The 60,948-nt window shown below is 37.1% G+C and overlaps 1 protein-coding gene and 1 long non-coding RNA gene across 3 annotated transcripts; one reads left to right on the top strand and one right to left on the bottom strand.

The window, feature by feature from the left end:
• Nucleotides 1-356: 356 nt before the first annotated feature.
• Nucleotides 357-25,424, bottom strand: LOC109108386 (protein GREB1-like). 2 transcript variants are annotated; one of them, XM_042774182.1, is made up of 32 exons: nt 25,240-25,424; nt 20,068-20,229; nt 19,841-19,955; nt 18,706-18,882; nt 17,024-17,206; nt 16,171-16,293; nt 15,924-16,054; nt 15,173-15,296; nt 14,239-14,361; nt 13,753-13,938; nt 12,553-12,903; nt 11,790-11,918; nt 11,604-11,705; nt 11,322-11,519; nt 10,259-10,439; nt 9,990-10,173; nt 9,699-9,835; nt 9,091-9,439; nt 8,847-8,962; nt 7,850-8,046; nt 6,463-6,938; nt 6,278-6,380; nt 5,422-5,577; nt 5,169-5,308; nt 4,856-5,017; nt 4,446-4,650; nt 4,188-4,350; nt 1,974-2,195; nt 1,751-1,886; nt 1,437-1,637; nt 787-925; nt 357-651 (listed from the first exon to the last, which is right to left on the bottom strand). In XM_042774182.1, exons 2-32 carry the CDS (start codon nt 20,224-20,226, stop codon nt 488-490), a joined length of 5,532 nt encoding a protein of 1,843 aa, XP_042630116.1. In that variant the 5' UTR covers nt 20,227-20,229; nt 25,240-25,424; the 3' UTR covers nt 357-487. The 2 variants fall into 2 exon arrangements, with proteins under 2 accessions (XP_042630116.1, XP_042630117.1); XM_042774183.1 differs by having other exon boundaries at nt 19,841-19,945; nt 20,070-20,229.
• A 47-nt stretch (nt 25,425-25,471) lies between these two features.
• LOC122148179 lies at nt 25,472-35,934 on the top strand. Its single transcript, XR_006162160.1, has 4 exons — nt 25,472-25,579; nt 27,282-27,488; nt 34,072-34,147; nt 34,268-35,934. It is a non-coding gene; the product is annotated as an uncharacterized LOC122148179 (long non-coding RNA).
• Nucleotides 35,935-60,948: the final 25,014 nt, after the last annotated feature.

Below are 60,948 nucleotides of genomic sequence, written 5' to 3'. Positions count from 1 at the left end.
GTAGAAATTTGAAATGTATGACATAAGTACTTTAATAACATTAAGACCTCATCCACACGCCAAACACAACTACAAAAATACTCTTTTCTACAAAATACTTCAATGTGTTCTTTTAACACTTCATAACTGTGCATTAAGCTGACGTTAAAAGATCTGGCTGTGACAGAAAAAAACAGTTAAAACACAGACAAAACACAGAAAGATAAAAACATAGAAAGGTCATGGACTCACAGTAAATAAATATATTTTAAACAATGATAAAGGTGTGAGTAAATCCTGTTTTGAGGGTGGGTCCATACTGAATGTAATAATCGTCTACTTTTCCTATAATATCCAACAACACCAAGCAAGAACTTAAAAAGAGAAAAAAAACAACAACAGTAAGCAAGCAGTAAATTTAGAGCAAATCCTGCGCATTATATACAGAGCTAATGTTATATACAGACAGCAGAGTTGATAAGATCAAAGTGACTTCAGGCTTTGAGAGTCATATGTGTTTTCCTGTAAGGAAAAAGAGAGGCTGGTCCTCTTTAGCATTGGCAGTCTGAAACTCATCGCTGAGACGAAACCGCCACTCGTCCTCCAGTTCCAGCCGAACTACAGTCTGACGGAGAGAGCTCCGGTTAGGACAGATCACACACAGAGTTGCCCCTGGAGCAGAAAAGAGCAAATGATTATTAAAAAGAGGATCACTTCCTAGTGTTATGTGCTAAATGGACAGACAGATTGATGGATATATTATCCATATATGGATATATTATTTTTGCATATCTGTCGGGTCTTTACCTTTCAGGAACTGGAACTTTTTAAGGAATCCAGGAGTCACAAAGGAATCACAGAAGTATAAGACGAGGCCACTGAAGAGCAGACCAGTAGTGCTCAAGTTAATGGAGTGAGGTTTGGAGCTGACAAAACAAACAGTCACCTGGGAACAGAAAAAAAAGCACAAAAAAACTATATACACAGTAGCGATACAACAGGTACACTTTAAGGTCCCTTGAAGTACCATGGTATTACCACCTGGTACCACCAGTGCAAAGATAAAAAAAAAAACAATACAACTATAAAAATTATAGTCTTAATTCTTCATTTTCAAACATTAAACCAACAAGCTTTTATTTTGCCAGAAAACTGCAGGTAGCCCTTACAAAAAAAGCTTCACTTTTGTTGACAACAGCAGGTTTATTTGTCATGTTGCTTTCCCAAGTGCACTTTACAAGCAACCCATACTCAGAGCACATGCAGAGATGGAGTTCTGTGATTCTCTCTGAAACATGCAACACATCTATTTATTTAATTAAATTGCAGCCTTTGCGATTTAATAATCGCAAAATTATATATATTGAGATTTTTTGGTTTTAATTTTAATTAATTGCCCAGCCCTACATCAGTCTACTATGGAATGTTTTAAGGTTATTAATAGTCTGTTGAAGTACCTCTGGGCCGAGGTTCAGGTAGCAGTCGACAGAGAGGACTGGGTGGCTGTAGTTTTGGGCACTGAGGGGGAAGAGGCGATGGCTGGTGTGCTGGAGGTATTTCTCCAGCAGTAGCTGAGCTGGTGTGGCCAGGAACAGGTGCTTACTGTCTGGAGCACAGATGTACTGAGACGGCTGGATTGTGGTGGGAACATCGGTCATCTGTGGAGAATTCAGACAAACAATTGTTTTAGTAGTTTCATGGAATATGGTTTTTATCATACATCTATACAGTAAAGCATGAGTACAGTTTTGGACATTGGCTAGAAACTTGCCTTAGTCTTGATGATAAAGGTCCCATATCCACCAATGGCGATCTGCTTCTTCATCACGCTGAAGTTGTTAAACCTGCAGATGAGGAGGCCTGCACTGTGGGCACGCAGGTTGAAGTCCACATCATCACATTTGAAACTAGTGTGGAGAGAGTGAGATGTGAATATTTGGACAATAATGGAGGAAAAAACAACCAGATTTGTTGGACATTCTCTCAGAACTCACCGGTTCTGGTTGTACTGCACATTCTGTGTGAGGTCCACATTAAGTAGCAGGAAGTCATGTAAGTGTCCACGCGAGAAGGGCTCTTTCTGCCGTCCAGCCCCACCTCCACGACTGGACCACTTCCTCATTCCACATAAGCCATATTGAGTAATATCTGGAGAAGACTCCATGTGTTGAAGAACCTGTTTCAAGGACACATTTCTTTCTGTCCCTGCGGTACCACTGAAAAACATGCAAATACACTAATTAAGACAGAAGATCAAAAACAAACACGGATGGACCAATATTAAAATTCAGTTTCTATACTTCCTGAACAATGAATTTCCATCAGTCTTTTGTGATGACTGGATACATTTTTTTATTTTTTATATGTAGTTAATTGAAATTTTTAATGTATTATAAATAATAATCATCATAATAAAAATTATACTAAAAAAAAACAAAGTAATTTCTCGCTAAAAATACATTTTAAATGTATTTTTAAATGTTAATTAATTTTAAGTGTTAATGCACCTTTTTGGAAGATCTTTTTAGAAGGTAGACAAAAACATCCCGGGTTACGCATGTAACCATGGTTCCCTGAGAGGGAATGAGACAAATGCTAGGGGTCACATTGGGGAATGCAGCCTGCATGACCGGTGTCTGAAGCATGTGTGAAACATTGCCAATCTATTGGTCCACATAGCCCATGACGTCACAGGCTGGGGTACCTGGAAGTATAAAAGGGCACCTGCTGAATATGTCATCCTCTTTGCTGTCTTCAGGAGATGTAAACAGGCAGGCTGAGGGCATAGCAAGGGGGGGTGCAGCATCTTGTTCCCTCTTGGGAACCATGTGTTACATGCGTAACCTGAGACGTTCTCCTTCTAGGGAACTCCACCCTGGGAAAGAAAGCTCGCAAGCATTTCTCCACAAAGTATAAAAATATATTCATGCCCAGTGAGACTCTCCATACACAAAAACATGCTGAATATAGTTCCACCTACAATCTTGCAGGATCTGAAATGATTCCGTGCTCACACTTCATCGTCATAACAACCCAATAGTATCTGCAGCATCTGACAACCATTTTAGAGAGGGTGTGTGGATCCAGCACATCAAAGTGATGACCACGAGCTGAGATAAACTGTGCAATGGCAAACCGGGCAGCAAAACACAAACGCTTCGTCCCACATCCCTCGGGAATAGAAACAAATGCAAGCGGAGCCTAGACATCATGACTCATCACAATGAGCGTATAACTCTGAACGCACTTGCTCTTCGCCGAGACAAATGCGAAAGCAGAATATGCCCTCAAGTGTTAGAATCCAAACACAGAGGCACACATTCCCTCAGGTGCTGCTCGACTCAGGCACTATACACGTGAACGACATCCCAAAAGAGCATCTTAACCCCGCAAGTCCCACGATCCGAGGCCTCACCGTGCCTTGGCAGCAGCGGGACCCGAACTGCGAGACACAAACGCTTGCCACTCATTTCTCAAGAAGAGGGACAAACGCAAACAGAGCTTCTCATTGGAGACATGCGCAAGCTGCAGAGCGAGACACATGACGCATAGAACATGTGTGTCCTCAAAGGGATACTCCACCCCAAAATGAAAATTTTGTCATTAATCACTTATCCCCATGTCGTTCCAAACAGAATATGAGCTGAATGCAAGCAGCGTACACTCTTCTGTGTCAGCCACGCCACATGGATGCGCTGTTCTTTCAAATCAAAGTGTAAATACACATAGAAAACATATCCTTGTGGCGCGGCTGACACAGAAGAATGTAAGCTGTCTGCGTTCAGCTCAGAATCTCCAAAATGGCGCTACGGTGAGGTGGAGAGACACAAAGGAGACGATTTGTTGAATATAGTCGTTCTTTTGGATTTCTTCGCATACAAAAAGTATTCTCGTTGCCTTCATAACATTACGGTTAAACCACTGATGGCAGATGGACTATTCTGGACCTTGACAGTCCACTCAAAGTACACACTAACGAGACCTCAGCAACAGTGGGACCCGAACCACAAAATGCAAACACTTGTCACTTATCACTCGAGAAGAGGGACAAACGCGAATGGAGCTTCTCATTGTAGACACTCACGATGAGCGCGTTCAGAGCCCTAGAGCACCGAACTAGCAAGCTCCCAACCAAGACACATGATGCATAGAACGTGTGAAAATGTAAAAACAAAAGTGTAAATAAATGAAAACACAAAATTAAGTACCTTTTTGGATCAACATCAACACTGTTCCACATTACACAAGAATCATCTGCAAGGATGATGAAGGGCCAGACATCTTGTGGCCGACTGCCATGCTCCACTCTCCGGCTCCGCTCTAGCTCCAGGTTATGATAAGACAACTCTTTAATCAGAAAATGAGCTGCTCCTGAGAATGTGGGAGAAAAGGCAACTTTAGGTCTTAGGCAAGACGTCACTGACGTCAACATCAGTTAGACAGTATGATAATCTACTGATGGTTACCTATTCCAGCTCCATTGAAGATAGTGGGTAGGACAAGCATTATATGGTTGGGCCAGTATTTCTTGTAGACGGCCATCTCGTACTCTTTAATCACTAGAATATGCAGGTGGGCGGCTCCTTCCATGGCATGATACAGATTAAACAAGCCATGCTCATGGCGACCGGTGGTGGGCATGAATATTGGACTTTTGATAGCATCAGGATTCTGCAAACATCAAATCTAGCTTTAATTGTTGTTATTTTTATTACATACTAGTCACTAAATAGTCCGGAACTAGTCAAGCTTAGTTAACTTCGCCCTTTTAGAAGACGTTTGCTAGTTTGTATTTTGAAACTATTAAGTGAAAATTTAATTTTCATCATGCAATCATGGCACATTTGGCCTCTACTAGTTGACTGCTGGTAAGTACCCAATCGGAAGTAAGAGGCAGTCTCATGCTCTCCAACTGGCCTCCTGATTGGCTGAAGGAGAAGTGATGTTCTTTGGATTTGGGAATGATGAAGTAGAGCTGGATTTCCTCTCCCAGTAGAAGGTGAGAGAAAGTAAAGGCATGCAGGGTGGACTCGTACAGCTGCAAACAAGATGATCAACATCCCAAAATACAGTCAGACCAAAATACACAAATTATAGATTATTCTATGGATCAGAATCTTAATGCTACCATTGACCAATCAGATTCAAGTATTCAAGAGAGTTGTGTAATAAACTGTATTAGGGCTCACCTGAAACTGCGGATTGAAACCCATATACTGATGACACTGCTCACAATGATGGTATGTGTTGTAAGCTGCAAATTTAGAGAGTTTTATCCGTGCCGTTCGCCTGCGTAGATACATATCTTCCTGCCTCCTAGAGTTTCCATCTAAAGCAGTAAAGACAAAACAGACAATTTCAACAACACTAACCTAATAAAATGACCAGAACTACTATAGAAGGGCTCAACTAAACCATATATAATTGTCTTGATGGTCTCACCATTTAAATTTGGAGTGAAGTCTGGTGAGTAGACAGTGCTAATGTCCTCATATTTAGGGTCATGGATGGTGTAATCAAAGGGCATCCCTCGCATAGTGTCTGTATTGGGCCACAATGCAACGGGCTGATGATATCTCACCAAATCTTTCTCGCAATCTGGATTAAAAAATATTAATAATTTCAATGATACCTATAGGACACCAAGACAGATTTAAGACTTGAAGCAAAAATTAACAGCAGCACTAGTATAACATGATTCCAGAACAAATGAATCTTACAAGTCTGTTCTTTTTAGTGAAGTAAAAGCATAGCAGTGCAGCCGGACTACTCTGAATCCTGAACAAATTACACTTACAAGTTGGTTCTTTTTAGTCAATAAAAAACATACAGTGCAACCAATGTAGTCTGAATCACAAATTAATTATTCTTATGAGTCTATTCTTTTTAGTTAATCAAGACCTTACAGTGCAATAGTGCAATCAAATTGATTCCCAAATGAATAATGTGATTCCTTTCAAGTTCCAAACACAAAAAACACAACACTCAACAAATTTCTACAAAATCCATACATATGCAAATGTACACAGTAAATGGGAAGACAGGAAACCCAAGCTTGTGCAAATTTCTATGAAATCCAAAATTTAAGTTTGGTGAATTCTGGCCTGTTAATCTGTATCCCGTGAAGACGAGTGACCAACAGAAGATTAAGCATTAATATGTGCTTTATAAGTACTAATAAACAGCCAATATGCTAGTAATATGCATGCAAATAAGCGAACTACTTCTAACTACTACTTAGTAGTGAGAAATGTTACCATATGACATCATATTTCTACCTTTGTGGTATAATACTTACTGCAGTTGATGTCTTCCTCATCATAGATGTCCACCTCCATCAGTCTGATCAGCATGCGAGAGAGAATACCCAGAAATTGCAGATACGCCCCAGTTTTTCCCACCTGGACACACACAACAAATTCCAATTTTAACCTACCAGCCAAATACTGACATTGGCATCCAGTGTTCCAGATGCTCGTTTACCTGTGGTGGCCCACTTAGCAGCAGCTTTCGAGGGTGGAAGTTATCAGTGCGTCCTTCCGCTCGGTTACTGCTGTCCATGTGGTGGGGTTTGGGGACTGTCCACTGGCGATAGTACAGCGACTGCTCGGTGCAGGTCATCATTTTGCTGAGGAGAGGTCTAAAGGAGCTGACCCACTCTACCGAAGAGTGTGGGAGGAAGGAAGTCGACTTGGGCAGGCCACTGGAATCCACTGTAGTGATGAGGTCGTAGACGGCCTTAGGGAGCAGCACCACAGGTGGGCGGCTGAGATTGCGTGCCCAGGAGCAGCTCTGCCGTAGAGGAGAGGTCCGTGTGGATGAAGAGCCGGATGACGTGGATTTGGACTGCCGCCTCTGGTTGGGCTGCTTGTCTGGATCCAAAGGAGTCCAGTCAGAATGGGGGTGCTGAGAGCCAGCTGGGGAGGCCTGGTTACCCAGTCTAGGGAGATCGTTGTTAACTACAGACCACCAGAGAGAGGTACGGTCAGTGCGAGAGAAGTATGTAAGTATGTCAAACCTGTGAATTTACCGGTTTCAGGAATCTTTCCGAAAGCAAAGCCCCACTTCACTGTCCAAAGTCCCAAATCAGACCCGTTTCCCATGCTTTATTAGTATTAAAGCAAAATTAAGCATTCCACTCAGGTTATCAGTTTATTTGATCAGTATATCAGTTATAATCAGAACAAAATTATTCGAAATTGAAAGAATGATGCGGCAATTTACAAACATTTGCTCAAAGAATTACAAGCACTTTTGTTAGGCATGATTTTAACTAACAACCCAAAGTGTTACAATTAAAGGACAACTTTTGCTGACAAATAAACATGCTCATCTGGGTGCAGGTAACATGAAGAAAGATTACACATTGTACTTTTACATATACTACAGACATTGAAACAATACAAAACTCGTTGAAAATCGGCAAAGTCATCCTTTAATTTGAAATCAATTATAGATATGTTTTGATATGGAAATGTTTTGATTCACTGTGGTTTGGATTTTTGGAAATGTCCCTGAAGAAAGAAACAGTTCTACCTATTTGAACATGCAGTCATTAAGGTGGTTAAACTCCATTTCCTCTTGCTTCCTTACATGAGGTGCTGAAGGATAATGAGGAGATGCTGGAGTCTCGGGAGCTGTGTTGAAGACTGTGTTAAAACACAGATGGCATGAGGCTGAGCTGACTAATAGCTTGACATTCTTACTCTCTGACTATCTGAAGGATTGAGCCAGCTGTGGTGTGCCTTGTCCATGTAACCATCTAATTTAGTGTTTACATATACCCTTATCATTTCCCATACATTTAAAACATAATGGTTTATGCTCAGTTTAGTAAATACTTCATGTCTTCTGGCTTTGCAATACTGACCATCCACTACAACCTCCTCCTCCTCATTGTCAGTGCTGCTGAGTTTTTCAGGGTCACTCTCAGACAGGTCGCAGCGTGCATGCTGGCCAACTTGTTTTGTCTTCAGTAGGTACGCGGCCAATCCCAGCTCCTGCTCGAGAGTGGTGCGCTGCAGAGACCAGCAGCTGATAACACGCAGGTCACAGTACTTCAGAGATCTGAGGACAGGAACAATACGGTAAGCCTAAGTATAAACCATGAAAGTGAAGTAAAGCTATTATTTTAAGATCTAGTCCCAAGACTCTTGTCATTTCCATGACTTTTCCTTCTCTAGTCATTTGTGTTTACTGAATTAATGAATAACGATTAATCATGATGAATCATTTTGAATGATCCATTGAACAGTCCAGATGCTCCCAAATTTAACTACTAAAGCACGCAAGTATTGCTCTGCATAAGAGCAAGATTTTATATTATATAGACATTTATAATATTTTATAATATAATATTATATCATATAAAAACATTTAAAGTTGTATTAATTTCTATGACCTTTACATTTAGATATGCATAGGTTAACAGTGATATAAAATTTAGGCAAAAAAAAATGGAATGGAATAATTTTGAATGGAATAATACTGTCAAATAACCTCTGCCAGTAAATAAAATAAAATGGTACAACACAAACTATTTTGAAAAGGGACTCAAATTGCCACATGTAATAATTTTTCTGAGGTCTTGCTGACCTGTACAATAAAAAAAGAAAAGAAAAAAAAAAACATTATTTGGACAATCAAACAAAATAGAAATGGGCCTTCTAAAGCTTGCTAATCTATGTAAATGATTCATTAAACATTTCTAAGAAACTACTCTTATGGTAGGTAGTTTATATTATATGAAATGCAATAAAAAAAGAATATATTTAACAGCTGGATGCTGGTAATTTTGTCTAAAATTTAAAACAAGCATTCTGCATCAAGCTTAGTCAAGTTAAAAAAACTTCCTGCGAGTGTTTTACCTGGGTAAAGACTCTCCAAGTGGATCCATGCCGGTTAAGATGAGGATACAGGGTAAAGCCTCCAGCTCTAGATATGTCCGAGGAGCCCAGTCTGGGTCCAAGATCTTCAGCCATACCTGGAGACATATAAAAAGCAAAAGGATATATGATTTAGGGATATAAAGAAAAATATGGACACAAGAATAAATGACACAAAATGTTATTTATATAAAAAAAAAAAAAAAAAACAATTAATAGTAAATACCCTTAGTTGGTCCAAGAAGTGTTTTCCTACAGTGAGAGGAGAGTATGGATCCCCCAGGATGACCTCAAACTGCTTGTGAAGGCCGAGTCTGTTGCGGACGTGGCAGAGGCGCTGGTGAGCGAAGGCAGCGAGAGCTGGTGAGGGGATCCTCAGGAGCAGCATGTGACCGTGACGGCTGGGACATCGCTGGGATGTGTTGAGGAGGCACTGCACCATCTCCAGCGTCTCTACTGAGATGTGCTTCTGCAGAGCCTGTAAAGCCTGGCCGCCCGCTGTTGCCATCAGGGCCAGAGAGTAATGCTGGATCAGCACATGGGTGCGAATCACTGCACTGTGTAGTTTTGGGAGCCTGGGGAGACGTAAGGGAATTTATCAGTGGGAGTATGAGCTGCTAAAACAGTAATAATGTAAATTGTATTACAGATAAATAAAAAACGTTTTAATATATTTTCATGTCATTTATGGCAAAGCTGAATTTTAAGCAGCCATAACTTCAGTGGATCCTTCAGAAATCATTGTAATATGCTGATTTGCTGCTCAAAAAGCTATATAAAATATACATTAATTAACAGCTGCAATATTAAAAAAAAATAACACCGGAAACAAACCTCTCTTCCAGAGCAGCAGCCATGCTCTCAAATGAACTGTCATATCGTAGCAGAGGAAGGCCACTTCCAGAGCGGGTTGTCTCCAGCAGCTCAGATACACCAAAGTACTTTGTCTTCTCATGATAAAGATCTATATCCTAGGTGTGCAAAAACAGATATATACAAAATGTAAACTCATTAGGAATATTAAGAAGTTCTGTGGTCGTGGTCATCTGCTATGAGCTATTTCAAACTTTTAGTTTCCAGGAGCTTAACTTACTGGTTTAAATAGATAGTATGTGGTATTCTTACATTGTTAAATGCAGAGGGCCAGTGGATTTCATTGTAAGGGCTGATGCGTGTGTATTGAGTCTGCAAGGTGAAGGGGAACGAAGTCACATGGAGCGTCAGGATGTTGGGAGCATCCTGAATCTGTCTGCAGTTCAGCAGACTGTCCACTAGTCCTAAGCTGGAGTCTCCTTCACTGCACTGCCCACTGGCATAAGAATAAGGATATACAGATACTTGCACCAACAGCCAAGCAAAGAATGTTTAGAGGAGAATCATGGGAGGTCACATACCTGCTGATGTCCCAGTGTGCGTGATCATGCACTAGTATGAAGAGCGTGTAGGGGTTCGTCTTGGATTTCTGAATGAGGCTGTTGATTTTTCCCACTGCACTCGGATTCAGCTTTACCACATACTGCTCAGCCTCCTTCAGCGACAAGCAGTTCTGATCCAGTCCTAACTCCCGTAACACCCCTGGAAATACAACAGCAGGAAGTGAGATCTATCTGCAATATATAACATAACTGCTCAATGGGATTTCTCCAAGCCTGTGACGTAAAATAAAGTTTATTCACTATTTAAAAAAGGACGAGACATTTTACTTCCTGTTTTAAAGGAAAACATGTCAAAACGGGTCGTTTTTAGAGCTCTCCCTGGATCTGTGCCCTTACAATTTTTTATTTTTTTTTCATGTGTTTAACAAAAAGTAGACTGATGACAGAGTAGGCTTTAATACTTATCAGAGATATACTTAAAATTATACTTAAGTATACTTGGCTTATACTGTTATACAAAGTATATACTGTATATATTTCATCTTTATATGTCCCAACTTAAAAAAAAAAAGTAACAAAAAAGTGAATTTTTGATATTCTTTCAGGATACTTTTGGGACAATTAAGTACGAGAAAAGTACAACTAAGTATAATTGGCTTATACTTAAAAGTGCAAAAAATAGTATATATAGAGTAAACTACAAGTATGATGTTAATTTCATTTAAACAAAACAATTATAACTACAGTATAAAAAAGTTTAAACTAGTAGTTTACTGAGAGTGTATTTCAAAGTGTACTTTAATAAACTAAAAAGTGGCTAGAAGTGAATAACTAGTAAACTAACAGTAACAGTATATAAAACTTAGATATAGACTAATTGTGTACTCAAAGTTTACTACTGTTACACTTAAAGTATACTTTTATAGTACACAAATAGTACACTTATAAGAATTCTACTAGGACATTGTTTTTTGTTTACTTAAACTTTATTTAAGTTTACTTGATAAAATGTACTTCAGGTATGCTTCTTTTTTGTAAGGGTGTAGTAGCGACTCGTGGGTATTGAGTGGCAATACTCTACCTGAGTTCCACAAGTGAAGGACGACTTGATGAAAAGTGACCTCAGAGGGTGGAACGCAGATTAAGAACTCAACCTTGTCGAAGGAACCGAGGTCCAGGTTTTGTGTGCTGGAATCAGCGATGGCGCAAACGTGCGAGAGCAGCTTCCGAGCCACGGCAAGCTGTATGGGGCGAATCTTGTGCCACTCTATGGAGAATTCTATTGAAAAATACAAAGTGTTAAAACACCTTATGCTCAATGTATATATCTCATTAACTTTGTACTTGGATACTTAAGTCTCACCAGCACACTTGGCTTTAGGACTGTCTCCTGATGGTTCTATGCTAGAAAACTGGGCAGCGTTCTCAGGACTGGCTTTCTCTAGCAAGGCTTCCACATCTCCATCTGATAAGTGGTATAGAAATGCACTTAAACACTGTATGGGGAAACCACAGAGGTGAGATCCATGTCTCAAACCAGCAGTCTTACCTGGACCCAGAGAACTGTAATAGGACCCCAACTCTGCTGCCACCCCAGAAGACAATTCATGGACCATCTCTCTCACATAATCACTGGGAGAGAGAAGACTCTCAGCTAGAGCACGGGTCTGGTGCTTCCCTGTGTGAAAACGTGGACATTGTAACATTTTAATCCAATTTCACTTTAATTCAATTTCAGATCTACATGCTTATTGCATATGATTAGTACATTTATGGCCAATACAGATAAACCAATTTTTTATGTCAAGACTGAAAATCATAACTCTATACCATGTAGTGTAAATAAATAAATAAATAAATAATAAAACAACAATAGAAATCCTGTGTTAAGACATCACATTATAATGTACAGTATGAAATAAAAAAACATTGTCAAAGTTTAAATGATACCAAATGTATATATTATTACTGCTTTGTTATTTTTTATATAAAAAAATGAGATTAATCAGTTTTATTATGTTGACAGCTGCAGTTTTTAACTATAGGCCAGTGTTATTTTTCTATTTACTATTATTATATTTATTCATATTTACAAAAGATTACATTTCACAGTGTTATTAAATTATTAGTGTTTTTTAAAGATAAACTTAAGTGAGCATTAGATAATGGCAAAGGTAATCTAAATACAAATCTAATCTCAATAATGATACTGATCAATACTAAAAAAATTCTAATGGCTGACAGCCATCTATAGTCTAAAGACATTTAAAAAAAACATTATTAGTAGTAGATGCACATTTGAAACCACGTACCTGTCACCACCACACATGACTCTATTTCCTGGCTCTTGTTCATGCAGATGATCACCACATAATTGGTCTGCTTCAACCTGCCATCTACTAGTCTGTGGAAGATGTCCTCCAGCGCTTCAGCTAGAGAGGGCGCTGTGTCCAGCACTAGAACTCCTTCCCCGCATGAGCTGGTGGCCAGTTTGGCCAGCCAGGGGAGCTGAGAGGGAGTAAGAGGCTGTGCGAGGCAGGGGAGAGGAGTAGGAAACTGTGCATGTGTCTGCTGATACTGCCGGATCTCCGTCAGGTGTGATTCACGCCAGGAACGCATGAAGATCTGCTCCAAGTCTTCCATCAGAGGAGCCTGGTCAGGTGCTGTCGTAAGATGATTATCTTATAATTATTTGGGGTCATTTTACAGTATATAATGTAAAATAAGAAATTAAGGTTCCAAAATAATAAAATATTGTATTTTAAATATAGTCTTAGTCCAAGGACTCTCAGGGGATTTCAGGGGGGTGCTAAGAGGGCCATAAATGTATCTGTTTATTTATTTACAGTTAGTCACAGTTAAAGTGTTAAACTTAAGTATTAAATGTTTAATGTGATAATGTTTAACACATTTACTGAATTTAAATATTTTTACCGCTTTGATATTCTTTCTAAAAAAAATATGAGATTAATCAATAATTTTATTATTCTGATTGCTGTAGTTTTTAAACGTAAACTGGTGTTATTTTAGTATTATTGATATTATAAGTATAGTCTATTGTAGTTTAATTTTAGTAATTGTTAGTATGTTTTTTCTATTGAGCTTTAATTTATATTTATTTCAGTTTTAATTTGTAATTTTAATACATAAACTTGTTTCATCTAATATTTAACACTGATGCAAGCAATACAAAAATTAATGTGCATAAAGCAAAGTTTACATCATTAATAATTTAAGATAATATTTGTATCAAGTGCTTTTGTTTAAATGCACAGTGACAATACAAAAGGCCAGTTATTTAATTTTGGAAACAACATCTTTCTGATATTGTGCTTTATATTTTGCTCAAAAAGTACCAATTCATCTTCTATACAGGGATCTGTACATAGAAATATAGCTGCCTTCATATTTCCGGAAGGGACTCGTCATAATGGAGGTCTCTGGAATCAAAAAGTTTACTGTTGGGCAAAAACAGACGGTGTGGAAGGTGCTTGAAATACTGTTGTTCTTACCAAGCTGCACTAGATAGTAGACAGTCAGCAGGATCAGCATCTCAGTGGAGATGGGCTGAATGGGAGCGGTGCCATACTGCTCATAGACTCTTGGGAGGTTCTGGGAAGTGCGATAGCATTTCTGCAGCAGGCCACTCACCACCACGTCCTCAAGGTTCCCACACAAATGTGGGAGTGTCCCATGCCCTACAGCCAAAAACACACACACACACAAACATGGTCTAACTGACAGCTGGCCCAAGATAACGTGGTGGGAACCGCTATCACGGTTCCACTGTAGACAAAACAGACACAAACCACGGAAAAAAACACAAATAGTTTAAATGTGCCCAGGTTGCTCCTACATTTTTGTGTTTCTATAAACATTCATACAGCTAATTTTATTTTGTAAGTTCATTTTGTAAATATTCAGAACAGAAATTGGCATCATTGTAAACAGGGTCAGAAAAAAAATATAGCAAGAACAAAACAATGTTGAGATTTTACCTTTAAAAATGACCGGTCGTAGGCCACAAGCCTGGAGCAGGTGATCAGGCACTGTGACAGACTCCCCAGGGGCATGGCGCGGCGAGGACCCCATAGTCAAACACCCAGATGCCCCGCTGTCCACTGAGAACAAATACATCTACACTTGATAGCTGATATAATATTGCACATAATTTTCAGCACTCACTTGACTTATTTGAAGTAGTCTGAGTGTGCACACACATATTCACACACACACAAAAACGCACATATGCACACAAACCTCTGTCCCCAAAAGCAATCACAATACTAAATCTTTTAAATCAGTGGTTCCCAACCTGCCTTGGGTCAGAGTTTGCAAAGGGGCTTGTGAACTTATATGGTTTGAGGTAAAATATGGATGCAAAAAGTATTATTTAAAAAAAGTATTACAGGATTTTTTTTATATGTAAGGCTTCAAGGACAAAAGATTGGGAACGACTGTCTTAGGTAATACTTGAAACCTTCTTGTTATTTTAAGTCCAGATGAGTCACTCATTATTTTTAAATAATGTTGCTTTTTTGAGCATTTGCTCAGTGCTCTCCAGAGAAAATCTGAAGAACACTCTGTTCAGGTTTGATAAAAAGCAAACACATCTATAATCATAAAGGCCTCTTTAGAAGAGTGCTTGATGCAGTCAGATCACATCACATTTTTGGCACTCAGACACAGGGGTGTAGATAACCCTGGCATTTTGGGTTATAACCTCAGTTGTTTTTTTCTCTAGCCTTAAGCCTCATAGTCATAAGGCCTCCCAATGCTGCATAATGTTATATTATATAAGATCTTACAGTGTTACAAATGTAGAAGCAGAAATATTGTGCCTGAATGAAACCCAAATACTGCTGCTCACTGATCTTTTAATATTCTTATAGGGCACTACTTTAGGAAATAATCATCCTCCACCCCCTTTACCTGATTTAGTGGCATTGGTCGTGCTGTTGGGAGCAGGTCTCGGGGTTACTTCGGTAGGAGCAGAGGATTTTGGGGACCATCCCTTGTGCCTCTTTTTGGGAGGCCCAGAATTTGCCATGGAGCCGAAAAGCAATTGATCAATAGGATTAAGAGAAAAGTTGCAGAGAACATCTATCCATCGATTCTGTTATATAACATTGTAGTGTCAAAAACACAAAAATAAAAAAAACCTTCTGCACCAAGCTCACAGTTTACCCTGCCAAACAATCATCTTTTCTTGTGTCATTGTAAATCTAAAAACAACAGAATGTAAATTTACTTTAAAGGTGGGTTTTGGTGTCATAGGATGTGATTATTATGTTATACATTAACGAAACTTTAAACACAAGCGCATATGTCCCTTTATATGCAAAGAGAACCAGAAAAGAAGGAGCAATGTGTTAAATCCAAATGAAAACCATAGCATCAGGAAGGAAGTCTCACATTTAACAATGCAGACAGAGAGCAGGAGAGAGAGTGCTGAAAGAAAAGAGAAGGATCGGGAGGAGTAAAGGGCCTAGACAATACAGCTGCTTCATTTTAAAGCATTTAAACATTTCAAAAGGGCTGCTCTCTTTCACTGAAGGTGTGAAGTCTAGAGGGGGGATTAGTTTAGGGACCGCCCCTGTAAAATTGAGGTTTCCCTTTTCTCTGATCCATGCTTGAAATATAAACACTGAGTGAATAGTGACTACTGGAGGGCAGGATTACCTATTCCTGTAGGCCTTCCAGGACCATTGGCCACCAGTCCAGGCTGTGCCGGAGGCTGCTGGGGTCCAGGATCATGACTACCATTGATTAAGGGAGGGGAACCCTCAGATAAATGGAGATGGGTTTTTAGATCTGTGAGATAGGGACAAGATAAAACATAGCAGTTTAAATGCAAAAGTAAATACAGTAAATATGAACTTAGCAACAAGATAGATGGTTAACGCCTTAACACACTGTGTGTTTCCTACCTGCATGGTTAATTGTGTTCAAGGCTGTGTGCCCTGAATTGGGAAGCAGGTCAGTGGGTCCTTGTCCTGATTGTTCCTCTGGTCCAGCAGCTGCATTACATACTGCATGTCTCATTCGGCTGTCTGCACATAACATGAAAAAAAATCCATAAACCACAGTAAAATAAACCTTAGCATAAAGACTGAACACTGAATGGCCTGCCATTTTTGCCTGGCATATTAAAAAATGGCTGATAAAACCCATAGACTGACACTGACCAATATCACACTTGGGGGCCAGTAAAGATCCCACCCAAAACACTTTAGCAATTACCTTGGAATGTCCTAGAAACCACTAGAAACCTAACATCAAACTATGCAACTTTAGCACCACATTACACCAGCTGAAATAACAACTATCAAAATAAGTTGAACAGCTATTAAATTAAATATAACAATATTAGCATATCAACAAAAGATAACAGTTTATTATTATAAATATGCTGCAGTTATGTTGTCTTCCTCTTTGAGTGCTTAACTGCTTTGTGAAGCATGAAATGCTCTCTGAATATATGCATACGCTGCCAAAGCTCTTCCGCTCAATGTTGACGTGTCTCCATGGTAGCAGTGAGCTAAATTAGGTGTGCTGGCCATCTGCACTGTCAGTCTGAGAAGGCAAGCACTGCTGAATGGGCCAGGCTGACCCAGGATGCTGGACAGGGTCATATTAACCCTCCTGCTAGTCGCTGGTTGTCAATATTCCACCACAGAAGCATTGCTGATGCTATACGCTTCTAAAATAAGATGTCCATTCATCAAGATTACCATAAAATGTAGAATGGCACCTTTGCTGACTATTTCTGTGCAATCTTACCTATTCCTTTCCAGCAGATCGGTGGTCCCTTGACCAGAATGCCCTGTGCATTTCTGAGGAGGTGGTACTTTAAGTGCTTCTGCTTCTTAGGCTGTGTGGTGAGCTTCAGGTTGATGTGATCGGCAAACTCAGTGAAGTAGCGGAAGCCCTTCTCTCCGCACCCCATGCAGTTCCCGGAGAAACCTACAACAGACAAAACGTATGGTGAATATCTGTTTTCTATTCTGTATGTCTTTGAGTGCCCAGATGTTTTCTAGATTACCAAGTACAGTTATCTAAAATAGAGGCATAGTACAGACGGTCACCAGCTGAGCACCCAGTTTCCATAGCCACAAACCTTCACTGGGGGCGAGGGCTCTGAGCTGAATTGAGAGCCATAGAAACCCAAATTAAAGGGCTTAAAATGTCTCTCTGACAAATGAAAATATGGTCCATCAAGGTTAGGGTACCCTGACCCAGGAACTGGCACTGTGCTTAGGGTTTTCCCATTTCTACCTCTCTCTCTCTCTCCTCAATCTATCCTTTGCTAATTTTTGTTGCCAGAGGCTGTTGCTATAGACCAGGGGTTCTCAAAGTTTACATTCAAAAGTCCGAATGTGAATTCTCATCGATGTCAAAAGGTCCGAAATAATTGTTATTACAAAACTTTTTTTTTTTTTTTAATGCTTATAACTTTATATAACAATTCAACTTTATATATGCTTATTATCATATTCATTACGTCATCAAGTCGTACTTGCATTTAGGCTACTCTCTGAACTGTTACATAAAGTACTGCACTTTTATACAACTAAATGCACGATAAAGCAGTTCTTATGTACATATTTTCTGTTTCTGAAAAAGTACTTCAATGTAACCTAAAGTCACTTCAACTGAATTGCTAAAATCTTGAATTATAACTCCAATACGGTCACAATACTGGAATTTCTAACTTCGATTTGATACCATAAAAAATAACGATATTCGATACCATTTTTGGTATGCATTTGGTGTGCATTTGAAGTGTGTGTGTACTGGCTGCCAGAAAGAACAGAGAGCAAGAAAGCGCATCTGATATCAGTTTATAGATATACTGCGAATAAAGAGTATTGAAACCGTTTTAGATATTTCAGTATTTATAAGTAATGAATAATCTGTATTATTTTAACCACACTAGTAACAACTACTTAGTAACCACCCAAAACAGCCCACCAACCACCTAGCAATCATTCTGAATGATCTAGCAACTGAATAGCAACTGTCTATCTATCCAGTAACTCTACAGCAACACCTTTGCATCCATCTGTCTAGCAACTACCTAGTAATGCCTTTGCAACCACCTAAAGCAACCCAAGAACCCTCTAGAAATGCCCTAGTAACTGCCTAGAACACTGTATCAACCACCTAGCAACCGTGCAGAACACCATAACAACAGCTTGGCAACCATCTAGTAAGGCCATGTATATGTGCTATTTCTCTAGCTGTCTTTCTATCAAGCTGCTTATATGAGGGTCATAGAAACCCAAATTAAAGACCCACAAATGTCTCTCTGACAAATGGAAATGTGGTGTTTTGAGGTTGGGGTACCCTGACCCAAATCAGGGCTTTTATCATTTTCTACCTATCTTTCACAATCTGGCTCTTGGCTTTTTTTGTAATGCAGGAAATTCAAATATTGGTGCATCAGGTTCACGGTGTCTTGCCTAAAAGTGCATTACGTCCACATTCATCGGGCAGAAAGCGCAGGTCCACCGCACACACCAGAATGTGATCAGGCAGGCTGGGAGATTTTGCTCCGACGAGCAGAAACCCAGAAGGGACTTCCAAAGACTCGGTGGCCAGGGACGAGAGCCGAAGGTCTTTGCCTGCCTGACAGAACCCTGAAATTGCACAAGTTTGTATTAGGACACAGTGACTTTATGAACATGCTGAATCACTGATCGTCCATCAGTAGTCTGAATGGCTATAAATGTACTGACTTAAGGCCCCGATATACTTCAAACGAAGTTCGTTTTCATTCTTCGTTTGGGGGCAAGAAGAAGTTATTACACCTTATTATATTTTATGTGTTGTCATAATTTGATAAAAACAAAGGATTATTATTGTATGTTCTTTTAGCATTTCATTAATTGTGTACCTTTTAAATTTGCTTATTGAAAGAACAACATTATATCTTTACTTATGGTGTAACATTTATTTGAAACACGTGTATTTGGTACTTGCTACCTTATATCTTTACTCTTTCCTTTCATTCTTTTCATGGCTTTGGAAAACTTGCATCTGATGTTTCTCTACGCCGCTTTTTGCATAACTCCAGGTCGTTCAACACCAAGCTTTGTTGCAGTTTCTTTCTAGGAATTAAATGCTTTCTCTGAATCTTTAAAGTCTCTCCGCGAGCAATCGTACAGGTGCGGATACATCTGTGCCAGCTCAGTGATTCGACACATTGTATTAATGTTGCTAGTGATAGGATATGTTGTTCTTGCCTGACCTCCGTTGAATGAGATACGAACCGAAAAATAAATAAATAAATAAATTGCACGTCAAAAGAAGGTGGAGTTTCAGAACACACCCACTGATTGTGTAACCGCCACGGACCAATGGAAACTCAAAGGTGTTTAGGAGCGAAAACTATCTCCCCCTAAATTTCGATTTGGTCAGCTGTTTTGAACTGCCGAAACGAACTCAAAATGAACTTCGTTTCGGCCTCATTTTGTTCAAAATGATGTCATATCAGTTCGTCCTTCAATTTCGTTTGAAGTATACCGGGGCCTTTACAGCTACTGTAAAATAGTTGTTATTGATCTGCTCTGTTATTTATGGCTCATATGATCTCACCATCTGTAGTACAGGATCCCTCTGGTGGAGGCTTCATCTGATATGGGTTTGGAGGGCTGTTTGAATCTGAAACATCCTCTTCATCGTCATCTTCATCTCCTCGACCTGTTGAGAATTTTTTTTTATATATTGTCTAGTTAGGGGACGTATAAGATACTCAAAACCTCAAAACAAGTGATGCATTCTAAAGTGTGTGATACCACAGAAGACCACAGAAGTAAAAGCTCACCATCATGAGAGTAAGGCCTTTGCTCTGCTTCCAGGTACAGCTGAGAGAACACAGGTCTGGGCACCACTGTGTTGGAGCGCAGTGACGCCTCTATGGAGTTGTGCAGCACTTCCTCAAACCGTGTGCTCTGAAGGTGTCCTGTATATGAATTCCCCATGACCTTTCATAGAATGAAATAAGTTGTTATGAAAAGTTAAAATGGAAATTTGAAGGTACATTATTGCTGTAAAATTTAATGACATAAATTAAATTTATAGTAAATGGTCATTTTTGAAAGAAAATAAAAGTATATAAAAATAAAAAAAGGAATATATTTGTCTGATACTTATAATATTGTTAATAAAAATAGTTTATTATTAAAAAAAATAAAGGTTAAATTAATCATTATATTTCATTGTGGGGCCAGTGAAAAAAAAACATGCATCATACTGTACATTAACAGGATAAATTATTTCTACTACTTTTTCAATGACAATTATTCTGACTATGAGTGTTATTAAAGCAAACAGCTGTAGCACAGAGGTTATTTGAGGACATGTGATTCTGACTGCACACAAACACACCGCTCTGACTGTGGAGCCTGAAGTCAGCTCATAGCTGATTTGATGTCAGTGATTCATCAGATAATCAGCCTCTCTCGGTGGTCAGTAAATATGATTACAACAGGACAAAACTGAGTTCAAATCATTTAAAACAGTTTTTTTTTTTTCATTTTCTCTAGAGGAAGAAGAAATAGTGGCTTTTTGTAGGGTGTCCAATTTGCAAACTCATAAAGTAACCATGATACAATGTCAGGGCATCCTGACCCAGACTTTGTGTGTGTGAGAGAGAGAAAGAGAGAGAGAGAGAGAGAGAGAGAGAGAGAGAGAGAGAACGAGAACAAGAGATATGGAGAATGGCCTACCTCCAATAATAAACAAAGTTAGAAACTGGAAAAGGCTGCACTCACATTATGAATAATGTGTTTTATGGGTTTACTCTTTTCATCAGAACATTGTGTGAGGAACAAACTGGAAGTTTTGGAAAATCAAGACATATGCCCTAGGTTTTTTTTTTCAACACCAACAAATCGTTATTTATAAGTTAATTTAGTTCACACAGACATGTCTCTGTGATGCGTTTTCTGAAAGCATTGTAAGCCGAAGCAGATTGTAGAGACAGTTGGTGCGAATGATTTATACAATCTATTAAAGGCGTAGTCACATATGCAAAATTTCAGCAAAAGTTAAAAAATAAAAAATCAACAGTCAATATTCAATAAGCATCAATCAAACATAAAACAATAACACAACCAAAAACCAAACAATCTTTCAAAATAACAAAGAAATCTGCATGGGGAACTTTTTTTGTCCTCACAATAAAATTCAATCACAATATTTAACAGCTCACAGGAAAAGATTATCAATAAATAATAATGTAAATTCAATGTTAAATCACAAAACACCATCATATTTCCAAATTTGGAAGAACTATTCCTTTAACGGCTGCTTTTGTTTTAAATGCATGTAGGTATATGGCATAACCGTGTGAATAGCAGCACTGAAGCCACTAATGAAAAAAGCTCTGGGGAAGAAAAAAGACCCTTGGACATAATCCCTTTGCTTTTAAATGCTCTCTGCCATATGTTCCTTCTCTCAGGCCCAACACTCATCCCACGCACTAGGAATTCACAACACAGTAACACCCTAAAACAATGAAGAAGACCAGCAACATGTCATATAAACATCAACAAGTACCACCAATAAAACTTTTATAACAAGAAAGTGAAATTCACATGCTCTCATAATATTGCTAGCCAGAATCTCTGGGATCTCATGGCAAAACACCAATCTTTTTGACATTTGGAACTAGTCAGGAGTCCTGCCATCATCATAAAACATATTAGCATTTTGTGCTGAGGGGGAGAAAACTGCAGTTAAATAAACAAATGCTAATGCGGACAGGCTCTGCAGATAGTCGAGGAGATAAAAGAGCAAGACGTGATAGCAGCGAGGACGTTCAACAGCCCCATCCTCCTAGACAGAGCTTCCTTACAGGGAGATGACAAGGTCTTTCATCTTTCCCGGACTCCCCCCGGGTTAACATCACCCAACTATTGTGTCTCCGTTTATGGCCTTCTCTCTTTACAGACAAACCCATCTCTCTCTCTCTGTCTGTCTGACTTACACATCTTTCTGACACTCTATACACTACACTTCAATTTATGAAGAATTAGCTACAAAATGTCCCAGCTGAGACACATTTGTCCCCTCAACAAAAGCTAACCACTGGACATCAAAAAGTGACAGTAAAAATTTTCATAATGTTGCAAAAGATTTATATTTAAAATAAACGCCGTGCTTTTGAACTTTCAATTCATCAAAGAATCCTGAAAACAGTGTATCAGCGTTTACAGAAATATTAAGCAGCACAACTGTTGATAATATTAATAAAGTTTCTTGAGCACCAAATCAGCATATTAGAATGATTTCTCGAATATTTGAAAACTCGCTTTGCCAACACAGGAATAAATTACAATTGAAAATATATTAAAACAGAAAGCCGTTATTTTAAATTGTAATAATATTTCACAGTATTACTGTTATTAATACAATATTACTATTACCATACACAATATTAATATAGTTTTGATCAAATTAATGCGAGCATAAGAGACTAATTCAAATACTAATTAAAAAATCTTACTGATGCCAAACTTTTGAATGGTATATACAATTTTATTTACTATTTTATCAAATTTGAACTGTGGTAACTATGGTATTTTTTTTGCAGAAAATATTCTTACGTTTTAAATTTTTCATAAAGGTCTAAAAATCCACTTTTCTAACAATTTCTATTTGTTTTTCTAATAAAAGTTTATTCCAGAAAATTGCAGTTCAACTAGGTGAGGAGATACACATAAAAAAAATACAGTAATGCAAACCACATTAGAGACAAGTGGAATGGGCACCTGAAGATCTGAAACGGAAAGAACGTGCTACTTTCACTACTTTTTCCTTCTCTAAAGAAGATGGTAGAAGAGGGTGGGTGGCTTTAAAGCCTTGGGAGTTGTGTGTGTAAGCGGGGGGCTGGGGTCATTCCACGCTCCACATATACAATAAAACTGAGCAGACGACCAGTAGAAGAGCTGGAAACAGAGAGAGGAAAATGTTATTGTTGAGCAGGGAGTGAGTGACACAGCAGGTCTCTGCTTTACCTCTGCCCACTGCCTCTCTCTACCGGCACGAACACACACACACACACAGACACACACAGACACACACACTTCTACATGAAGCCTGCCACATAGCAACAGGCCAAAGGTCAGGGCTGGCAAACAATGTTTGGGTAGTGCTTTGATGTGCTCAGGCATGGTCCAACCAGAAGCTCAATGGACACAAAGAGGCTGAGAAGGGCAGTCAGATAGCACCGCTCCATTCTTCTCATCACCTTTAACCTTTGACCCCTGCACCCCTGCGAGAGATCACATTTCAAGGATGGCCAGTTGCATTCAGACAGATCTTTTTGTCCAATCTTAAGGCTACTGCGGGAATAATTTGTTCATTTTTTTGCAGAAAGAAGTATATATTAGTGAATAAAAATTAAGATACTAGCCTAAGTAATATCTCAAAGCATAATCGCATAGTGATGGACTATAGGTGTAACACTCACAGGGTCTGTACACAGACCACCTGTCCTAAATAAGCAATCATTACAGCTACACTTCCACCAGTTCTACAGTGTCAACAGTGTCTAATGTGATGTGCGGAAAATACCCCTCTGGCACTGAACGTTGTGAACATTACTTCACACAGTCCAAACACCAGCTGTTCTCGCCAAAAACTAAGCTGTCCAGTGTCTTAATAACAGATATATCGTCATCTCTTGACAGCTGAAGTTTCAAGATTCCTTTTGTTCAGAACAACACCTGAGGCTCTAGTTACCAATTTCTATAATTACTACTTCAGTCGGACAGAGAGTTTGGACTTTTGGAGTCTGAAAAGGCTTTTGTTTTCTTGTGACAGGGCTTGTGAGGAGGCTTCTCCGTCCAAATGGCTGAGGTTGTTTTCTTCCCAATGGTTCTAGAGTGGCTTTTGAAACACACTCTCATGGTAATTCATAACTTTTTATGTTTCGGCGAAATGGTGGCCAACTGGAATGTATGTGTAGGATGACTAGGATCTCATTAGTACGTTTTTGTATGATTACACCCCACTGACAGATAAGGGGAGGACATTCATGCTTTCATATAAAATTTATACAAAATCATCACCTTGTTAAGTTACTATGCTTTTTCATGTTATCGGGTTGGTTTTTGTGAAAAACTAGAAAGAGCCTCAACATCACACGGAATCAATTTTCCAATTAAGTATAAGAAAGCTTTGTAAATCATAGAATTGTCTGTAAAATAGCAATGACAATACACTAAATATTGTACATTAAACTACCAAACAAACAGGCTAGCTAATGTAGACATGCTATGTAATCTACTTGAATAAATAAGCAAAAAGCACAATACAACTGCATAATTATTGAAAGATCATTTAAATGCAATAGGTAAGACTGATCAGACAAATGTAAGGGAGTGACATAGAAGGTCTACTTTTTTCTAAGAAATACCCAATTCTTTCAGCAGTTAATTGTAATTGTATTAGACACTGAAAATATTCAATACAAAAGATTATATGTAGATTACCATTAATGCAATATATATATTATGGCCAGTGTGAAACTCTACAGGGAATGAAACTAGTGCAACATGTCAGCACTGTCAGCATGCAATATATTGTCCTGATGAGCAAAATGAAACATTTAATAAAATCCTCTACTGCAGATCAATGACAGTATGCACATTAATTTTTCAAAACAAAACATTTACGCTGCCTATTAATTACACCATAGGTGGTAAAATAATGTAGTTGTTTTCTCTTTGCATTTCATAAGTAATAATTATGAGATGTTGACTTATTATTATTATTTCATTTCATAATCAAAAAGTTACATTAGTTATACGTTTGAAAGTTGTGTTATGGGGATTACTTTTACAGTCATACTCTGAAAAATTGTATTTAGCTATAGTTTTCATGGGGTGCTGGAATCAGAGTATGGATGGAAACAACATGTTAATATTTAACAAAGCTACAGATTAGGTCATGCAATAAGCGAAACAATAAATGCAGCACGAACTTACCTTTAATTCAGTATAAAAGCACTCAGATATTCCAGGGGGGGCTGACTGGATTCGGGCTGTTAATGTACATTTCTCCGAGATGCGCGATTCAGCCGCCTCCGCTGCGCACGAGCAGCCAGTCAATGAGCCCTGCTGTAGAAATGCCGCTGGCCGCGTGCGATGATTTGTTACAGCGAACAGGACACCCCTCTCTCCTCGTGTGATAGTATCGTCCATTATTAGCCTCTTCCGAGTTGATGTCACCCCTTATCTCGCTGCAGAGATGGAATCGCCCAACTTCATCGCTTGAGCAGCGTTTGTTTGGAAAGTCCTCGAGTGCCAGGTGTGTTTGAAACGCCAGGTAAGTTGCTGCTTTTTATCATTAGTAAAAATACGTAGTTCACAAATGCGTTTTGTCAGTATGGTTTCTGAAGTAAATCCATGGCCAAAATAAAAACAAAATCAGTGACAATCAATCATACTGTGAGGTGTGTTGTGCTGTTTTGGACTTTTTAGTAAACTCACTTAACATTTACTTTTTTTTTACTTTACATATGGGTCCCAGATTTTTTCATAAACCATGTAAACAGACCCAAGTGTATGAATATGTAATTTGTAGACATATTGATGTGACAATGGATTGTAAAAACATAGGTGCATCCAAAAAAACAAACAAAAAATAATAATTACAAATACATTCACAACACAACTTTTCTTTACTATTCTTATCTCTTTTCTTTTCCTTTCCACTATCTTCTCTTCTCTTTTCTTTTCTTTTCTTTTCTTTTCTTTTCTTTTCTTTTCTTTTCTTTTCTTTTAACACAGGTCCCTTTCAATAACTGATACTATATTATCACTTTACAATATAGTTGTTTATTCACATTAATTAAGGCATGAAGTAACATGACTTAAGCATAGTTTTTACAGCATTTAGTTTTTATACAGGATAAATTAATGTTAATAATAAGTATAAAGAAATATTCAGTTACAACACGATTTGTTTGGGGGATTGGCCAATGTTTTCTTTTCTCTTTGTTTTTTCTTTCTTTATTCTTTTCCAAACTTAGCTCCCATTGTATAACTGAGACTAAAGAGTTAAGAAAAAATTGACAGATATAGACGAAAGAATAATCATGTGTTGTTATAATTTTATTAATCTAGATGATATTTCTTTTTGTGATATTGCTGGTTTAATAATCACATGCTAATGTACGCATGCAGTGAAATGCACATCAGTATGTGAAACAACAACAACAACAAAAAACCTATAAAAAATGAATTATAGGCTACTAAAATGTAATTTTAAGTTCATTGCTGTATAGAATGGCACAGCTTTATAAAAAAGAAATTGAGGTATGCTGCTTGTCTGCAGATTATTAGATTCTGACCAATTACGCAGGAAGTCAAGTACTCTTCAGGCACATCACATCCCTGTGGAAATACTGTAGTAAAACCATGGGCTGCATTTCTGCACTAAACACTGACATGTGAAACATGCAAACCTAGGCCAAGACTAGTTGTTTTTGAAATCTCCAAAGAGTTGCTCTTACGTAATCATTTACATAATATGAAGGCCTATATGAAGTTAATGACTTCTCTCATACGTTCCCTCTTTTCCACTGCAGTGACAGAATTATTAAATTGACATGAGCATATCATATAACTGACAGCCATCGTGTGTCGCCGCCACCAAATGTTCATTTCTCATTTTTTCCCCACAAGTCACCATCTTTGGCAATCTGTCATCCTGACGGCTTCTTATTCCCCCACTAAGTGCCCACAGGCGAATGTGACGCTCATTGGTGACAAGAGCATTTTAGGTTGTCATGCACTAATGCAGAAGTTCCCCGGGACCCAACCGGTGTATTCATCTTCATCTGCTTGACTTTTTGCTCTTTCCGCTGTTGTCATAGCTTTGGTAAATTAAAGATAGCCCCTCCTTCTCCGTGAAGAGCACTGTCAACAATTCACCCAAATGCACCTCATTAGCTGGTCATGCTGCCACTCAACTGCAGATTTAGGCTTTTAATCCAGGTGAGTTATTGTTACTTTGTCATTATCAGGCACTGGAACCTAATGAGAAAACAAGAGCTGGAGCCCAGCCAAAAAAGGAGAGCTTGTTGGTGATTCATTGGACCAGCCCACACAAGGTTCCCCCACCCCAATGGGAGATAATAAGGCCATTTATATGAGTGTCATTGGACAGGAAGCATGACCATATCTGGACTCTGAAGGGCAGACAATCAAGTCTTCAAAAGAAATGTTGGAAGGTGAAAGCTGATTTTTTTTCTTCATATAATACTTTGGAACTTTTACATTTTGCATTTGTATTTGGTGGTCTCTAGTTAATCAAGAGTGACATCAACATTGTAAAGCAACCATTTTCAGGACAGATCGCTAAATGTTGCCAACTCTCTAAATGTGCAAGACTTTATAACAAGGTTCAAGTAAATAAAGTCCTAAATGTAAATGAATAAATATGCTCAATTTATGTTTGTTCAAAATACATAAATTTTAATGTATACGAATTTAAATGTTAAAAATATACTAGTACATATAAAATGAGTTAATGCAGTAGGTATCAGGAACTGAAAATGAACGACAATTTTTATAGCATTTATAAATTTAGGTTAGTGTAAATTAATATTGTTAATAAATTTTTACACAATTAACTCACAATAACTCATACAACCATAAATCCTAAAAAATTAACTGTATATGTAAAATAACATCAACCAAGATTAATAAATGCTAGTTATGAAGTAATGCATTAATTATGATTGTATGCTAATGTTAAATATATGCTTAAATATATTCTAGGATGTGTACAAAATAGCATCAGTTAAAGAATTAGGTATAATGAACTAACAGTAAACAACCATTTGAACAGTGCTTATGAATCTAGGTTAATGTAAATTAATAAACACAGTTGACGCATATTTATTTGTAATACAATTTTAATTCATACAACTTGAAATGTTTAATGTGTATTGACCGAGATCAATCAAAATGCTGGTGATCATTAAGCAATGCATTAATGATATCTCTAAATTAGATAAGGATTGTTTATTAAAGGGCAAACACTCTTATATTTCTAATTCCTTTTCTATAAACCATGCAGAATTTTATAGTGCTGAATGCTGTTCTGTGGGCCTGCTGATGGGACGGGTATTTCTAATGTACACACGGTGATTACCAAAGTCATTTTAATGAATATCATTGCGATTTTGCAAGCTGTAAAGCATATCATTACCATTAGGCTTTTACACACTAGCCTAACTAGGGATGCGTTCAGCAAAGCCTTAACAAAGTCATTAAATCCGTTTAAAAAGAGCCTTATTTGAGAAGCAATACAATTTTAAATTATTTTATTACCGAAAGAGTGTTTAACAAGTAGCTGTTTAAATGCCAAAGGCAGGTTATCTAAGTTTAACCTTCAGAAGAGAAAATGATCAGAGACTGCCCCTGGCATTGTTGGATAGAAATATCATCCCCCATTATCCCGCCACACCTGAAGTTGCAAATGGCCTTTCGTGGGAGGAAAATTATGTGATTCAGTTAATGACCGTCTTTATGTGAGAGGGGAAATGTGGCACAGTGTATAGGATAGTATGGAGGGTTGGGGGCTGGAGCAGAGTGTACTGTACTGGGTGCTAGCGGAATCATCTTTAAGATGGATTATATTTGTGTAATATAAGAATATATGATGATGACCTCATGCGCTTACTATGTGTCATCAAGAGCATCACAAAACTCATTTCCATTTTTTTTATGAAAATTAATTGAGTAAAACTATAAAGGGGAAACATAAAATGCATGTCATTATTATTTATAAATTATGATAGTAAATTAATTAAATTATAATACTATAATGTGTAGAGAGATTGCTTTATTTTAACCTATAATTCTACCTGGTTTTGAGTATATGCATGATAAATACTAACTTTTTTTTTTTTTTACGACAAGTTGCTCATAATGCCCCTCAACAAAACCTAATGATCGGGTACATTGTGATTATAAATGATGGACTTTTGCGATTCCCTGTTAAGCAACAAAATAAGTCAGTGCACATTTACAGTCCTACAACTGTTAATTGCTGTGTACAAAGAATCATATCTAAATATTAAAATATTAATATTGTTATAAATTCACTTGATTTTAACACTGGGATATTGTGTGTGTAAGCAGTGTGTGTGTCAGGTGCTCTCAGTGGCTCCTGTGAGGCCATGGCTAGATGATGAAGTATCAAATGTTAGCTGGCCTCTGTGATGAAAGTCTGAAGCAATAAGCTCCAGTAGCTAAAAGGATCTGGTTCAATAGTGATTTACCTCTAAACTGCTTAAGGGTATCTCACAGGTGCCAATAAGCTTTTTATTTGATACAGTACAGTAGTATTAATTCAGGTTTCTTGTTTTCATTTTTATCTCAATTTATGTCATATAATGTGAGTCTCCCTGGGAAAATATTGCCTCAAAGCGCTATCATATGAAACGAATAACAAACGGTTGTTTGACCTGGTTGTAACAAGGTTAATTATATTTTGCAGTCTCTCTTTTCAATTTTTTTGCCAGGTGAATGAGTGATATGTGAGCTCTTGAATATTTCAAGGTGAGCAGAAACAGAATAATAGCTAGCAGTGTTTTGAAATACTTCATGTCACTGTGATCCAAATATTATTAGGTCTAGGTTTTTTCCTCAAGCTTTTAGCCTGGACTATCAGGCATGTATTTGATAACACGGTCCACATATTTTAAAGTTAAACTGAGTTAACTTTTGCCTGCAGAGACACGATTCATTGAAATATGTGGTCACTGCTATAACAAAATGGAATAATGCAGTATGCAAAGTAATCAGAAAAATTCCAAAGTGGAAGCAGGATGGCTTAAAATGATTCAAATGAAAATATTATTATTATTATTAATAATACAATTAATATTATTATTAATAAATTAAAATAATCTTTAAAAAAGATTGTTTATAAAAAAGATTCAAAACATAAACACTGGAAGAAATAAAATTGTTTTAGACAATGTGGGCCCAAATTTACCGCTATGTAACAATAAACATGATGTTTAACATTTAAATGGGCATTAACTATTGATCTGCATTCTATGCCTTTATTATTGTCTCATTAATGCAAGTTACCAGTTATTTAGCTAATGTTCTAATAAAAGAGCAAAAATAAACGTAAATTGGTGCACTGTAAGCTATTAAAAGTACACAGCAGCATTCACCCTTATTGTCAATGTGTAATTAAAGTCCAACACGCCATTGGTGTGATGTCTTTAATTGCCCCTTTAAACACAATACATTGTAATTAAGCGCAGGGCGCGAGGGGTGGAGGGTGAAGGTGACAAACGGATGGCAAATGATCTGAGGATACGCGGATTTGATCCACAAGTTTAATAAGATGTCACGCTCGTTCTCCGCCTCGCTAGCGTCTGCTAATTTCGGCGCGCACGAGCATTCTCTGGAGGTGTATCAGCGCGCACGGCCCAGAGCTCCCACACACCTCTTTTTCTTTTCTATTCAGAGAGCAAACAGCTTGCATTGCCCTGCAGGTATCGCAGGCATACGCTTTCACCTTCACTCTTTCTCTCCGGTCACTCCCCAGAAGAGCACGCGGCAAAGTTTTGCTCCCCTTCTGCCCCCTTTTCCACGCGTATGCCGCGCGCAGGCAACGGTGCGTGGCCCCGCTCAGCCTTATTAAAAGTGGAAGGCGATATTTCACCCTCAAGAAATATAAAAAGATAGACAAGTGAGCAAAGCTAATCCTGGGGATGAAATTAGCAGGCAATGTCCGGGGCCTGCTGGAGATGATGAACGAGGTTGAACTACCTCACACAGGCGCGCGTCCGCTGGGATAATTACGCCAAAGCTCCCGGGCTTGAATCTGTCGGCGGGACTTTTTGATGGCTCTATTTCAATGGGGGCTTGCCTGTGAAATACATAGTAAAAGCTATTAAAATTGAAATTGTTCTAGGGTGGTGTAGGGAGAGCGGGCTATTGACCCTATCAGGCAGTGTTTAATAAGGTGTGCCCTGCGTGGGGATTCTCAAGACGCTCGGCAAGTCTTTGACAATTTCGCGCGCTCTCACACTCAAGCTCAAGTTCATCACATTCAACTTTTCAACAAAATTCATAAAGATTAGTATGACGAATGTTGTCGATAACTAGACCACTCAACTGACATAAATGGGATAAAAATTATGTGAATCTTAGTAAATCTGACGATATTATATTATCTAACAGTGTTATAATTGCATTTTGCTTTATTAAAGATTTATATGCAGTTCTTTTACAGTTCTACAATATTGTGTCTTTGAATATATGAATGTACATAATTATTCAATAAATTGTTTTAACAATAACAACATATGTTTACATATTGTAAATCTATTTTAATTATGGTTATATTTAAATATTATTTATCATATAAATATTAACTATTAAATACAGCTGTTACAGTCTTCTATATAAAATATTTTCAAATTATTTTGTGATAATAAATGACGGATGTATACAGCAAACAAATGATTTATACATCCACTAATAGCTGAAAACATGTTTTGTCAGAATCAATTATTGACTGTAAGAACATTTATCATCTCAATTAACATTATTTATTCAATTCAAAGGCCAGTTCAACTTGGCTAGGTTACACCAAAAAACTACATTTTAAGGATCATACATAGTTAAGAGAAAAATAGCACAGTTTCACTATTGCCGGTGTGTTATGGTTTAAGACCAGGCTGTTTGCGTGTAAAATAACGCTTTTACCCAATCAAGTGTCTTTAAATGACCAACCAAGTTAAACGTACACGAATACGTTATCGCTTTACTGATATACCAGGTTCAGAATAACATTACACACATCTCTTCTACAAAGGAATACCAAAGACAATATTTAAACAGGTAAACATCAGAGGACGCATTGCAAACATCAAGGAGATGTTTGTGCATACGCTGCAGTTGCGAGGGAGATTTTACTGGAAATAAATATGAGAATCCTCAGCGCTTTACTCTGGGTGGAGGTGGTTGGGTGCTCATGAGGATAAAGCACAGCAGAGTCGCATCAGGCTTTGACCAATACGCTGACCCGTCTCCAGGGGAACAATGACTTTGAACATTTCTGCACCCGGTCCTGGCACCTTCATTGTACGAGTGATGGCGCCAGAAAACCTATTCATCACTTTCCACTAAGTTACCTCCTCTTTGTTTTAGTTCACAAATGTAGGTGGAAAGAAACGAATGCTGAGAAACACACATGCATTTACTGCGCATATACATGCACAAAAACAAACCGCTCAGATGTGTCTATACGGGTAGTTACCAAGTTTTGAACCACTAAATGACAAATTACATGATTTGTTTTTTTATGTGCTTATGAATTTAATATGCATGGCACATAATTCACCTATATATAAAATACAATACAAGTAAACGTATTCTTGGATGAAAATGAAGAACTCTTTGGAAAAGCTGTTGCTTAATATGACACATGCACCTTTGCAAAAAAAAATAAATAAATAAATAAATAAAACACATTTCATATATATATTTTATATATATTATTATATATATATATTGTATATTTTTTTTTAACAATCACATAAAAAAAAAAAAATTTTTTCACATGCACCTTTGCAAAAAAATAAAAAATAAATAAAAAAACCCTTTCCTACACATGCATTTTAGAAAAAACAAAACCTGTTGTTTAAAAGGATGGTCCGACTAATAATTTATGGAGTCTTGCAAAACTCCTGTCTTTTGTCCTTGGAAAATTAATTAAAGTGAAAATATGCAAGCTTTCACAATGATACACTGCATGTGCCTAAGTTTTGTCCTTCTACTCTTTAAAACATTTTCAAAATCTAGTTGTTTTTTTCTGCATTCTAAAACTACTGCCTCTATAATTGTGTGTGTGAGAAAACTAATTTAAAATGTTATAGTTTTGGTTGCTAAAGTTTTATAAACGCTGACACAGGTATTCTCGTGACATTTTTTTGTCTGTAGCATTTGTATGCATTTTAAATTCCCTGTTTATCATATCTGTTTATTTGAGTTATGGCAGGGCAGTCTTTTTGAATTTTACTGTTATGTTAAAAAATGTCTTCACATCAAAAATGCAGCATTGTTTTCAGAATGTTCGTGGTTGGAGTCAAGCATTTTTATTTTTTTATTTTTTGACAAGTCTGCATGTTTATGTAAATGAAAAGCTTGTAAATTGTTTCCATCACAGTTTTGTGGATTTCCAAAATTTTAGCTGCCTGGTAACTGTCTACTTTCAGAAGAATGGAAAAGGATATCCTTGGAGAACTTTTTGCTCATTTAGTGAGGCCATAATAACATTTCATTGATGATTAGAATTGTTGCTGGTGCTTAATTGAGTTACTTGAATGCTTAGAAACAAGGAGAACATAGTGTAGATTAAAGGGAGATGAAGTTGAAATTTAGTTTTGTGTGAAATTGACATTAAGAAATTATGTTAAAAAGCACCTACAGTTCACAGGTAAAAATGAACATAAAGACAAATTTTAGAATGTTAAATGTGGATGATGATGTATAGAATTTTTTACATATATAATAATGAAATAAAATAAATAACATAATTAAAAAAAAAGAATTGTTAAAATCTAGCCTAAAAACTTTCCCATGGACATGGATTCCAGCAGTGCTGAGCGCAGCTGCCAGTGAGGGTAGATGAGAAAGTGGGTTTGCGGCTCCTGCCACTCTTAGCAGTTACGCAAATCCAATTTAATTCCCTCTCATATGCTCTCACAGGTATCTTTTGTCCTTTAATCAAATTCTGTTTACGGTTGAGGCAATTATTTTCAATTTACCCACTTAAAGGAGAATGAAAGTGGTCCACCAGGAGACTCGTGGAGGGGAGGGGTGCGGTGCGTGAAAGTACACAGCTTGCAAACAGGTAACCTCTAAAAGAGCATTTTTGCTTTATCTATGCTCATTTCCCTCTGCTATGATTTAATTTCCCTGCCTTTAAACATGACGAATTACTGCTCTTGTCTTCACTTAATGCTTTTAACAGATCCCAGTAAACTGCATTAATCGGCCGTGCGTCTGGCCCGAACCTGCGAGCTGGAGCTGCTCATTTGCCCTATTAGTGAAGCGACTTGAGCCCATAACCAGGTGCATAATCTCCCGGCTTTACTGCTTTAATTATGCCATAATCAGTGCAGCGGTTGGCCCCGTTTAAAAGCAGCCAGGAGCGATACCTCACTGATACGTCGTCTCTCGCCGTTAGCCCATATTCTCTATGTCACAGCCAAGCTCCTCTTTGATGAAGCATGATGAAGGGCACACTAACTTTGTAGGACAAGACAAAGCTCAAACATATGGCCAGAATCCCCCAGGTGCCATCTTCAAGAGGGCTGGTCTGTGATCCTTCCACAGCTCAATGCAGTTCCATGACTCAAACTCTTTCCTCTTGAACATATACCATTGGATCTCTTATTCATGAACAAATGTTTTTTTTTTCTCTGGTTCATATAATTGCATTTTTTGGTCTTGCATCAAGTTCCAGAACCTTTATATGGTAAAACACATATGGCAGGCTAAAAAGCTGTGCATTCTATGAGGATTTTAATTGGCTTAATGAAAATGTAGAGTCTTATCAGTGAGCCCTGTGCTTAACATGGCAACATTTCATTTCAATATTTACATGTTTGTTTCCTCAGTTTATCTTGTTAAATAGGCCAAGAAATAAATATCTGCTATTTAACTTCATTATTATAAATCAAACGAGCACTTTCCAGTGCGTTAATGAAGACAAAGTGAAATATGGATGTTTTTTCTCATTGCATTCAAGACCAAGTTGCCCATTTAAAGCTAATTAACCACTAAATTTCAATTTGTGTTATGCTATTCACTCTTTTTGAATTTCTCTGCAGTCATATAAATAGTTTCTGCAACAAATCCAATCAAGAGACATTGGTTTCAAAAATATTCACAAATGTTACACTACTCATAAACAGAAAGCACATTCAAAACTACTGAGACAAGCCAATAGTCTTAACACCAAAATTTGGCTGACAGTTTTCACATCAAAGTGCATTTCTAGTCTTTGAGAATTGCATTTACAGGTACCTTGACAATTCAGTTCCTTTTATCACCTTTGCCATTATAAAAGCTTAAAAGGATATCATTTTGATATTAAGAGCAACGTCAACCCTGACATGCACTTTCAATGTCATCCAAGTAAGTTCAATAATATTTTAGTTAAACTGACAGTTACAATTTGAGCAGTCAGTAGGTAATATGGTAAACGGCTTTCACTGGAATCTCTTTAAACAGTCAGAATCTATTAAGACAGATTTGTGACAGCCACAGATATCTGCAACCCGGTTCAATTTCACCACTTGACATTTTCACAATAGGTGCTGGAAATAGCACAGAGCCATCCAAGATTAAGACAAGCATACTAATGCATGCTTATTCAAGTGTTTGATGTAGCTGCGCAGTTGTCAGTGTTGGGGAGTAACTGGTTACATGTAACAGAGTTATGTAATTTAATTACAAAATAAATGTAACCGTAATCTGTTACAGTTACTGAAAAAAGTGTAATTACGTAAATTACAGTAACTAAAACATGAGACACCGATGTTTAAGGAGTTTAGGACACAGAATAGGACACATGCTTATTCGATAACTTTATTCAATAGTTTTATTCTTTAAGATTAACTGTTTTTTTCCAAGGCATTGTTAGATGTCAGTGTTTCCTGACATATTTGCTATGCAAAGATTTGATTTCAAAAACAGTATCATAGCTTCTAAACTATATCTTGTTATGAAATCTGTATTTAATCTCAGAACGATCTCAAAAAATGTATCCCGGTCTGGTTTAAATGTTTGAAAATGATTAACAGTTGAAAAAATTAATTAGAAATTTATAAATGTAATCAAAAATAATGTAATCAGTTACATTACTTTAATAAAGTAATTTAAATAGTTAAACTACTTATTACATTTTAAATGGAGTAACTTGTAATCTGTAACCTATTACATTTCCAAGGTAACCTTCCCAACACTGGCAGCTGTAGCGTGTGCCTTTAGACATGCAAAACACTACACCACATGGTTTTACAGTCAAGCCTTTTTTTCCCTTTCTAGGCAGTGGTAAAGAGTCATATGGTAATTCTTCTGGATGAGTTTTTGATGGCATGCCAGCAGTTTTCTTTTCCGCTGAGTAATTTTCCCAGCTTTCCCTCAATAAAGTGTAATCCTCCTTTCGTCTGGCTTGCTGCGAGCTTAACACTGCCAGAAAGAAAGCAAGAGGGATGTGCACAATATTTTGACATTTATAAATACCATGAATTGGTGAAGAGACGTCTAGTTAAGTGAAGCTCTTTTGGTGGAGAATGCAGCTGTTCAATTATATTGTCAATTGTTTTTATTACAGTTACCTTCAAAATATGCAGGAATTGATAAGAGAGTATATCACTTGAAATACACATAATAAATTAGTCAGATTAAATGTACTCCATTTAATTTAGATTCATGTTTAGTTTATGAAATTTGTGAGCACAAATCTCATTAAATACACACACATCTAAATAAAATGTCAATTTCCTGTTTGGTCAAAATTAGGAATTAAAATGTGTGAATATACAGTAATTTGCTAGTTTGGTCCTATTGGGTACAAAGAAATAAAATTTTGGGTAAAATTGGTAAAAAAAAAAAATAAAAAAAAAAATAAAAAGAACAGTGATCCAAGAGTTTATGATGTATATATTTAAATGTATCACAATTTGTGTTAAAAATGAAACAATTAAAGGTTTGATTATAAATTAGGTAGATGACCTTTTGTAAGTGATAAGTGGTAAAAGGTAATAAAGTGAAATAGTGTAGATTTACTGTACTACAGTACCTACAGTACTATGGCAAAATTGGTCACAGTTTTCATATGTTTTCAGTAGCAAGGTGTGTGTAGATCTCATCTCTGAAGCTGATGTAATAAAATATTTAAGATTTACAAATTGACAAATGTGATATAAGTGGTATATGTTGCTTTCTTAGAGTTAGAGTCTTAGAGTTTCTTAGCCATAAACTGTCTCAAAATTCATTTGAATAAAATGATTCTGTAAACCTGACATTCTCTAAAGAAAGACAATATTTTCAAGTGATGTGATCTCTGACATGAATAGACAGACAAAACAATTACGGAAACATCTGGATGAAAGGATAGAGCAGAGGGAAGTGTTTTTTCACTCCCATGTGTACCCTCACTCTTTCTCTCAGCCCTTCACCTGCTCTTCTCCTGGAGGGCTACAAATGCAGCTGCTGATATGCATGGAGCTCCATAGTTCCCCCTCCTCCATCATCCAGTGGCAGGGGAGGCAGGTTCTCTGTGCCGGCCCGCCGTGATCGATAGGCTAGGGGCCGCTGCGGTTTGGGTGCATAATAGTTAACACTTATCAGGAGGGTCAAGACATTAAAAAGCCCGAACCACTGCTTTTCTGTCACGAGCATCCCCTGAACTACAGGCCACAGAGAGTCCTGGCTGTCTATTTTCTTGTGAGGTCATTTTTTCAACAAATAATACATTATTTCAATTTTCTTGTGAGGTCATTTTTTTAATTATTCAGAGATTATTTGGTTGATAAATAAATAATAATAAAAATAGTCAATCTAAAATGAATTGTTTGAAATGTCAATGTAAGTTGGTTAATTTACTGTATAAAAAAATGGGTATTCATTTTTGAGATAAGTAATTTGTGTTTTTAAACATGAACTTGATAGATGAGGGCTAATGTTATCTAGATGTGAATTTAATTTCTGAAAAAGGGATATCCATTTTTGAGATTTACTAAAGATTACATTTAACAGTGTTATTAAATTGTTTTTAATTTAAACTGTTTTTAAAGATGAACTTGACCAATAGATGGTGACAAATGTAATCTAAATGTAAATATATATAATTTTAATGTGAGCAAGGCAGTGTAATGAAAAAAACATTAACACAAAATCAGTTTTAGGATTAGCATGTGATTTGGACATGCATCTGCCGGAGGGTTTGGGTTCCGTGGTAGCACGTGGTGATTTTCAATCAGAGAATTCAAGAATATATAGTGACAGTCTCTGGAGACTCCAGGGTCACATGGGAGTGTTCTCTATTCTAGTGCTACTCTTGTTACTGTACTGCGATTCACAACAAGAAAAAGCTTATTAATTAAGTCACTGAATAAACAAATATGATTACTTTTGTTTAGAATAAATTTTTTTTAAATACTTATATGGCTGTAAGAGAAAAAAAATTAAGTTTACTTCATCCAAACAAATCCAAAGGTCAAATACCCAAACTCTCACTAGACAGAGACAGAGCACTTGTAACTAAAGGAAACATTAGATAAAGAGAAAGAAAAAGGGAAACGTCCTACAAAAGAGGCACAAAGAGGTAGCTGGGAACTTTGCGGGATTTGCTGGACTGCAAAATTTCCAGTGGAGTGTCTCAGCGGACCGGGTTTTGGGGGGATGTTGTGTCCAGAGGGGATGGGTGTCACTGAGTAATGGCACTATCAGCTTGCCGTTGTGATCCATCATGCATGGCGGCCACGGCCAGCACAGGAATCACAAGCACAGCAACATATCATTACACAAGGTTATCACTGCCCCATTACAAGCCCTGATCAATCTACAATGGGCCCTCCACTCTCTTGTTTTCTTCCCTTCTCTTATTTTATAAAATGATGCAAGTAGTTTAATACTTTACTTTAGTAATTTAGTAGTTTAATATTTCTTATGTTGGAAGGGCAGTTGCAAAGGCTAGGCAAGTTGTTGTCTGGCTTTTACCGACTGATGTTTTAGTCCTCCTTTCACTGCTTCTGAAAGAACAGTGGGTCTCATTCACCAAATTATGTGTGAAATATGCAAATGAATGTTTTCACAAACAAATCATGATTCACTAGTTGTCCTCAGTCAAACTGGCAGCTGAAGGTCTGGACTCCATAGCAGCATTTTTTGGCCAAGGACCACCAAAGAGGCCACCTGACCGACATGTAAAGCTACCAGTCACAGTCGTGTTTTTTGGCATCATGTTTAGGGGCGTGAAAATGTAAAGTTGATGTCCCTGTGATAATAGGCCGGCATGCATCTAATAAATTATTCATTCAAGAACATTGTGCCACTTTACTGCAACAGTTGTGCTGTGAACTTCACATACTGTTGATAATCTAGAGTTTTGTTGATTCTAATAAGCGCTCATTGTCATAGTTGTAAGCATGATGGCTTTCTTCTTCCATGAAGGTGTTTGGCATAACAATGGCTTTATTTACATACGAAAGAACCTGAAGCAGAAGTCTCTCGGAAATCCTGTAGAATTCAACCAGATAACAACTTCAAAAATGCCTGCAATGTTTGCCATTTTGTGTACCATATGCATCAGACGTTCAGCCAATGGTCCTTGGGCGTGATGTCTGAAGCTGAGACTTTAGTCAGGGTTACGCCAAATTTCATTTTTGACAGTGATGAAAACAAGGCTGTGAGGGATAGAAGGACAGTGCGATATGTTGCTAAACAACATACCAATTATTCATCTAAAGAAATGTGTTTCTGGGGGAAAAAAAGCTAAAAAATAAATAAATAAATAAAATAGGCAAAAAAAAAAAAAAAAAAAATGCCATAAAATAATTTTAAAAGTGAGTTGTGAAAATGTACAGCCATTGTAAAGACAGTAAATCTATCCCTCACATCCTTGTGTTCAGGTGAGAGCACGTCTTAAGAGAGCATCATATGTTTGCGGATAGTAATGAAAGACTGTTAAGGATAGGTTGTATAGAAACCTTTTGGGTGTTTTTATGCTCACACTGTCACTCATTTAGAATACTCCAAATTCAACGAGGCTAAGAAAAAATATTATGTGTGTATATATGTGTTGTGAATTAGATGCGAGAAGTATTTTTCCTGAGATGTTCTCTTGTGTGTAAAAACATGATTTTTTATTTGTTCATAGTCAATATTATGCATGATTTACTCTAACTATGCATAGTGTACTCGGAGTGATGACTGCTAATAGTTGTTGACTGGTGAGGTAATAATGGCTTTGAATAGCTCTCTTTGTCCTTTGGGCTGAATGAAGCATTAGAAAAAGTTAATGCAAAGAAAAAAGCCAATGAAATTTGATTTTATATCATTTTCAAAGGAAAGCTCTGGTTTCTCATGCAAATGAAACAACTATAAACGCAAAAACAATTGTTTAGTTTTAATATTTTAAATGAGAAGTAAAGCATTGCTTTATCAGCTTCAGCCTCTCCATATGTAGCTGAGTGCACTTTACAACAAAAGGCAAAAAGTCATTATCTAAAGGGGGTATTATAATTAGCCAAACAATAAAAGTTTATTAATGAACATTAAAATGCAAAATAGTAAAAAGAGATCCTATCAATCAAAGATGACTCCCTTTTTTAGTTTTAATTAGATATTGCAGTTAATGGCATGAGGGGGGAGTTTTGAGCAACTTAATTGCAGTGGTTTAATGGACCAACATCTTTTAAAAGTTGAGGATTCAAAAAAAAAAAAAAGTCATTTATAGAATAATGTCATTTTTATTTCTGCTGCTACTAATAAAAAGTCAAAGTACAGATCCCCCATGCTTTGAAACCAGTGAGGCTTGAGGTTAATTTTCTTGTTGCTTTATTTATTGTAAACAGCCATATGATATTGTTCAATCACTTAGATGCAAAGTTATTTTTTTATGTTATATTGTGGACCTCTTCCCATTGTAATTATGAAACAGAGCAGAGAGGCCATGAGGCAAAAGCAAGCAAAATAAGTTTTCCTTTTACATGAAATTAACCTAGCCAAAATATAAAAATAGTAAAAGTATGTATAGTTTCTTACACTCACTATCTCAACAAATTAGAATATGGTGACATGCCAATCAGCTAATCAACTCAAAACACCTGCAAAGGTTTCATGAGCCTTCAAAATGGTCTCTCAGTTTGATTCACTAGGCTACACAATCATGGGGAAGACTGCTGATCTGACAGTTGTCCAGAAGACAATCATTGACACCCTTCACAAGGAGGGTAAGCCACAAACATTCCTTGCCATAGAAGCTGGCTGTTCACAGAGTGCTGTATCCAAGCATGTTAACAGAAAGTTGTGTGGAAGGAAAAAGTGTGGAAGAAAATGCACAACCAATTGAGAGAACTGCAGCCTTATGAGGATTGTCAAGCAAAATCAATTCAAGAATTTGAGTGAACTTCACAAGGAATGGACTGAGGCTGGGGTCAAGGCATCAAGAGCCACCAAACACAGACGTGTCAAGGAATTTGGCTACAGTTGTCGTATTCCTCTTGTTAAGTCACTCCCGAACCACAGACAACGTCAGAGGCGTCCTACCTGGGCTAAGGAGAAGAAGAACTGGACTGTTGCCCAGTGGTCCAAAGTCCTCTTTTCATATGAGAGCAAGTTTTGTATTTCATTTGAAAACCAAGGTCCTAGAGTCTGGAGGAAGGGTGGAAAAGCTCATAGCCCAAGTTGCTTGAAGTCCAGTGTTAAAGTTTCCACAGTCTGTGATGATTTGGGGTGCAATCTCATCTGTTGGTGTTGGTCCATTGTGTTTTTTTGAAAACCAAAGTCACTGCAGCCATTTACCATTCAATTTTGGAGCACTTCATGCTTCCTTCTGCTGACCAGTGTGTCAATAATGCAAAATGACAGTTAAAGGCAGTTCATCATTGAATTCAGTGATGTCATCATGCAGCTTAGTTCAGTTTAAATAGTATCTGTGCAATAATTTGCAATCAAGTCAACGATATCGCACCAAGTATTGAAAAAATAAAAAGCAAATGAAAATAAACCACATAATTCAAACAAATCAATAAAAACTCTCTAACACATTGTTCTTATGAAGTATTTTAATTTGTTGAGATTTGTGTGAATTGGTGGGTTTTTGTTAAATGTGAGCCAAAATCATCACAATTAAAAGAACCAAAGACTTAAACTACTTCAGTCTGTGTGCACTGAATTTATTTAATACACGACTTTCACAATTTGAGTTAAATTACTTAAAATAAATGAACTTTTCCACGACATTCTAATTTATTGAGATGCACCTGTGTATATATATATATATAATTTTTTTTTTCTTTCTACATTTCATTCCACTCTCAAGCTCCCCATAATTTGGGATTTAAATATTACAAACAGTACATCAGCTCTGGTGAAATGTTGAATTGGACCTAAGGAGCTATTTCAGAAGCAGGGCAAATTCAAATCAGAGCGCTCTACTTTCCATAGCTGGGCAGTAATTAGGACATGATTTGAACTGTCTTTAGCACTTACTTCAGCAGCCAAAAGGTGCTCTCACTAATATGCATTTAAGAAAACTTTCTACATGATTGCTTATCAATCATTCATACATCTGTATAGTTGTTTTCTTAGTAGAGTTTTTTTCCATTCAATAAATGTTTTATATAAAGGTGGAGTAGTAGAAATGTTAGATCTGCCCTCGTGTTGGGCCTCTTTCCAAACATTTGTTTAGGACTCCACAATTTTTATATTTTAGTTAGAAAAACTTATTAGTAATTGAAAATATGTATTTGTTGCTTTTGCTACCTGAACAGACCATTCAAAATGACTTTTGTATTCACAAATAATAATTTAATAAATAATATTTTTTACTAAAAATCAGTTAATGTAGACATGAAGCACAATTAAATGTTGCTTGACTATTTTAAAATATTTTGTAAAGGAAAAAAAAACTAATTTACAATTATGCTGGCACTCATGCACTTGAAAGCACAGTTTTTTTTCCTTTATGCAATTATTTTCCCATATAAATGTGACTATATTTTATAGAACATAGTTATGCTGTGGTATAATTTGTTTATTACAGATGAAGTGCATAGTCTTGAAGGGCACAAGTTTATTTCAAAAGGCACCCCTGATAGCAGCCATAAAAAAGATCCTCCTATAATCGCTCACACAGACTCCCTGATGAGTTCAGGTATGAAGAGAGTCTAAAACCCACTCTTTTGCATTTCCCTCTGTCCTGATTTAGTCTCTTGTCTGGGCTCCCCTACGGCCAGCCCGATTCATCTGTCAAAATCGCACCTTTTTGCAGTCTGCGTCTCCTTTTGTCCCATCTCGGCCTTACACTGCAGGAAAAAAGTAACAAACACAAAGCAATGGAACAAGCACAACACCGGCATGTTCAATCTATTTTTGCCTGTTCTTCCAGCCAGAGCCACAGGCCGCTGCACGTAGCTGCCACAATGTAGACTTTATGTGACACGCGACTCCAGCACACACTCGCTGACTTTCAGCCGCCCTTGTGTGGAGTATAGAGCCAGTTTCAGTTTGCACTATTGTTGAAGAGAGAGAAAAATAAGGTTCAAAGAAATACAAGCATCCATATAGTGAAAGTAGATGATTTTATCCAAAATGAGGTGGATTTAAGCAAGTAATCTGTAATGTAATGAACTAATCATATATTCAGCAAATTTGCATTTTTGTGTTGTAGTTTTACGACAGTTAGTTCCAGTCATTGAATTTGACAGTCTGAGAGGCACACTGCTGAACACCTTATGGCCATTCAGATTATTAGACTGGAACTGTAGTTAAATTAAGGAAAATAGGGAAAAATATACAAATAATAGTATATAATAATATCTGTAAAAATAGATATATAATGACAAATACAGCTGTACTACAGGATGGCTACATGTGTTCAAAGCAGCTGAATTATTATTGATATGAATAATCGTATTTATGCATGTCATAATTTTTTTTATATTTTATTAATGTTGTGTTTATATATAAAACAAGTGAAGTGAAGACACTTCTTACACATGAACCATGTAAACAAAAAAGTTTCCTCATTAAAAGCCATCAAGGTAAAAATACTCTTTTTCTGTGGCTACTTTTTGACAAGTAGAAACTTTAAAATATAGCAGAGTGCAAAGAGCAGAGAGAGAGAGAGAGAGACAGAAAACGAGAGAAAAATAGAGTGAGACGTCATATTGAATCTACGCAAACAGAAACCGAACACAGCAGATATCTGGCCTAAAGCCATGTTACTTGTAGCTGAAGCGTCTGTGTCACTGCTGTGTCCTTGAAGGCTTCAGGTAAAGATGAAGTGCTGGGAGTTATAGCCACCAGAACGATCACAATGTTTTAATGAACAGTCCTGTACGCTGTCACTCAAACTGCAGTCTCAAAAGAACACAATGCTCGCAAATACCCCCATAATCTCATATCACACACTATCAGACACAAATCCAGTCACATTCTTGTGTAAATCGATCTTTAGTGTAAGTGTGTGCTTGATGTATTTAAACATTGTGGCAAATATACAGTAATTAATATAGAATCATCAAATCATTTTAGTTTTTCTTCAGCAAATGGGCAGTGAAAAAAAGTACTTAACCTTCAGGAAATGTTAATCATCAACATGAGGCGGAAAAATACTATCAATGAGTTTTTGCAGCCCTATTTAAAAAAAAAAAAAAACTTTTAGGGCATAAATAATTCTAAATATTTTATGATAATTAATTGCATATCATCAAAATGTTGTTTTGTCAAAATGATGTATGATTTTGGTTGTTTTAGATACAGTCAAGAAGGTCAAGATCTTAGATTCGACATACCAATATTACCATTTTGGCATGTTATAGAGAGACATACAGTAGGAATGATAAATATTAATACAAGAGAGAAATCTGTTATTTGTGCACTTCTTTAAAGAATTTCAAACTGGTTCAAAAGTCTGTGAAAGCTGAAGAATATGAAATAAATCTGTAAGGAGTGAAATTATTTCCTTATGAAATGAATTCTTTGTGAAGCCAGACTTTCAGGAACTCTCTCAATGCAAATGCAGATGCACCAAGACAATGGGCTTTGATCTCCTTGTGGACCAAACAAACAGATAGGAAGATCTGGAAGAAAGACCATTTGCTCTTTGGTACCTTCACCCCTCCTTCCCCCCAGGGCACATAGTCCAGGCAACTAAAAGCTGTTACACTCACATAAAACATTTACTATATCTTCAGGATTCATGATTGTAAACTTTACATGTTTGGTATCATTTTAAAGGTCTTTGTGCGATTGGTAAATTGGTCTCAATTTCACAGTAGTCACTCGTATTATAAGAGAGATTGAAAACTTCTGTAGAATTGTGTTCTGATGTGAAGGGGGTGTGTGTCGCTTTAGGGGTCTGTGAGAATATTTATCTCCAGCCAGGTGTGACCCTGATGTGATCACGGGAACCTAAAAAAAACAGAAGGTCTTTTATGTTTTTACAGCTGATTTGAAGATTATTTGTTGTCTGGTCTGAGTATTTAAGGGAAAGTGACAAAACACTACTGGGCGATTCTGTTGCCAGAAAGCCCGTAGTGTGGAGTGTATTTCATATGCTCCATACTATGTATCTTCCTAAAGTCAGGTATACTATTATGTAATTGTGTTAAACACATTGTGCCTACAGAGCACACTGTATAGTTGTTTGTGCTACTACATGTACACATTGGCTAGTTAAGTTTATTCTCTAAAACACCTGACCCAATATCTATACATTTTATACCATCATTATCAAATTAGCAAAAATGTTACATGTGTGACTGTTAAATTTGCGTGCCTCCTGCATGGATCACTTGGCCGTTCCCAATATGGCTACAGTGTCTTTGTGCAGGAGCAAAGTTGCAACACAGATACAATGTGATTTACAATTACACTATCCTTTCTAAATTGGCTTCTAATTATTTTCATTATGTAATTGGCATGATACAATTTTACCTGACTGATAATAAATTGTTATATTTGATTTATTCTGCATTATTCTTAATTCATTATTACTAGTAGATTAAAGCAAAGGTATTACCTCAAATCTGTGTTCAGGATTGTTCATACGAAAGGTTTAATAGATGGAGCATGGGGCACATCAATTGAGTCCATTTCGATTTCTGACTATCACTGTCTTAAATAAGTTGCAGTTTTCGTAAATATATAAAAAAAACTATACTTTTTGTACGAGTAAGCAGGGCGCGCCCGACTTAAAGGTAGATATTTACCCTGCATCCAATGTTTAAGATCAGACTGACGAGTTTGTGACCGAGAAGAGCATTCAATCGGCCGAAATGTTACTTCTAAAGCGATACCGGGTCCGCAATGAACGAATATATTAAAAGTATGGGATTTTCAGAATACTCAAATATCTAAATTAATAAACAATCGATATCTGTGATCAGCTTTTGATAGAAATATTGGCCAAATTTAATGATCACGTGAAATTGGAGTCAGATTAAAACATGGAGCTAGACTAAAATTCAAACTAAATCCTGATAAATTCAGAAGCGCAAAGAAAAGACCGAATACGCATTAAACCTTCGACCAGGCCGCTGGATTCCGCTTTTTGGGCTGGCGGGTGGATCCTTACAGTTGGTAACCGTCCCTCCATGATCTCCCATCTCCTGTTGGCGAGGGTCTTTTCAGCGCATCATTCAAATGTGCTCCAAAATGATGTTTGAGCTTCTCCTTCCTTTTCTCCAGCTGCTGCGGTAAGATGATTCTTATTTGCCTTTTTAGAAATGTTGAGGGAAAGCTTAGATGCACCCAATATACTTTTGTTGAAAGAGTCGAAATGCTCATTTTAGACCGGAGACCGCAGAAATCCGGTGGGGCTTAAGAATTAGACGAAACCACATGAATGAGTAGATGAGGAATGAAGGCTCTTGAACCAAAATTAAAATTGGAATTAAATCATCCAAATTTTATTCTGGTGCTCAAAAGAGGGCTTTAAATTGCAACCTAAATTCTGATATTGATAATTTCCTGTAACTATTGTTTATTGGCTTTACAGCTATAACTTTGCAACATTTGAAAAGGAAACATTTATGTGCAAAGAAGTTAAGAGAAATTATAATTGGATAAACTAAAAAGATAATTAAATTCTAACTAGAAACTTTTGTATGTCAAAGTGAGGTTGGACAACACATTGCAATGAAATTAAAAATTAGAGAATCTCAAAGGAATCTCTAATCTGGCAAAAAAGCGTCTCAATCCCAGATAACTACTGCTGCCATGCAGAAGTCTCAGTGACTGTGAATAAAAGAGACATTAGTAATTCTAAATCTAAAAAAAACTATAATGCATGTAATGACAATTTTGATGCTACTAAGAGGCTTGTACCCAAGCCTGAGGGTTAAACACATTCAAAGGACATCCACAACCTCTCCTGAGGGAGAATTATTCAAATAGTCAAATTAATCGAATTAAATGTATTGAAAATCTCTCAATAGTAGTAAAATCTTTGATCTCACAATATTTGGCTCAACAACACTGCTTAAAGTTCAGTCTTATAGCTTGTTTTTATTTTAGATTTTACAAAAATTACTACACACTTGTATGATTCTCAGTCTTTGCAGACAGACAAACACAAAGAGACCATAAATCTAAAACAACATGTGTACTTTGCATTTGCTCTGGGTTTGCCCAAACTTTCTCACACTCAAATAGATTCTCAAAAGAATGCAACTAGTGACATCTCAGTTCAGAAACAAAGAAAATTGTTTAGAATTCCACATTGTAGTCACAAAAATCTTTTGATTGAGCAATTATCTGACCCATGCTTACAAATCTAAATGCAAAATTTGGTATTACTTCATGTAGAAATGTTCCACCAGTAATATTCATTATATTTTATTACAGCATGTACAGTACCAGAGTATATAAAAAGTACATTTTTATTCACAAGCCTTGTATTAATGTGACAAATCGCCCTTTGGTAGCCTGACTTCGTCATGCGGGGTTCGGGCTGGCACCCAGGCTAGCCCTTTGGCAGATTTTAGGGTAAATTGATCAGCTTGTTGCGGATTACGGATTCTCATTAAACCGAAAATTACAAACTGCTATTTTTTTTCATCTGGAGGTGCAGAACTTACGTTGTTATATTTGTTGTTTATATTGTTTGACACTGCAATAGTAACATTTTAAACTATTTTTATTAGTACTTGAGGTACATGAGATTTGTGATCCATGATGTGTTTATTGTAAGCCTGTAAATATTTGGCTTATTTTAAGCTTATTCATTAGGGGGAAACAGTTTTCCGTAGACCTGTTGAGCAGTTTTAGTGAGTAACAGATCCAGGTCAGTGGTACGTCCTGCCAGAAAGTCTCATATAGCTCCCCTGGAAGCGATATGGGGAATGCAGGAAGGAGCCATAAATTAATCATTCCTTACCTCAGTGATTGACTACTTTATATGCGCTGGGATGCAAAGACACATTTCTTTGCAATAGAAATGAGGATAGAGTGGTACCCAAGGAAAACATTTCCATTAAAATGTGTAACCTCATGCCACTGGCAGGGAAAGCCTTAGGGATCCTGAGAAAATTTCCCATGCCTTATGAGAGCATATACCAGCAGACGTTGTCATGTTAGTGGTTGGGAAGTATAAGTGCAGCTTTAGTTTTTAGTGTAATGTGTATTCCCAAATTAACATGAGGCTACTTTTTTTTTTTTTTTTTTTTTTTTTTTTTACCTCAGTATATATATATATATATATATATATATATATATATATATTTTAACGTTTTGGTTAATTTTATTAGAATAAAGCTGTCTTGGATTCTACAATGGTGCCTGAGACCTACCTGTCCACTTCGCTCATTTCACCCTTGTCTTTAACTTATATGAACACTCAGTTTTACAAACAGTTTAAGCTATCATCTACTCCCACTGTGGAGGAAACCTTGAAAAGTGCTTGCGGGCAAGATTCTACCTGTAGAGACTGTAGCGTAGATGTGAAAAAGGAGTCGACAGGCCCCAAAACACAGAAAACGGAGGCATTTGTGAATGCGTGAACTCATAAAATGTGACACGAGGACTTAGAGGCCATGATTTTCTCCATCTGATTTGTGTTGTGCGAGTTCATGTGGCATTTAGAAAAAGAGAACATCTCTGGCTTGTCTCTTCACATTGTGTCTGAGCGGGGCCAGCTGCCAGACTGAGGAGGAGTGCGGGGACGAAGGCAGGCGCTCTGTCGGTGACATCCTGTCCACTCCTGTCATCTCGCGCTGGACAGCACCTCAGCCGTGCCACCCTGTTTCCCCAGGCTTGTGTGATCCACCAGGATGCTGGCCTGCTTTAGCCCTTGAGCCCTTCGCTCTGCTCACCCTGCCCAACACCCCCATGTTATCAGGCTGGCAGGAGCCGTCCCTCCCTTTCAGACTTCATTCAGCATAGGGTAGATACCATATGAGTGGACTCTGGGGTCAAGTCTACTTAGACCCTTATTAATACTCTTTCAGAGGGAATATGCATCATCCTGACTTGCTGTCTTGTGCGCTGTGGCAGTAGGTAATCATGCCTTTCTGTGTAATGTAATCTCTAACAAATATTATTTAGAATCTGATTCTAATTAATAATAAGAATAAGAAATTAAGTCTTATTAATTTGCACTGATTTTTTGTAATCCTCCCAACTTAGTTTACAACAAGAAAGCATTCATGCTAACACCAGTCCTAGGCAGTTGTTAACGTGAGTGAGCCCTCATTAAATGTTCAACAAGTGAATGTTACAGCTCTTAATACAAACATATTTAAAATGTATATAATGTATGTATGATTTATTTGTTTTTATTTATATTATAAGCTATATTTCAATTTTGAAATCAATCAGAGATGATCACTAGAATGTTTTTTGCAAAAATGTACTGTCATCCTTCATCCTGAATGATCTTTTCCCTCCTATGACTTTAAAAAATGTAATTAATTTAATAGTTTAGTTACATCTTTTAAAGTTATTTTTTTCACAAGCATGTTATGTGAAGCCTCATTCATATTGTAAAGAAATTGTGTCTGACTGTAGAGACAGTTCAGTAGATGTTGCTGAAAATCAGTCAATCAGTTTCTATTATTTATTTATAGTAGTTGAATGCTAGATTTGCCAGTAGTTTATGATAAATATTATACATATTTTTTCATGACAGTACACATTTTGTGAGAGAATGGAAAAAGCAGAAGGTTACAGCTAAATGTAACTGAATACCTGAGAAAATGCATTTTTTTGGGTGTGTGTGTGTGGGTGTGTGTGTGTGATCTAGCCAGTTGTTTCCCTGTACTCAAAAATCAGTGAAACTGGTTTTAATCTATTGACATTCTAATTGATGTTCTTCTTTGATTGATCATAGCTTCCCGTTGTCGTTTCTGTTGAGTCTATTAAGACATGTTGTACCTGCTCTGCTGGCATGGGCTGTCGAAACACAGAGTGCTTACTCAAACACACTGAGGAGCCCGGGGAGATGGAGAGAGACAGGAGCCGCAGAACCACAGACATGCCAAAGCTCTCGGCACGTGCCAAATCAGTTACATGTCTCCTACTTATCTCTCTCCTCAAATCTGTCTCTCCATCTCTCCTCTGAGATGCTCAATGCCAACCATGCTGCCAGTGCCAGAGTACTGATGCCAAGTAGAAATGACACCGGCTCTCCCCACGGATTGACTTAATTAGACCGGCCTCGTCCCCCACGGTCCTCGTGGCAGCAGGGACAAAGGAAGTTTCTGTCATTTAGGGGGGTGTGTGTGTGTTTGACTATTGCAGATGCTCCAAAGCATCCCGACTCTTTCATTGAGCTCCAGTATCATTAAAATGTCATTGAAAAGTGACATCACTTAATTTTAGCAGCTCCCAAAGCGCTTTTGCATCAGTAACAACCTCGTACGCTGGGACTTACGGGTTATTTTTACACTCTTTCATCAAACAAAGCAGTTCAAAACTAGGGAAAACCTTAAGATTAAGCCTTTGTCCATTGTGATGCCAGTCAATAGGTATTTAATCTTCTCCAGAAACTGTAATGAAGAAGTCGAGTGCCATGTGACCCTTCTGTCTGCTTAGGGCACAGGCTCTATTATCGCCTGGTCCTTGACCTTCACCTATTGGAACACCCTGGATCTTGTCTGACTGTCCTTGGGATATGTGATTTCACCAGACCTGTTAGGAACAGCTAAAGTTCTCCTAAAAATTCCTGTGTGTCAAATTAATTTTGTGCGATGCTCATATAGGGTTCTGTGCAAATGCCTGTACAAAAAGCACTGGTCTTATTTGTATTGCGATAGGATTTAAAGGGATAACAGCCCAAATTATAGGCTTCTGTACTCAAACACAATCAATCTTAGCTTTCACCTGACATGGTTTATTCATGAGCAGGATGCAGATTAGACTTCAGCGAATGTCTTGGGATGGGCTGCAATGTAGATTGCAAAATGATGTCATAGAAATGACAAAATGTGATTGGCAAGCAGTCGCTATGAGACTGTCACCCTTCAGGAATGTGAGATCACTCTAATTGGGGTGTGACATAGACATCTGCATTATCAAACTGTGCGATGACTTCCCCCAGAGCGCCGCGGTGTTTGGTGAGAGTTTGGAGATTGACCGGTGGGATAGCTTCCTCATTTTTAATTGCTCTCAACAAGTGAAGCAAAAGGACTAATTAAAAGATCGTTTGACACACTGGAATTGGCAGCTATTGCACACAATATACTAGTGTTTCACAAGTTGTGTGATTTTTAATAACAGCAGGTTGTCATGACTGACTGATATCTGGTTGGAGCAGGGATATTTAAGCTATTGCTTTTACTGAAATGCTTTATATTTAGATTATACACTAATGTTCAAAAGTTTAGGGTCATTATTTATTTTTTGAAAGAAAGTAATACTTTTATAAAGCAAGGATGCATTATTTTGAGCTAAAGTGATAGTAAAGACATTTATAATGTTACAAAAAATTCAGAAACAACATGAGATTTCATGTCATGCAGTCCAAAATATGCTATTTTTTATCACATGATGATATTCTGCAATATTTGGTATTTTTCTTATTTGTATTTAATAAAATCAAAAATATTGAAGAAATTTTATGTCATCATGTGATGAATGAAATCTATTTATTTTGAAATATTTTATTTAATATATTCTCTTCTGGTGAACCATTTTTTATATTATAATTGTATATATATATATATATATATATATATATATATATATATATATATATATATATATATATATTTTAATATATATATATTTATTATTATTATTATTATTTTTTAACTTTTTTTATTTTTTTTTAATAAATATACCTGGTTACCCAGACTTCATTTTTTTACACATTTCTCCCAGCTTTAATCTTCCTATACATGAAAGATTGCTCTCAGATGTGATGTGTCAAAGTCATTTTTCTGGTAATAAGTTTGTGAGGGTCAGTTTTATTCTTCCTTTTTTATTTTTGCGTGGGATTTAATTAATGAGGCAAAGACTTCTCCATTGTGATCTGAGCAAATGAATAATAAATCAAAAGGGGAGATTTGTCAGGGAAGGAACATCTGTTTCTTACAAGCATTACAACATGACTGGCGCTGGCCTGCGCTGTGGCTGCGTGGAGACGGTAGGAGTCCTGTGCTCTGGAGCCTCTTCATTTGCTGCTCCACTGAAGGTGAACAAGAAGCTTTCTAATGGGTCTGTGATGTTAATAAAAAAAGAAAAGAATGACTGCTGCTCTCCTGCAATTTCACCGGAACCCCTTTTTTGCTTTTGGGTGTCACTGTCCTTAGTCTATGGTTTGTTAGGCAGGGCGCCCATACTGCTGTGTCAGTGCTTTACTAGATGATTAATGTAAGTGAAAGCAATCATAAGGCACGGACAATATGATCTCCTTTTCAGCAGAGTTGAACAGCGTACCAACTGTGTACATAAAGCCAAGCATCCAGGCATACGAGACTTTAGAGGAGGGGTCTCGTGCCGTAAGTCATCATGTCATTAACCTATGCTATTTCTCATTACATGTCTCAGAGGTGCTGTGTTTGAATCATTAGAGAGTGTCTGAATCTTATTGTTAGAGGTTATTCTCAGTTTCTCTCAAACCTGCACTTTATTTTCATGTCCTGCTGAGAGGGAATAAAATGGGTCACTAAAACAAAACATTAAAAATGTGCTTTCATATTACACCAGGCTAAACAGACCCATATGCCATCCGCGGATAATACACCGCATGAGGTGTCACTCTCCGGTTATTACTGAGAAAAGTACAGCTGAGACAGTTATAGTCTAGATTCCTAGGAAACGTATGCTTGAGATGTGCAAGGGCAAAACTCAACCTCACCTAGATGTGAGGATAAAATGTGATTTCTCTACAACTAAATGCGCCACATAACACTTATGTACTTTGGCTGGAAGTCACGGTGGCAGATTGGATTGAAATTCCACGTAATCTTTCCCACACACAAATATGCCACCCACAGACGTCCTCTCAGCCCCACAAGAGATGTGTCGGGCTGTTGTAAAGCCAAATAAATCAGCATTTAGCCCGGGATGTACTCCATTCCTGGAGCGCACGGTTTTACGGCAAGGCCACAGAAGCTAATGTCCCCCAGCTCCCTTTGAAAAAGGCTTCCTCGTTGCCATTCATCAGCTTTCCTAGGGAGCGGGCATTGGTTCCACTCTCTGGTTTAATTGTTAATGCTAATTGCTATTTATTGGCTCAGATGCAAATGATAGGCCAGCCAAAGTGAAATTTTATGATGAGTGAACTCCCCCTTTCGCACAAATTGAAAAAGTGAAACAAGAAGAAGATGAAATGAGGCGAGGAGGGTCTTAATGACAGCTTTTTAATGGGGAAGGCAAAATTAAGACTGATTTACACGGCCGGATCCCCTGTTTTCCCTCATCAGCCCATTTGGCAAGAAAAATGGAAAAGTAATTGTTTGGCTTTTTTGACGCAAGACCTCAAAGCGTTATTTATTGACTGAAATTAATTGATGTTTATCCTATATTCACACGGAACATGCTCCATCAGCGTTATGAAGTTCAGCACCTCATTTCGCCACCTGCAATTTGCTCTGGAGGAGGGTGGAGGCACTTTGAGTTCTTCTGAAGCATGCCCTCCTTTCCTAGCTGAGGTGGCTTGATACTGACCGTAAAGACGTACAGAGTGTATTATGCCTTTTCAGTGCCCTGCCTCAGCTTGATACTTCATATTTGGATTTGGTTCTTCAAGTGTGGGCACTTTTGGCAGTGTGGAATTTTAGAAAACAAACTCTCTTAAAACACACTTTTCACACTTTTAAAAGTTGCATTTTTATTAGTAAATATATCACAACTTAAAACTGTCATGAACATTTCCAACACATCTCAAATAATGTTTGTGGTTAATTGCATACCATGATAACATGATGGTGGTGGAAATTAAATTTTTTAATTAAAATAGTCTTAGATATTTAAATTAGTTTTTTTGTTTTTTTTGTTTTTGTGTATAACATCGTTTTCATCTCAAATATGTTTTGATAGTAACTGTATTGGGGCAAACTTGTGGGTTGTGATGGAAATGATTTTACAACTGATTGACAGTTATATTTTGTGTAAAAAATTGTCCAAGTTTAATTCAGGTTTTGTTTAGATTATTATAGCATTTAATACTTTTGTGATGGATTATCATAGTTTTAAAATATATGAAGTAGTTGTTTTTTCTATTATTTTTATTTTTCCTCACTTGTTTGAGACGCACACTTGAGTCAAATAGATTTAACAATGTCCTTTAAAGTTATAACTGTAAGTGCAATCCATAATTGCTTACAGGTTAGTTAGTACTGCAAGTGATTTTAATCAATATAACACCATGTATTTACAATGCAAGACAAATAGCTCAGTTTAAAATATTAGAAATGGCATTAAATCTTAAGTAACTCTCTATAGAGAATTTTATCTGTCTAAAAATTGTATTCTTTTTCTGTAATGAATGGGATTTGTGGTCATTTTGCCTTCAGCCTAATGATTGGAGATGTCAAGCTACCAAATTCCAAGCCTCACTAATCACAGTGATTTAATCTTTCATTTCCCATTGCCAAATGTGAGGATTGCATCTCCAGGGAAGCCCACTCTGGGATGTGATCACAAATGCCCAATGGTTCAAGCATGCAAACACAATGAAGCAATGAAAATGCAAACACACACAAGTGAAAAGCAATTTTTGTTAAAGGCAAGCCACACTGACCTTCCATATTCTAGCTCTAACCCTCACAATCCCGTCAGCTGTTACCGCTGTCTGTTTATCATCTTTCCCTATCTCACCTTTCTGAAAGATTAAAATATTCTCTGCACTGCTGCCAGTTGTACGCCTTGCCAATTAATATTCAATCCAATCACGTGGTGCCTATAAAGGCCTCTGATTTAGATCATGTGATCTAGGGAGGTTAATGCAGTTAGAGTTATTTCACAGTCCATTAAGAAGCTTATGTTGACCTCGTGACCTCTGAGCCAACAACACTGAAGCCATTATCATCACAATGGAATAGCTGCCGGTCCAGTTGAAATGACAATGGGCCCAGGAAATCCCACGTTAGCACTTAGCAATGGTGAAAAGGCAGACACCCCTTTTCCTCTCTTCTGTCTTTTTCTGCTTTCAGGTTTAGTTATTAATATAGCCAAACTGTAATTTGCATCAACATTTAAAAGGCAAAATGAAGGACAATAAAATGGAAAGCAAAGTGATGAAAAGTGCTGACGTTTGGGGATTTTGCATCATTTGATTCCATTAGGTGGAAAGCAAATGCTGGTAACGGTTCTACGTGACTGAGTGTGTGAATGTGACAGGATGGGAAATTTGGTGGAGAAATCTAGAGGCAGATGAAGTTATCATGTTCAGTATTAATGTGTAAACATTAATACTGATTATATATATATTCGCAGGCTTTGTAATTTATTTACATTTAGTATATTTCAATTTATAATTATTGAATATTAATTTTAAACAAAATTAATTAATAACAAATAACAATGAGCAATACATTTGTTACAGTGTTTATTAATATTTAACATAAAACAGCTAAAAATACAGTTGTTCATTGTTAGCTCACATTTCCTCAGGTCCATTAAATAATATTAACAGATACCATTTTGATATTAATTGTTAGTAAATTTTGAAATGAACATTAACTAGGTATTTTTCATTGTTAATTCATGTTAACTAATATAAATAACTGATGTTAACAAATGGAACCTTATTGTGAAGTGTTACCAATATTTTTTAAGTTATATTTAAATGTTTCAATATTTATTTATTTATTAAGTTTGTTTGTTTGTTATGGTTCTGCATAATATATAGCATTGATTTACTGTAAGGTATGGAAAATTATATTGCATCAAGTTCCGCTTTTTTAATGTTTTCCTGTACAGAAAGAATGTGTATAATATCTTTTCAGTCGAGCACTAATGTAAGTGTATGACTAAAGATCTCGTTGTGACAATTTTGCATGAGACGCCGTGTTGGTAAAGGAGGGTGATTAAGTTGACAAAGTAATTTGAGGTTAATTAGAATAACAGCTATTATGACATTGTGGACATGCATTTATTTATTTCCTTAGAGCTGAGCCAGTCATTATAACCTTCACCTTGGCCTGCCATCCACACCTTTGTACAGCTATTGATTGGCAGCTGGTTTAACGCCATAGATGTTGCTAACAAGACAGGGGAAGCAGTTCATATGTATTTCAGCACAACGGGGAAGCAAGCATGTACAGCCTCATGCAGCGTTCGGCCCGGTGCAAACAGCGTCAGCACAAATGAGTCCGGTATTAGAACCTACCATATTTAACCTGAAAAGGGGGAAAAAAAGAAAAGACATTAACAAACTTAGACTGACCCTGACCAACCTTTCTAGCTGCAAACCTGCCCCCTTCTCAATCCCCAGAGGCCTGGCTGCCCCCTCAAACCCCAGCAGAACTGCTACATCCTCTCTCCCCTTCACCTCCTCCTTGGAGGTCTGCACTTCCACCAAAACGGTGCGAGATGTTTGGGGTGGGGAGAGAACTGCACGACAGTGAAATTGATATCCCTCCCTGTCCTCTTAACCAGGCAATATGTTGCCTTTCTGGGACTTCAATGTGATTGATGGGAGGGGCGAGCAGCAGGAGGGACCCCTGCTTTAATCAAACCCACCACCCTCAACAAATTGGACAGTGGTGGACTAACAAGTCAGTTACTAAGAACGCTCCCTCAACTCCAGCTCCTATAAACCCCCTTCTCCTCTTCCCCTGCCTAAAAGTTCTCCTTGGAAAAACTCCTTTGGCAGAGAGGATGGTGGGGAGGGTGAGTACGAAAGACGAGAGGGAGAAAGCATGAGTAAGCTTTAGAACAAGAAAAAAGATGGCAGCAAGAGAGAGGAATCCGCTACACAGGAGACATTTGTCCTGAAACCTCAACAAAATATTAAAGGGATATTTCAACAAAAAATTTACATTGTGTCATTATTTACTCACCCTCATGTCCAAACCGGTTCCAAACATGTTCTAAACCTGTATGACTTTGTTACTTTGTTGTATGTACACACACACACACACACACACACACACACACACACACACACAGACAGACAGACAGACAGACAGACAGTGAAAGTGAATAACAAAAAGGAAGGTGAATATTAAGCATATTCTATATTTGCAATCGATTCTAAAAATAATTACAGTATTATGTAGATAGAGAGATATAAGTATGTTTCAAATGCTTAAAATTAATTGAAATATATAACTTGATGATGTTTGTATTCCCAGCATGCACCATGGCTTGAAAAATTGAATCATTTATTTACAATGATACAATTTAGCAAACTTTAAATATTGAGATTAAATTGCTTTATTTAATATATAAAACACACATTAAAGCTTACTTCAAAAAATACTTTAATTGTCATTTTCTCTGTGTTTTCCAGAATAAAAACAAAAACATATAGGTTTGGAATGATATGAGAGTGAGTAGATGACAAAATGTTATTTTCTGAGTGAACTATGCCTTTAGCAAAGTCTTTCATATTTATATTATAAAAGACTTTGCTAATTTTTATTATTATTATTATTATTATTTTTAATCATGATGAACCTTCCCTCCCAAATGACTTACTGTAAACAAAATTTGATAAGCATTGTTCAAGAACAAAATCAAATCGTATTTATTAATATTGTCCACTTTTAATACTTTCCTCTGAGAAAGTTACCCATCCATTTATTCAATATAATTTAAAACGTAGCGTACAAGTATGAAACTGTATCAGTGTGATGAATTTGCAAAATGTACAAAATGTGATAAATCATTTGTCATTTATTTTCAGTTTGATACAGTAATGCTGTGCGGGGAGAAATGCAGAGCTCCAGTACTTTGATGAAATGATTACAGAAACATCCATAATATTAATGATGTTACTACAGCTGACACAGGGCTCTGCTTTTAAATTTGATTGTAAAGCAGGTCCAGGGAGGGATTTTCTTATTTAACTTCTTTCATTAATATTTTAGTAATATTGAAAATGCATGAGAAATATTCACTTAGCTCATGCCCTCGGGCATTTGATTTACTGCGGTATAACACAGTGGTTGCATTAGAATATTCATGTGTCTCTGTTCAGCTGTTGCATTATTGGCTTTTGATTGTGTAGCGCTTTGAGAGCTCCATTCAGCTCGTCTCACTGCCGCTGCCACGTACATCCAGCCAGACAAGGTAACAAAGACCTGGGTACTTTGCAATTCTCTCATTTGTCCTTCAAGTGGCTCTCCATATTGACTTTGTCACAATCTCTTTTTTTCTCACTGTTATTTTCAAATTGTTGCTCAAGCTGAGCACAATTGCAAAGCAGACAGTTTTTCAATCCTCGCTCCATTCCAATTGATTACCAATAGCCTGACACAGAATTCAGTATCATTGTGTTCTCCTCTTTGCACTCGGCCTGACAGCTCTCCCTTTTGATTTAAATATCCCACTGTTTTCTCTATTACATTAACATAGAAAACAGTGAAATCAATTAGATACAATCCTTAACCAATAGGCTTTGTTCTTGGGTTTGATATTATCTTCAGAATGTGAAAGTTTTTTTTCCCCCCGTCTATTTTCCTAGAACTATTTAAAGATGTTTTGGAAGGACTTTGTGTATTCTGTGCCTATGTAATGTTGATAATAATATTTTTTCAAATGTAATATGTTTCACAGTTTTAGCGTCATTAACACTGTTTTCATTTTCCTTTTTTAATGTTTATATGTTTTTAAATTTAGCTCATCAACTAATATATTATTTACTATATTTTATATATTTTTGTATAATATTATATAACATATAAAAGTATTGTTATTTTTTACTCAAATTAAATGCCATTTTTATATAAATTTAGTAAAATGAATGAATGATGTCACAAAATATTCACTAATTACTAAACATACTTTCACCAAACTATGATTTTTTTCATGTAAGTTATATTTTAACGTATAACTATGTACAAAAAAAAAAAAAGGTGTTGAAAATAGCACGGCATGATCGTTGTTGCTCCTCCAGTGCTCCTTCGAATGTTCTGAGTATGCAGCTGCTGTGTGAGTCTCCCACAAAAAAGTGATGTGGATTTATATGCCCATAAGAATTTGGTTTAAGTAACAACTATTCTGCTGGGTTAGCATAGGTTACTTTAGCTGCTCAGGGCTTGAGCCATCCCCTGTAGCGAAGCCCAAGCCGTAGGCCACTTCGCTGATGGGTACATGGCAACATTTTTGTTTTCTCCTTCCCTGTCTGTTTTCTCCTTGGTGGCCATTTCCTGCAGTAAATAAATTAGAAGGGGGAGTGAGCATCGAAGGAGAGCTCAGCAGCGGCCACCACAGATGCCTGCAGATGAGACGGGCTGCAGGTGACACAGAGGGTCTTCAAACACCAACACAGGCCCCTTCGTACCTAATGCTCTGACAGTATCTGAGGGAGGGCGGGTGCAGCCAGATTGATGGGTACCTCCGACTTGGCCGTTTCTGTGGAGAATGGCCGAGCTCCTTTGCCTAATGATGCTCCATCCATCCTGGGGGTGAGAGTTACAGAGGACCAGGGAGGATGGGTAACCTGCCTCTGATCACTCTTTATTTGGCAGTCAGCTCTCTGTTCACAGGGAACCCTCCACAGCGCACATTAATATTATATATAGATACCCTTGTCAAGGATTTACATTCAGTGATCTGAAATCCAGCAGACAGGGAAATAAGGAAGGGGGGCCGCTGATTGATTGTGTAGGACGTTGGAGACCAGGGGAAAGAAAAAGAGAGGGAAAACACAGGCTTAAATTTATCATGATGCCCCTAACATAATGCAAGCATGTGCTCTGTTACAGTACAATACAGTTGGTCCAAATTTTTTTTTTTTTTTTTTTTTTTTTGCAGACAAACTGGATGAATAAAGGGAATTCTAGCATGATGTTAAGAAAAACGATAATTATTCGTGAAAGTACTGTATGCAGTGCTTACTGTATGTCATAATGACAGTTTTTTAAGCTAGAATTTAAATTAACTTTAATTTTTTTTTTTTTTTAATTTTAAAACCTCAATTTCTGTATTTATATATTTTATTTTAATTTTATGTGGTAAAAATCACTTTTACACATAGGCCTCAAGTGGTATAAAACAATATATTTTCAATAAAAGAATATTATCAAAAAAACCATCTATGTTCAATAAATGATTATATTTAGTAATAATCACAAAAAAACATTCTTCTGATGGGTAATATATTCCATTATCTTTGTAGGCAAAGCATCATAGCAACTTGGTGCACAATATAGATTTAATTTTGTAGCATGGTTGCAGGTGCTTGGCTGTTTTACAAAATTTTTTGAGTTTGTGACAGCAAATGAAAATAAATGACATATTAGGCATTGTTGTAAGTGTGAGGCTAACACAGTGCCAGACTGAAGGCTGGGAAATGGA

Source organism: Cyprinus carpio, chromosome A17 (genome assembly GCF_018340385.1).
Source record: "Cyprinus carpio isolate SPL01 chromosome A17, ASM1834038v1, whole genome shotgun sequence".
Taxonomy (NCBI): domain Eukaryota; kingdom Metazoa; phylum Chordata; class Actinopteri; order Cypriniformes; family Cyprinidae; genus Cyprinus; species Cyprinus carpio.
This window is presented reverse-complemented; position numbering and strand designations above follow the sequence as displayed.

Bases quoted from the DNA above. Each gene is read 5' to 3' on its own strand.
- LOC109108386 (XM_042774182.1), bottom strand. From the start codon at position 20,226: ATGGGGAATTCATATACAGGACACCTTCAGAGCACACGGTTTGAGGAA. The intron at 4,651-4,855 runs GTACTTACCAGC...TGATGTTTGCAG, and splicing joins TGCCTCTTACTTCCGATTGG to AATCCTGATGCTATCAAAAG. The intron at 2,196-4,187 runs GTACTTAATTTT...CATGTTTTTCAG, and splicing joins GTTGATGTTGATCCAAAAAG to TGGTACCGCAGGGACAGAAA.